The sequence below is a fragment of the Emydura macquarii genome, unplaced genomic scaffold (assembly GCF_026122565.2).
Source record: "Emydura macquarii macquarii isolate MOO-44397 ecotype Brisbane River unplaced genomic scaffold, CSIRO-AGI_Emac_v2 contig_2422, whole genome shotgun sequence".
Classification (NCBI taxonomy): domain Eukaryota; kingdom Metazoa; phylum Chordata; order Testudines; family Chelidae; genus Emydura; species Emydura macquarii.
Genome location: NW_027132559.1, coordinates 40922930 through 40992777, shown reverse-complemented (window position 1 = coordinate 40992777; position 69848 = coordinate 40922930). Strand labels below are relative to the sequence as shown.

Genomic DNA, 69848 nt, shown 5'->3' with positions numbered 1-69848 from the left:
GCCGGCGAGGAGCGACTAGATCCGCTCCCCCAGCCCCGCTGCAGGCAGGAACTGAGCTTGAGCAGCCGCTTCCAGGCACAGCCGACAGGCGCCCACAGCGCGGCTTGCTCCAGATACGGTTTTCTCCTCCCCTTTCCGCCAGATCGAGGAGCTAAGCAGCGCCCTTGGCCTTCAGGCCACGGCGCTGGCACTTTTGTTTTGTTTCGTTTGAAAGAGTTGCAGTGAGATTTTAAAATCACCCAGATCCCCGCAGCGGCAGCAGCGCGTAAGCTGGCTGAGAAGGTGAGACGAGCGGCGACACTGAGCCAGGAATGGGACTGCGCCGCGCATCGCGCATGTGCAGCCGCGAAATATGTAATTTGGGTTTTGACTTGCTTCCCTACGACAATGTGTACACACCATGCAGCTGTCTGAGCACACACGCGGGCCATACACAGGGGTATGAGGGGTGATGACTTAATTGATAAAGAATAGTCGATTGTAATTTCGAATAATGGTATTGCCTTTTTCTGGAGCAAATTAAGTAAAAGGGATTCCCACGCAGCTTCTGCCTTACAAAAACGTTATGAGAAAATTCCCCTTCTTCGCCTCTAAAAGGGGAGTGGGTATCTCCTGCATCTGTCAGAATAAAGTTCATTCCAAGCACGAGGTTATCAGTGTGGGAGCTTAATGCAGTGTTTATACTGTACGCGATAGAGTTGTCTCTCTGATAGCTTTTTGGTAATTTCTAATGCAGTATCCAAGACTAAAACCAATAGGAAAAGGTGTGTTTGCTGGAGACAATGCCAGTGGGATGTAAGCAACAACTTTCTGTCTTCATTGGGTATGGCATGCAGCTTATCTTTGCGTTTCACAACATTCATCTTTTTTAAAAGACTCCAGATATTAAATTATTAGCTAACCTAGTCACTGCGTTGGACTTTTGTGGTATTAAAACTCCAGTACTAGAAGGATTCGGTGTTTGTGAATTAGTATCAAGTATCATAATTACTTTACAAATGTGGAGTTTGGCTTTATAATTGGTCTCGCAGAACTAAGATTATATTTATAAATAAATATAACACTGGAGGTCATCATTATAGCATCTAAGGTAAACAGGAGGAAATGAAGACTGACAGTCTTTGAACACACCTAGGTTGCACACAGTGCTCCAGATTCCTTCGATGGTGATTCGAAAGAAGTTTAATAATTGTCAAACTTATGTATAGTATTTAACCCAAATGTTGCCCAAGTTACTTTAAGTCCGATGTATTTCAAATTCTGATTAATAGTATATAGCCACATAGTTCAGCTTTAATTTAAAAAAAGATATACCCAAAATGTAAAACAAAATGTTATCTTGAATTTGGAAACTGGGTGGGGGGGTTGTTGTTCATTAAAGCTCTAAATGTAACAACAACGATGAAAATATTAGTCATAACACGAACGTGTTATCTGATACGTAATAGGAAAGGTTTGTAAATACCATGAAGTTGAAAGAAGTTATTCTTTCAGCCTCATTAAAAAGTTTAGCAGAACTTATCCAGGTTTTAAGAAAGTTATATTGTGTTAATAAATAACCCGAGAAATCTGTTAGTTGCAAATAAAATGGACTGAAACTAAGTGTTTCAATGAGTATTTAGTGCAAAGAAATCTACTTTAAAAAAACCGGGCGGTATGTTTCTCTCTAAAAACAAAAAGGACGCATCAAATCAGATTGGCAAAGAGGTCATTTGCAACAAAAAATATTTTAAGAAATTGTCACCACGTTTATTTGACAAAGGCAACAGCTGTTAAACACATTTCTGTCATTCTGATTTCGGGTTCTTACGTTAAATTACAAAAATAAACACTAATGATTTACGTTCAACGTTTGTTAAAGAAGTAGAGGTGTTAATTACAGATATAATTGATTTGGTGGCTAAATAAGTTCATAGACACTAAAAAGCCAAAAGCATAATAAACATCTCCAAAATTCCTGCTCTGTTTCGTTCCTGTACGTTGTGATGGTCAACTTACATAAACAGTAATAAACTATGAAAAAATCAGCCTACAGAAACATCATTGATTCTTGCAAAAGTGCTCAAGACAGAAAGTCATTTATGGAAATGACGTGGTTGTCAGACCTAATTATTTGGCTTGTGAGCGCTTATAATGGAAACTTTGTAGTCTTAGGCGTGATAGCTGCTGCATTACTGGTTTCAGTTTAAAATAAAACAAGAAACTCAACCATCATTCAAGTGAACCGCACTAATTCACATTAATATGGATGGTCTTTAATCTTGTCCCTTGATTCATTAGAAGATGCAGTTCTCATGAGAAAATAAGATAATATTCACTCCAACTCAATCCACAGCACAGCTGTTGCTGGCCTGTGCTTTTTGAAAGATTGAAGAAAATAACTTTTCACATGCTTTATTTTCTTATTAGTGCCCGTGAGTATGCATTGCAACAGGTTGTTCTGTTCCCTGTACGATAGCAAATAAATATTTCTTACACCCTCCTATCGCTTAAATTGTGCTTTATAATTTAATTGTGCGAAGTTTGGAAGTAACATTTTTTCCAGAAGGAACCTACTACCATCACACTTATATGGATTATTTAAATGGCGTAATTACTTTGGAATATATAGGTAATTATATATGCACAAGAAAGGAGGAATATTTAAAGAAAGACTGCTTGAAATTGAGTTTCATTCAATCGATGTGTTTATGTATTATATTGTCCTGGATTTGTATTATCCCCTAAATTCAAAAGTCTTAAGGACTCTTGCTTACGATTTCAAGACAGCCCGTTATTGTTTTCAGTTTCTAAGAAGGATTTAAAAGTTGATCGTAGAACTTGTAGTTGCTAATTCACATTTTCTCTGTTCCTTAGAATTATGTAAAGTTACAATAGTATAGCAGAATTCCTGTTATTCATTAGTATTAGTATTCCAAAATTCCTGCTATTCATTAGTCTTATGTAGTATTTATTTACTTGCACTATACTTACAACTTTCCTTGGCAACCAGGCTTGTCTCAGCTTGTTAATAACTGCTTTGAGCATACATATAGGTTCGCAAAAATACTTTAAAACTACATAGTGATGCCATCACTTAGCAGGTATGACGCTTTGGTGGAAAGGATGATGCATAGAGCTCACTGGATTTCCTCTGTGGCTTAGAGGTTAAAGCTGCTAACTTCAGCTGATATCTTTTCCGCAGCGAAGTGAATTGTTATTAATATGCCTGGGGTCCAGAAAACTAAATGCTTTCTTAGGGAAGAATATATTGGTCTTGGGGATAGTCATGGCATAGTGTTTTCTATATTAAAATGTAATCAACGAGTCATTTTTAGTTCATTAATTAACTTTAACATGGACTTGACCCCCAAATTAATTTTTCAGAGACTCAATAAGAGAAGTACAATTAGAACAATATAATATTTCAGGTTTTTCCTAAATTTTGAGCTATCCCTAAATAAGACAACTTTGGGGGTCCTCTTCTCAGATTTTTGTCGATAAAATCAATTTACAGAATCTTTTACAATACATGTATTTTAAATTAGTCTTATTGACGGATGCCAGAAACAAATTTCAAACGCGTTAGAAATGAGTCATTCTTTTTTCATTACTTGAAAAGGCAACATTTGACATTTTAACAGAAATTTGTAAGTGGTGTTGAATCACGTAGATTTGCTTTGTGGAAGTAAGTACCCGGTCATAGTACTAATTCGAAGAAAGGATCAGAACAAAGACATAACAAAATAAATGTAACTAAATGAAAAGAAAGGTAAAACAATACAGGTCAGTTTACATCAGTGAAAACAGCAGATATAACCTCGTACTCCTGAATACTTTATTCAAACAGAGGCTAACACGTGTGCATAGTTACATCAATGGTTTCCTGCAGAACCTTCAGAGGCTGGGCAGACAGAGAGAAGCAGAAAATGTTGTTCTCCAAAACTGAAAGAAACCTTAAATTACTTTGAGGATCTGAAACCAGTGAGGTCTTACATGTGGGAGTGTGTATTTTGAGTTAGCCTAAAGATTGTTCAGAACTATCTATACAGAGACATGAACATGCAGAGAGAGAGCAGAGATATATCTGGACGTTGGTAATTTAAAACAATGCTCCCAGCCAATGCAAAGTAAACGGAGTCTGTGATGATAAGGCAGAGATTGGTACGCCAGTATTTAAATCTTGACCGCGAAGATCAGCTCTGTAGGTTACCCAGCGAAGACACAAAACACGCCCATACAAACACACACATCATCTCGTTTTTCTTGCTGTGTTTAAGGGTGGGGGGCAAATAAATGTCGCGCTGCCGGAATAAGATACCCCCGGTCTGCAGGAGAAGAAGGAGGTGTAGCAAGAGGCACCAGCAGCAGAGCTGGCTGAAAATCGCTGTCGTGTGGTTGCTATTAGCAACAAATCAGCTGAACAGCTTGCGAACTCTAAGCACCTAGCAAGGAGGTGGCAAGGCAAGCGCCGGGAATAGAGAGGCCACCGCTTGTTGGTCGTACAGGAGTCACCTAGAGAGCACGGAGAAGGGGACTACACCTGGGAACCCCGCGAGGCAGCTGCCAAGGGAGGGGGGAGGAAGATCCTCATACTACAGGCCCAGTATTATTGTGCGCACACACCTCCAAGAAAGGAAAGAGCCAACCCGCCCTAAAAGAGACAAGATGGCAGATCTTAGCGGGTCCGTTATATACAGCTCCTCATGGCGTAAGTGGACTGTATCTTCTTTGCATGGGAGCTGTGGTTACAGTCAACGCAAAGGAGATGCGACTTCAGTGCTTACAATGAGAGGTTATCTACCCGCTCTTCAGGACCCAGAGGGCAAAATTACATATACCCCACTCCGAGGATACGGAGTGAAGGGATATACACTCGTACCCATGTCCGGAGGGTGAGGTTATATACAATCCCCTCCGAGCACGGCAGTGGGTTATATACAGCCCTCTCCGTTTATAGAAGGCTAATTATATACACCTTTCAGAGCTGGAGGTTATCTATTCCCCTTCCAGTATCCGTAGAGATGATATACTTAATCCTGTTGGGATCAGATCATAAACACCCTTCTCGGTATGTATATAGTTAGGTCATAAGCATCGATCGTCGTTGCATTTCCGTGTCCTTCCAACAACCCGTCGCTCCCTTCTCTCCCATCCACGGAGGGTGACTCGGTATTTCCGCGCCCGCTGATTGAGACTCACGGCTCAGCCACAAACTGGGTCCTCTGGGAATTTATCCCAAACTGCCACCTATGTGCACTCAAAACCCCTAACGACTTCATCCCAGCAGGACTAGCACCAGACGCATCGTCTGCTAGAAGGCGGACGTCCTCGTCACCCAAGCGGATCCACAGCCCAAGAGCAGCAGAGATAACGTCCCTAAAATAGTTATTTTATTTTAAGACGAAATACGCCTGAGCCGAGTGGATTTGTTTTGTTTTTGCTTGCTGAGGTTACACCAGGGTTAGAGATTGCACAGATTTCCCAGGGCACCCTGGAGATATTCTTCTCTGAGTATTCGACCATCTCCACCCGAAAACAAGTCCTACGACCTGGCAGTCTCTGAGGCCTCCACTGTAGCAGCAGCTTCAGAGATTGTGTGTTCTGCTTTCTAGTCGAGCAAAAAGTGGCTGGGTCTAGAAGGCTCCTGGTGACCATTTTCACCCATTCAAAAACGAGGAGTTAAAAATGTCAGCGTTGAGGGAAATGTCAATGATCGTTACTCTCAGCAAAGGTCAGAACAAGACAGAAAGAGCATTTCCAACTCATCTGGGATCTGAGTCACTCTGAGGTAACTTCACCAATGTCGCTGGGAAACAGCACCAGAGGAAATTTTTTAGGGGGTAGTTTTTATTGTCTTGTGTTATTAGCTGTGCGATTTTAAACGCTCCTGTATCATAAAGGCGATTTCACTGAGCTGCTGTATGTGAAATAGTCCCCACAGGGGAAGCCACACTGCAGTGGAAAATGTAAATAGCATCGAGGTGGTCAGGGGGAAAAGAATTTGCATTTTTGTTTACAGCGATCAAAATACAGCCCTTTGTCTCTGCATCTGAGGTGCGACATTCAGCAACGTGCCATTAAAATACAAGCACCAGATGGTGTCCACGGCCACCTTCCTTTCTTTGGGAGGAGGCCTGGATTTCTTCAAACTGCCCCTGCCTTACCTTGGGTCTGCTGGAGCTTTGTTTCCTATTTTTGCCGCTGGATGTAAGCAGAATTTGGAGGGACCTCACTGGAAGGCAAACATTTCGGGCTGGAAGCAAGTCCCAGGGAAAACAACACCTGGAACGGCGGGCGACGGTTGCTCTGACCCAGCCGATGGACACCACCCCACCCCACCGACCTATTCCCGTCGTGGTCAGAAGTTCATATTCCCTCAAAAGAGGATCCTCCTTAGGACTTCCAATAGCATCGTAAGGACACGTGTGTGTGTAGGGGGGAGGAGGGACAGCTCCGTGATTCACAGACTCTGTCACTCGCGTGTCAATGGGCCACTCATGTCTTCTCAACGGACATTCTTCCTTATTTCAAGGGTCTGTGCGCTCTGGTTATTAATTAAGCCCGTCTGTCTGTGACTTGGTTGTCCCGGTGTGTATGGCTGAGTTAGGTGAGTGTGGATAGCGATCGGTGCCCGAGGGATTCGTGTCCTCCCCCCCAGGAGAACAGAAGAGGCGCAGCTTTTTATTCTTTCCTTTCTCAAGCAATGCCCAGATTAAATGTGGTGTCAATTAATCTGCATAGCTTTAGCTGGAAATAATGCAGCGTCGCTTAGCGAGCGCGACTGGGACTGGGACTGGCTCTCCCTGTGGAAATGATTACAGCCGGCAAAGGTGGTTTATTCGGCAATGGCTACGGCTGGCAAATACTGCTCCTTTGGCAGGGGCGGTTTACGTGCCCACGGTGGGCTCGCTGTTGCAATGCTTGCTCGTTTGGGGTGCAGAAAGATGGCAAGGGGGGATGACTGATTATTTGTTAAGGGGCGAATTTGCCCGTTGGTTGCTCGTTTGGCAAAGGATGAGCGAGCTCTGTGGCTGCTGATCGCCACTGGTAATGATTATTTTCAAGATGCTGGTGAAAATAATTGTGGGTGCTTTCCTCTCGCTTCCTCCTTCCCCTCAGCTCTCTGGTTTGCTATGGCTGCGCAAGGAGAATGTTTCTTTATGTGGCCTGGAGGCTGATCAGAAGAAACGTCAGTGCTCCCCGCAGCTTCCCCGCTTCCTGATTTCAACCATTCCTCCGTCGCTCCCTGCCTTATGCGCGGCCTGAACATTCCCGTTTGAATTTGGCGGTAGAGAAGTGGGAAGTTCGCCAGGCGCTCGGCGAGCAGAGCTGCGCAGGCGCAAGATGGCCTCTCCGCCGGTATGAGCCGTAGCCTGAGCAGCAGCGAGGAGCCTTTTAAGCTTCAGTGGAGGCATTGAGCAAAGCCGCAGCGCACAGAGTGGGTGGGGGGAATTTGCAGATGCCATATATTTTCTTTGACGCTCGCTGTTCCACATTAAGAAGCCGTGGGGGTTATTTTCACATAAGCACACATTAATTCGGGAAAATAATACCTCCCAGGAACCTGAGGGCTGGTTTTCATCCCCTCCGAAAAACACAAAACAATTCATTGTCGGCGCCTGACAACGCCAGTTTCGCTTCCTCCAAATTCGAGGAGGAAAATATGTGCCAGTCACCACTTGAAAGTCCGGCGATCACGTTAAATGCGGCGATGTGCTGATGAGAGATGTAGATAACTAAAAAAAAAGGCGCCTGCTGCATTGCTCCTGTTAGCATCTGTAGCGAGGCAGACAGGAATCGAAAAGAGAACTTCGTCTCCCTAACGCGGTACCCAGGCTCGAGCACCAAAATCTCCTCCGTAGCTCTCTTCATGGTTTCAAGACATTTGCATGCTGCAGCCTAGCTTCAAAGCAACAAAACAGAATGCAAGTTTTCTTTCCAGACAAGAGCTCCAACTGTATTTGAAATTACGTGAGTCCTTTTTTTTTTTAAGCCAGACGTTTGACATTTTTAAAACGCACACAATCAATGCGTGAAATAAATATTGATATTCAAATCCAATAAGAGATGACGCCCGAGACGCTGGAAGGTGTTATGGTTTGATCTTTTCTCCTTCAGTGACTCCTCCGTTTGGTTGCAGGAAAGGGAATGCAGAAGTAAATCTGGAAAACCAAGATATATCAGAATTTCAATTCATAAGGCACTAGGAACAGCTGTCCCGTTGGGGTTTCCCAACACGGTAACGATTTTTAACTGGAAACACTTAACTTCTTCAGTCCCTTTGATTCGCCCATAAATAATTGCAAAGGCATTTCTTGCATAGGACCTATTAAGAAAACACGAAGAAAAATAAACTGCTTATACTAAAATAAAGGAAATCCGTTTCAAGTACCCAGAGTAGAAGCAAGAAGGTTTAAAAATTAACAGCGGAAACAGGAAACACTTATCTACATAAACTTTGTCTCAGAATTTCACAATATCAAAATTAGGAGGGCTTGCATGGAGAAAAACCATCCGAGTCCTGCCTGAGGTAACTCACGGTGTACATTGCCTCTGCTTTTCTCTGTCTAGCTGGAAAACGGGAGCCCGTTGTACATGTGCATCCAGAAGAACCCGATCTTTGTGAATCAGTTTGGTGGTAAAGGTCGGAACTGCAAGAGTTCACTTGTGATGTTTTGAAAGGTAATAATCAGCTATATATGATCAGAGGATACATACAATAGACTCAGGGCCGGGATCAATATGAAGGGTCGTTTGCAAGTCATGGAGCTGTACAAAACTATAGTATCCAGGCTTTGCCCCAATATTAGCCCTTGTAAGCTTTGCAAAGAGTCGTGGCTTCCACTGGAAATTCCAATTCTTTGGCAGAAGTGTGGGTAGGGGATAGGGTGACATCCTTGATAGTGCTGGAGAATGAAAAGAAGAAACTTACCTGCTCTTTACATACGTGTTTATCTAATGCTTATATTTTCTCTGCCTTTGAATTTGAAACATCAGAGTCTCAATGCCCCCATTCATTTCCAAAGAACCGAAGAATAGCTGCTGGGAACAAAGTTATCTAAAAAGATGCCTTTTTTCAAAGGTGCCTTGGCATGGGAATAAAAGAAGCTTCTTGCTCGTCCGGCTAAAGGCTCTTTGGAGTTCACCTTGGAACTGCTATAGCTACAAGCTACTATTGGCCTATTGAAAGACAATGAAATGGGCTGTTTTAAGAAATCCTTCATTACTGAGGGGACACAATACAATCCTGCTTGTGGGGGAAAAAAGTTCTTAAATACTTTTCAAACGAGTGGATCGAGTGGGCCATTAAATTCGCATGCACCATTCTGAGTGGACACAAAAGTCATGCATGGAGCAATTGGCGTCTGAACCGGAACTGAATTTTGGAGCAAAGAGCAATGAAAAGGTAGTATCCCCAGGCGTACAAAAGAAACCCGCCTTACACTTTGGCTATGTACAGGACAGATTTGAGTGTTTGAACATGTTTTTGCAGCAAATGCAATTTGACATCGCACTCTTTGAGTTCCTTTCCCGACAAAAAATAATCTTTAAAATGAATCCGCGTATGAGGAGCTTCTTGTATTCTATTAAATTTCCATTTTATCTTCACAGACTATAAAGAATCACTTAAACATTTACACCTACTTGCACATACCTACGTTCCTGACAACAGTGCATTTTAATTACTAAGACAATCTTTTTTAACAAGGAGAATGATTGAACTGCTTTGATGTAGAACATCAAGATGCTATCTTGGATTTTTTCCCCACATCGGTTTAGCAATATATATGCATCACAGTAACCAACAGCACGTAGCAAAACATTTTCTAAGAAAGAAGAGACCTGTACTACTGCTCTGTTAGATAGTTAGAGGTACTTATTTTTAGAGGAACTGGATGAAGAGAAGTCGAGTGTACCGTAGAAATTTAATAAGTTCTGAAGGGAACTATCCAACTCACATTTCATTGCTCTTATTCTTCACAGAAAGGTTGTATATTCCAATATTAACTCAGTTTTTATTGCAACATTTGTAATTATTGAACTGGTTCCAAAATAAGGAAGCTTAGTTTGATTAATGTCCAATCCACTATTTTGGGTTCAATGTCGGCTTTTGTTGTGAATTAATTAATAGTTTATATAGTATAGGGAACCATGCCAAGACAACGCTCCGAGCGATTGAACTATCTTTATTTTTTTTTAAATATGTTGTCCCATTTTTTTTAAAAGTAGTCTAGAGCTGGAGAAACAATCTACTTTACTTTTTTTTTTCTTCCTCATTATTCCTATTAAGTGTGGGTAAAAGTAGGAGAGATAAGAAAAACAAATCCCCTTTATGAAAATTTGAGAATTCACCACTTAGTCCCAAGAATTATTCAGGTGAAATAAACAAAGAACATTGCTTGTTTACTACGTATGCATCTGAAGTAAATCAGCATTTTCAGACAATTATTCTGTGTTCTATTTACCGAAACTTTTCATACACATAAAAAGAGTATTTCAGTAACAGCACTCTATATGGCCTTTGATATCACATGATTAACAAAGCTCATTTGCTATTTCTTCAGTGAAGTATCCCTTTTATTTATTTATTTGATCAACTATAAATGAAAGTTTTTCGTGTATATAAAACTGAACTTTTTAACTGCTGAAATGGAACTGTACATGTTTACTACAGGAAAAAATATCAAATCTCGTTTAACAAGACATTATACATCAATAATCCCTGTGGAGGATTTGCAGTCACTTGATCTATAAAAACAAGCAGGACAAGTAACAGCAATTTATATGCAAAAGTAATGATTTAATGACTATAAGCAAGACAAAGCAATAGAATTGTGCTTCTTTTGCAGACTGGAGACAATGAAATGTTTAACTACAATTTTCCCCGTACAAACATGAAACAATATCCATATAGAATAAACACCCTCACAAATGTATAAATGATGGGTGATGAACACACAGGAAGTTCGACCAAAGCAAAGCACAAACTGAAAAGTGTTCGGGGGGCTGTTGATATTTTAAGTTGAAAGTGTTCCTTCTAGTTAAAAAATAATCCCTTTAGAAGCCTCTGATAAATGCTCCTATCTGCAGAACATTAAAGACGAGGCATTCTCCACAGTTTATTGGAATTATTAAAGTACCTTTTAAATTTTAATGAAGTTAGTACTGTACCATATACATATATATTAAAACAAATTTAGATAAAATGCCTTCATCCAGCAACTTGCTGGTTCCTTAAAATTTATACCACGTATTTTATGGCTTCTATAATGATTCCATGTGCTTTTTAAAAACACAATCCCATCACACCAAATAATAAAACTAATCAATAAGGTAAATTACTTCAATGTTCCTTATTTTTTCTTCACTGCACCATTTAAACAATTAATATCGTTGGGTATAAGTAAAAATATATCACTTGAAACAAGATAAAGCCCATAAAATCCTGTTAAGATTGCCAATTGCTTCCAGGATAGCAGAGATTTGTGTTTGCTCTTCAAATACTGAAGCTTTAACACACACACAAAGTGTACTCTGCAGGATCAGCAAGTTCAAACAGGTGGCATCTGCCAGGGTCGAACCAGTTTGGAAATTTAACAACCATATCATGAGTGCATGAAACACAATATTTTCTTTATAGTATTTATAAATATATCATACAATACTGTTTCCTGTTATGTCACATACCAATATGGCATTGTACAACGAGCATAATGCCATCTGATTCTTACAAAAGCGAATCATTTAAACAAGTCAGTAAATAAAATGGTAATACCCGCTTTTAGGTATACAGATTGTAAAACTGAAGTTTACTTTCTTTTTGATCGGTTCTGCGCAGCAACAGAAAAGTGAGGATGCAACATAAGAATCAAAATGGCTAATACGCAAGAAATTGTTATTCACAGTGACATGGCTACATATATGCATTAGTCTATGCATATTCTTTCCGTTTTGTTGAATTTCAAGATGAAAAAGCACTTGCTTTCTACAGGTTCACAAAACAGCATCATAACAATCACAATTGAAGAGAATGTAATGTAGGAGTTAGTCTGGATTAACAAACTACATCCCAATGTTTATATCCACTTCCGGAGATTCCTACGTCCACACGATGGGGAAGAAATCACTCCACCTCTTTCCTAACACATCATGGTACACTTTTGTTTCCTTCCTAGTCCTTTGAAAATAATTCTTTACAGAACAATCTTTCGTTTTCATTAACGTCCATATGAACGTCACCTAGTCCGTCTTTCATAGCCAAATTCGGTGTCACTACAAAAGAAAGCGATTTGGACGATAGTCACATGTATTAGCATCTATAAAGCTGTAATGGCATGAAGAGATCTATATAAATCGGGTTTTTCGGCAGTCTCATTGACCTGTCAACCAGATGAAGTTGCTGAAGAGCCATTTATTGATGTTTTCCTTGCTCTGTTGGTAAAGGATTGGTGGTTACTGGTGGGGCTGCTGCTGGTTCCATTCATAGTACTAGAGATATGAGGAAACTGAGGATGGGGAGACTGCACTGGAGTGCTGGGGCTGGGCAAACAAGACGAAGTAGAGGGGATGCCTCCTGCTGGGCTGCTTGCCTTGTCACTCCCAGAGTCACTTTCTAATTCTCCGCTATTATTTAAGCCTTCTCTCTGGTGGCTGATCTTCATTCTTTTGCAAGTCGGTCGAACCCGATACTTCAGAGGAAGAGGTCCGTTCTGCAAAACAAAGAGAACTCTAAGCACACACTCTGCACCAGTAAAGATTACAGCAGGAGAAGAGAAATGGCAGGTATTTACCCTTCTCCAAGTGTAAATGTAGGCAATATCCATTAGTGTATAGTAGTCCTTCAAAGGTTCCTCTTCATACATCACATCGATCTATTTAAGTAATTAATAAATATCAGAAAATAATTTAAACCATAATATTTTTCTTCCAGCTAAAAGTGATCAGAAAGCAATATTATCAAAGAGGCTTCAAAAACTTTTACTCCAAAACTGCGTGGCAGAGGAGAACTTTTGATATTTACTATTTATCTGGTATATTTGAAAAGACTTAAATTTTTAAAAAAATCCATGCAGAATAATTTCCTCAGTATATAGAGGACAGCAATAAAGTTGAAAGAATTACAGCATAATACAAATGCTTCCGTGGGATTTTAAAATGTTTTCTTATTCCTACAACAACAATACATTATACACATTAAAAATGATTAGTTCTTGCTCTTTTCTGGTTTTGAGTTAAACAAGTAATCAGAAACGCACTTTAAAATTCAAAACAAAAAACAAAAACAGTTAACCAGCTCTGGCAAGTTTAGAATAAGAGGACTGTTAAACAAAACAGAATAATTTAAAAAAAAAATCTAGGTACCTGGAAAGTATTAGGTATGTCCATTTTACTTCGGAGAAACTTTCTTAGATGCATGACTGTCATTGCTGCTGGGCAGCGTAAATATCTTTTGTCATTCACCTAACAGTATATTTGGAAAAAGTCAGTCCATGTACTGAGAACAAACAGCAAATTTCTAACAGTTTAACTTAGGATGACATCGTATAATTGAATAAAAGTGTACAAACTTCATAAAATGACCAACTACAGTTTTAAGAGTTCCAGTGAGAATTCCTTGTGAAGAAAATTGAAAATAGATGCTAAATACTAAAATAAAATTGCAGGCAAAGATCAAATACTATGTAAGTAATTGGATATGTAACGTCCTAAAACAGATAAAACATCTCTACTAATAAACTTTTTAAAAAAGTGATATTTTTAAAATTCATATGGTCTTTCTTCTAAAAAAATGACAGTTATTAAAAAAATAAACTACTTCAGTTTCCCTTTTAAAAGTATTAACACAGCCTCTACTTTGTCTACCAAAGTATTTTCTTTCTATCCAAAGCGGTTAAAGAGTGTTGCAAACCTCTGTTAAACATCTTTTTCTGGGGATTGTTTCTTCTGTCAGATAGATATACTTATTTAGTTAGCTCACCCACCAAACTGTCCAAAAAGTGATTATTCTTTTCTGTCTACACTTCTCTTTAGAGTAAAATAAGGTTCATTACCTCCTCCTTTGATTTCTCTCTCTCTTTATTTCCTTTCCGTTCCAGTCTGGGGAAAACAATGAAACAATTACAACAAATAATAGATAGAACTGTTGATATAGATAAACTTAAAATATTGCCAAGAGAACTTGCCTATTCTGGTCAAAGAATTCAATGGATAAGCTTATTATCTCGTCATCTGTTATAATTCTTTTGTCTTCGTCTGCAACTTCTCCCCTGTCTTCATTAGAGCCATTGGCAGCTGCACAGAAATTTACACAACAGTTTACATTTTTTAAAATTAAAATCAGAAAGAATGGCAATTCTCATTAACAGGGGAAAGCGGTAATAGCCTTTATTATATCTTTAATCAGAAAGGTGAATCTACAGTGTCTTAAATGTATTTATGGTTAAATAATTTGTAAATGAAAGAGAAAAGCTAAAATATCTTAATAGTTCAAGTATAAGGTCAAGTCTATGTTATTTTTACTAAAGGTATAAGCCAGAAACTTTTACCATCAGCGGATGGATGAGCTGCATAAAAATCCCTTCTTCTTTTCATTTCATCTGGATGGGAAAGCATATATGTTTCATTTAGTTTACTCTGTTACTCTAGGTTTAAAAAACCCAGCATAATAGTTATGTATTACTATTTGATTTAACAACTTACTTTTGAAAAGGCCTGGTACTAGCTTGTACACAATATCTTGGAGAGTTTTATCTGACCTAAAAAACAAAACCCCCAAAATGCAAATAAGCAAATGCAGCAATACTTGAATAAGAATTACAGCTCTTCATTTACAATCAGTTCCACAGCAATAAGGGATAGTCTACAAAAATAAAATGTTCAATTGTATTAAATTTAACCCACAGCACTTTACAAACAAATTGACGTTATTAAAATAAATGTTAATTATTTTGCAATTTATCGGATTGGAAATATTTTCTGTCCACTAGCAATCTATGGTCACTCAGTCTAAACGAAGGCCTTTAAAAATGTGTAACCACTAACCACCAACCAAAATGACAAAATAAACATCAAAAGAGAGCAATGAAGGATACTGCTAAATTATGAGGATTTTTTTTTTAAGTTTAACTTTTTCTTTTAAAGTTTCATCAATATTTTTGATGTTTTTGGAGTGCAATAGTAAGAGGTTGCACTGCAGGATGTCTGTGTGGAGTGGAAAATGGAGATACAAAATATGGGATTGTGATAAATAAGGACAGGGGAAAGGACATTGTTCAAACGGTTAGTGTATTCCAAAAAATACAAAAACTTTCTGTCTCGCATCCAGAGAAGTCTTCGATTTCAGTCCGTGACAAGACTCCAAAGACAGCACACAGGCAAACTTTAGCATGTAAATTGATAACTCCTCTCAGATTTAAATTGTAGATGAAGAGATAACATCAAAATATTCACTGCTAGACTCCTTTTATAAAGTAAAATTACACTTTTTTCCTACCTTATATTCAAAAGCGGTCTGGTTTTGTGAACTTGGACATCACATATAGGACAATACTTGCTTGTCTCCAAGTAACGTACGATACACGTCTTACAGACTATAAGTAAAAATAAGTAAGGCTTTTAGTAATATTATTAGGCAATACTCAAACATGAACAGCGATAGAGTTGCGATTTTTACACTATGCAAGCTAATACGTGGTCTATTGTCAGGAATGCGCGCTGAAGCTAAACAAGAAACACTCTAATTAGCTGCAATTAACGTGAAACGGAGACGCTCAGAGTAAATATATTTGACTACGTTAACAAAGACTGTAAGGCTTTTGACAAATGAAATGCGAACAAATCATCTTTCGCACCAATCTGCATATTGGAGGTTATATCTAATAGCTCAATTTTCCCGGCTGCAAGGGAGAGGTGTGAAGCAGCAGAGGAACAATGCGAAGAGCCTTACTGTACTTACACGAGTGTAGACACTCTATGATGGTTGTTGCATCAATGAAGTACCCGCCACAGAGCACGCACATGAGATGGGGGTTTAGCTCGGTTATTTTGATTCTGGTTGTTCGGTGCATTTTTGCTTAAGAAAAGGCGGCTCTGAAAGACACATACAGAGGACCATTGACTAGGGGATGAGCTCAGTGTCCCAGGTACAGAGATCCCGCGTTTCCCCACCCACACGAAAGTTGCATCCCCAAAATGCAGAGACAAATAAAGTGAGGACAGAGGTTGGAGGGGGAGGAGTGGCCAGACAGCGGATTGCGGGCGGGCGCGGTGCCCGGGGGCCGGGTGACACCCCCAGGAAGTGTCCCTGACAGAGGTGCCTGTATCCCCGCGTTGGGGACCGGAGGGGCCCGTGTCCAACCCCTCGGCCAGCTCCGGCAGGGGGAGGCTGCTGCACACCACCTACCCGCTCCCCGCGGGAGCTGCCTTTACTCGCTGGCGGAGATTTCCCATGGCGCGGCCGGAGCCCGCAGCGAGCCCGGTCCCCTCTACGTGGGGCAGGCCGATCCGATCCGGTCCGGTCCGGTCCGGTCCGGTGGGCCGGGCACGGGACTGCTGGGGAGTCACACAAAGGGGAACCGGCGCCTCCCGCTGCGCCCGCCTGGCACTTCCGGAGAGCCGGGGGTGGGGATGGGGGACACGCACCTCGGAGCTGCTCGGGCCAGCCCCCGGGCTGCCCGCTGCCCAACCGGCCCGGCCTGGGGTCCGGGCGGCGGCCGCTCCCCCCGCGCGCCGCGCCGCGCTCGGTGCAGACTCGGGACTGCTCAGCTATCCGAGGGGGTTGCTATAGCAACTTACACTTACACTTGGCATCCTGCCACCGCTGGGAACACACGAGAGCCAGGCGGGGGGGAGCTGGGGAGAGGATGCGGGCTGGGGGAAGCCGGCCCGGGGAGGGAGAAAGGGAGGCTGCGGGTGTCTGCCCGCGGCGCTGGGGAGAGCCTGGGCTGGGAGGAAGCTACGCTGGGGCTGGGGGGTGCAGCTGGGGGAAGCAGCGCTGGGGAGGCGGTGTCCGGTGCGGAGGGTGCTGGTGGGGCAGGGCTCAGCAGAGCTTCTGCTCGATCCCGCAGGGTGCAAAGGGAGCGGCGCCGGATTTGGGAGGGAAGGACGGGGATGGGGGTGGGGGCTGAAAGCGGAGCTGGTGGTGGGAGGGGTCTCAGGCGGCCAGAGAGCTGCGCCGAGCCGGTGTTGGGGTCTTAGACTAGTGGAGGCAAATGCAAGAGGCTCCTCCCGAGTCTCGGCCATTTCGGATCCTCTCAGGGGCCTCTATCCACGTCGACTCGGTGCAAGGAGCTTGTCTAAGATCGTGCCTCTGCCCCCTCCCTCTCCCAGCCGAACCTTCGCCTTCCCAGGCAGATCCCCCTCGCTTGCCAACTGTACACTTCGCCCCAGCTCCCTGCGATCGCGTTACCGACTTGTTTATTTAACCCGGTCTCGTTTTAACGCGCTTTTTTTTTTTTTTGGGTCTAAAATGAAATTCTCCCGCGGACAGGACAGGAACGAGGCAAAGTTTTGCCCCGGTGAAATGAGATTTGCAACAAGGGGCTGAGGTGCCCGTTTGGGAGGAAAGCGGTGGGCAGATCTCAGACTGTTCGAACAAATCACCTTTCCAGCAATAAAAGCTTCTTTAAACAGTGCGGTAGTGACAATATGCAAAGCACCATGTGACCAGACCATTCCTAATGCTAAATCAACACCTTGTCAACACTGTGCATGGACATGAGTGAAAAACAAATGTCATTTTCACAGCCCGCAGCCTCCACACCGCCATCGGATGCAGTGGCACTAACAAAAAGCATAATATACATGAAAGAAAAAGAGGGAACTCCACAGACGGGGAAAAAAAAAAACAACCAACAACTGCCAGCTGCGCCAACTGCACAGTAAATTGTTTTCTGCCAACTAGAACCTGAACAGTGTGACGCAGCAATGTTGCTCTAATGCATGCCATTCAGCCTCTCGTTCCAGTGCTCCCACTATACGGGCTACGTTTCCTGATCTCACTCTTAGCTCCCCTCGGCTGAAATGTGTGAGTTTATGACACTCGCTATTTGAAAGTGCTCGAGATTCTCTCCAGATCCTCTCAAACTTCGATACCAAGCAGGGAAACAAAACAATACCAAGGAGGTTTCGTCAAGCTTTGAATTTCAGCCCCACTGGCCAGGCGAGGGGTACAATATTGCTGAGAAAGTGTCCACAGCGCCCATGAGCCACCTTCGCAAGAAAACGTCACTGACTTCTGCATGAGACTCTCTGAATGAACTATGTACAGGAGACAAACTCTCCAATATTAAATGACTGCGAAAAGGGATAGAGAGAGGTGATATCCCCAAGGAGTCAAGGCACAAAAGTCATTGTAATCTGATTTAAAAGATCGCCTCAAAAGTCTCCAGCTTGCCACTCTGTTTTACTGGTATCGACAGCATGTTTTTCTACGACAGAATAAATCCAAGGCTGCTTTACTTCAGTCTCTGAAGCGTATTACTCTAACGCCATCGAGCTGGGATTTCTTAAATTACTCAAATATGAATAGGCTGCTTTCACTTTTCTCTGCTTTGTTAAAACCCACACCGTGTAAATCACACATATCCATATTGCAAAATACAATACACAGTGGCAGAGGTCACATAGGGTGGTGGGTTTAGAATTCTTCCCAACTCCTGAAATACTAGCGCAAATCCTTCATGTTTTATTTCACGCAGCGCAGCCTCTTCCTAAATGGAGAATTTAATTCGACCGTGAACCTTGTTTAGTCGACGCTTCCCCTAATCACATATTATTTATTACCTGAAGTTAGCTCTTTTTTCTGCTAATCGCATACTATGAGCTGTCTTTGAAATCTGTGATATTAGGCAGCAAACTGAATCAAACACCCAAATACTCACCACAAGCCCCCTTGTACATGCACACACACACTCCTGTAGATGTGTGTGTCCATTATACACCCCCCCCCCCCCCCCCATATATTTTACTACAGCAAAACCTGACCATGATATTTTGGTTAGAGGAAAATCCATTTAAAAGATTTTTCTACTGGTGTCAACGTTAGGAATCCTGACACTCACCACAGTCAACACAAACGTCCCTTAACATGAATATAGATAGTTACACAAAACCCCAACTAAATGTAACAATACATGCTGGTAAAACTTGCTAGCGGTAAACAAAGACAGCCAACTGACTGTTTAGAGGCCTTACACGGGTTATGTCAAAATGAAGAAAAACAGAAGGACGTTCTTGTGGTTATAATCAGATAGACTATGAAAAAAATCTGAGTGAAATAAACTATGTAATTCGGTTTTCCAGGTGTGTAACTAAAGTATAATTAAAATATAGGTAACTTCATTCAGACTGTTTTACTGACTTTGCACATATATCCGCTCGAAGAACTGGCTGGTCAGTAATAAAGAACCTGTCATCTAAAGCCTTATTATCTTTGGGAATAAGAGCCACTGTTACTATGAATACTGTTACTGTCCCTTCACTTAAGAATGTCCACATATGTTTTAAAGGAACTGTAGATACAGTATTCCCCCCAAAGAACGCATACGTAGCTCACATATCTTTGCACAGCATACTGTAGCAAAGAAAGAACCGAATAATGGCAGCAGAGTGCATAAAAATCCCCCATACCTTAAAATCAAACTCATACATTTAACTAGTCGAAGTACCCAATCAGTCTACCTAAATAAACTAACATGTTAATTTGTAGGTATCGCCATAATCTGGTCTAGATCAATAGTTTGTATCTCTGGTAAATTGCAACAAAAGTCTGTCAGAGTTTACGGGGTTTATTGTAAATGGTCCCTCTAAGCAATTTTACTGGATTACATTTCCAGAGTCTCTCTCGTGTTTAAGGGTCCTATAAAATAAAGTTACACTGGCTACAACAAACTATGCAGAAAACTATTGAAGGCTATAGCTGGCATTGAGAAGATATGTCTACATTTTCTTAAACTTTATGGAGAGTGGGGCACGACGCTGAGTTTCTAGGATACTGGCAAATGACGATTTTCCTTTTATATACATTTATTTTTTCTGCTTCCCTTTACTTGTTTACTCCCAAATATGAACAGAAAATAGCTAGGAAAGCTGCAAGTTGTGTATTGTCAAGGCCATACAATTACATAAACACATACGATCAACTTTCTAGTGCAGCCATAAACTGCACGAGAAGTACATCCTTCAAGACTTTACCAAGTATTTCATGTTAATTTGCCCTTCCCGGGCTTAGAAGGAAAATACCAGTTAAAGAAAAGAAAGTCATTCAAAAAACCATTATGTCCTGCAGTCACACTATCTTCGCTGGAGCAAATCTGCACACCCAATTTTCAAGGATCACACTCAAAGGGTTTTCTTTACCCAAAAAAGTTATTTTTCAACTTGGGCTTCCCCTCTGCCCCCTCAACAGGTACAAGTCCAGAAACTTTAGCATTTTAAGCACAAATGCAAAAAGAGGCTTTGGAAACAACTGGGAACCGCCATCTTACAAACCATCCAATTTCACAGAAGTGTTTGTCCAACTTAAGTTAATAACATTTTCTTTTCGGTCCCCCCCGGTCTAACAACCCCTCCAGCGGGATCACTACCCTCCAGTGGCCCCATCTCTATAAAATGGGTGCAGTATCTCGCATTTTAACCCCCCCAAGCATATTTCTTTCGGAGAGGACTGAAATCACTTGACCTAGGCAGCTCCAGATTTCAAGAACCGTCCCCGTTTAATCAAAATCTGCCTTTAAACAAAGGGCGCTGAGGCCGGGCTGGAAGCAGGGTCTGGAAATATAAATATTCTCCTAGGGGGCCATGTGCACAGAAACGTTTTAGGGGGCAGCTGGGGAAAGAAAGGAACTAAAATCTGCAAATGTGGGTGCGTAACGAAAGTGAGTGCACAGGCTGCTGCTGCTACTGCTGTGTGTGTGTGTGTGTGTGTGTGTGGTTGGAGCAGCCTGTCAGCGCTTTTCCCATACGGAGAGCTTGGGGGACACCTAGGGTCCCCTTCGCAGCCCCCAAACCGGCCTAAACCCGCCGCAAAGCCCCCTCCGCCCCCCGTCCTTGGTAAGGAGACACCTCGCTTTATACATACCCGGAAAAAGGAGCCGGTGGGTGATGGTCGGAGCGGCCAAACAAGACAATGAAAGTTAAAAGTCGTTCAGCAGAAAATGAATGTGAGCCAAGCGGCCATCTTGAAATGAACTGCAGACGCTGTCAATTGCAATAAGCTTATTGCTGCCGCTGCTGCTGCTCTCAGCTCATTTTAGTTACAAAACAAGCGGGTTTTCGCCTCTCTTCCACCGACCCTTCTCGCTCCCTCGCTCTCTCCCTCTGAGTTTGGTTTTTGGGTGTCTTGGGAGCTGGGAGTTTAAAATCTTTCTAATCCGGATGGGTTCTCTCTCCACCAGCCCATTGTCTGCCCCTCGTCCCCCTGCTCTGCCTCTTGGTCTCCTTTTTATTATTATTATTTCATAGTTGTTGGTGGGGGAACAGGGAAGGGAGGGCGGAGGAGGGAAAAAATGCAACGCTGAAGGCACACAGTGGAAACTGACACCGTCCCCAAAATGGCTCAGAGTTCGCCCGCCCCGCCAGCATCACGTGGGGCTCCTCATTCCTTAAGGGTGGCCTGGGAATTAGTGTCGGTGTAGTCGGAGCCCGTCAGCCTCCCCATGACCCAATCCCACAACTCAGCCGCCTTCTCCTCCTCCTTGCACACCACCCCCTCCCCCTTCCACTCCACACACACTCTGCCTGTTCCTCCTCCTCCCCCTCCCCTACACACACATACCCTGCCTATTCCTCCTTTTCCCCGCTGCACACACACTGCCGAGCCCCTCTCCTGCCCCCCACTTCACACACATTCCCCACTTCTCCTCTGCCCCTCACATTACACGCTTTGCCTTTTCCTCCTCTTTCCCCGCGCTCCACACCCCTTGGATCCCTCTCTTGTCTCCTCTCTCGCTACACGCCCTGGCCCCCGCTCATCCTCCTTTCATTCCACACACACTCCCTGTTCGTCCTCTTCTCCCCACTCTGTCTGCACACACTGCCTCCTCTTCCACTCCCCACGCCGGGCTAGCCGCCCTCCCGCATCTACACACACACACAACTCCCCACCTCTTCTGCCCCCTGCTCTGCACACTCCGGGTGCACCCACGAAGAGCTGCAGCTTCCCCGTGCTCCCCTGCGCTCCGCCTAGCCCTCAACACACACAAACTGCCTTCTATTCCACCGCCGCGCTTAAGGTGTTGGCTCCCCCCCCCCCCCGACTCGACACACACCATGCCTGTTCTCCTCCCCCCCGCTCCACGCATCCTTTCTTCTCCTTGCCCGCACTTTGTGCCGACTCCTCGGTGTCCCCCCCCCTCCACCCCCACGGGGCACACACATTCCTCCTCATCCCTCGACATAACATATCACTTGTCCCCCTCGATGCACACACGCGGTTTGCTTCCTGCCCCCACTCTACACACATCGTGCTACTGGCCCTCTTTCTTCTCTCTGCACTGCCCACATTCACACCGCTGCCTTTCCACGCTCCTGGGCTCCTAGTTTAACCACACTGCCTGCTTCCTCCACTGCCACGTTCTCCCCCTCTCTAGGCACCAGCAGCCTCCTCCCCACTATTCCACATGCCCCTCTCCAGGCAGCACACCGCTTTCTCCTCCTCGCCCCTCTGCACACACGCTCTACCCTCTTCCAGACACACAAGCCACCCAGCCCTACACACACGACCACCCCCCGCCACATATACCCTGCCCGCCCACACTGCATAGTCCACGCACACCTGGATCCCTCCTACCTTCTGGGGCATAGTCCTTCCTTCCCACGGACACCCGGTTTCCGTCTGCCTTTCCCACCCTGACTGCCCCGACCCTTCCGATGGCGCCCACAGGCAGAGCGCGGGTTGCTGGGGCTCTGCCCATCTCCTGTTCCCCTGCTGGGTACAGCCCGTGTGTGGACTGGAGGCTCCCTTGTCTTAGACACGTTCCACCACAGCGTAAACCTGCCGAGGCTAACGCCCCGCTCCCAGCCCAGCCCAGCCCAGGGGCTTGCTCGCCAAAGAGGCTACGATAGAGAACACCCCCGACCCCCTCTTTGGGTCCTAGTGTGAGGGGTGTTGGGAAGAGATCGTAGTGGAGAGCACTGGCCAACTGCGGGCGGGGGGCAAAGCGGGTCCCCTCTTAACCGCCCCTCCTATGAAGTTTTAGGATCGCTGCAGAGCAATAAAGCCCCACGCCAGGCTTCTGAGTTTTAATGAAGGAGGGGCAGTGCCACAGCGGTAGTCCGCACTCTCGCCCCGGAGCTCTTCAGTGTTTTGCCCGAATCAGGAGCTAGCCCCGGTTTTGCATTTAAACAGGTGCTTATTCTCTTCAGCAAATGAGGTTCCCTCTGCCCCCCCCCTTTTTTTCCCCCGCGCCTGTTGATTAAAGACACCGGCTGCGACGAAGAAGATCGCTCAGATCACTGGGAGAAGAGTTATGTATCAACTCTGATTTCATACACAGGGGTATAATTTCTGGAGGGACAAGCTTCGGGATAATACGGCGCAAGGTAATTTGAAGAGGTTGCGGGACAACGGTGGTTCCTTTCCAGTTCCATCTCTGCAACCACCCTGAAATGAAAGAGGATGGACTCCTCAGCAAGAATCCAGTGCTTGCCTCGCTGAGTAGTGCTTGTGCTGGGTTTTTAATAAGTAAATCCGTAACAAGATTAACGAGCGGCAGTTCTGCCTCCTGATACAAAGTTTGAGTAAATTTTAATCTCACGCAAAATGCAACGTCAATTGAAGTGAAACGATACAGCAACGGTCGGACAACTGCACTACAATCTAACAAATTGTACGAGTAGAACATTAACAGTATCCCACTGAAATAGTTTTTGCCTTTTGTACGATATTACTGGTGCTCCAAGAAAGTCATTTTAAATGTAGCTGCTATTTCCTTCCCTTGTGAACTTGTCACTCACAAACATAGAGGAAAGAAATTAATCCATTTTATTGCAACGTGTGGAAAAATATCAGAAAAATGGGTTTTTTTTTTAAAAAAGCACAAAGTAATATAGAGGGGATATTTTAAAGATAAATCAATTATCGAGCCATCTAACATAAGAATAAGTTGTCATAAAAAAGATGACTAACAAATTTCATTCTTTGACTGCACAGAAATAGTTGTTACACTTACTAGAATATAGAATTTCAAATGCAATAGTTGCTATACAAGCAATAAGGTCTAAGGGTTTGTCACTACATGATAGTTAAAATAAGAAGAAAAGGGATTCATCATGTTCCTTAAGAAGAAACTGTTGGGAGTCAGAGTTCTTTTCTTCCTCTTGAACCCGAGTAGATTGTCAACTTCCTTCAATCACATCTGAGATGCTCTTTCTAGGCTTTTTGCTGCATCTTTTAGTTTTCCAACTAAATCCTAAAAAATGTGAGTACTTAATTTTAGAATATATTTTGCAACAAATTGAGTATTTATAGACAAATACATATGCTTTGTACATACACTAAATGACATGGGACTAGCAGCACGTGCCTCAATAAGACAACTTTTATATTTCATACAAATTATTTAAATGTCAGCTAAAACAATAACTTTATTATCACACTTCAATGCTTAAAGTGTTCTACATATTTGAAACAAATAGCTTTTTACATGGATCCTCTACTAAATATTCTGACCATGAAGATGGAGTACACTGCTGATAAACTTAGCACATTTTAATGTTAACTGTGTCTTATCACAATAGTCATATACACATTTGTAATATTTTGAAAATATTTAATTTCAATTAAATTTTATGACAGCATATTCCTGCTGTCAAAGCATGTCAAATGTAATTCACTCAGCAAAACCTACACTTAACCAAAATATATCTGTGCAAGTAAAACAAAGTTTTTTGGGGAAACGTTTCACTTGAGTTTTAAGTTTCAAATTGGAATATCTTTGCATTTCCCAGCCCTCACAGTCTTTCCCTAATATTTTTCAATATAACAGCTCTGACTGTTTAGTTCTCTGCTTAGCAATTAAGCATGTATCAATGTATATTTCAATTCATTACTTCCTCTTACGTGCAATTAACACCGATTAAAAAACTCTTCAGTTTATACACTTTAATCAATCATGCAGTGATTATCCAAATACCATTATCTCCTTTATATTTTCTCTGTATCACAGGAGATTAAAAATTGTAGAAATGGATGGATTTCCTTTCAGACTGGCATTACATTTATAAGAAATGTTATCCATCTGTTTCTAAAGCCATACCAACAAAACAGTAATTCCCTTATAACTTTAACTTCGTTTGCTGGCCGCTTCATATCAGAAGTAGAGATAAAATAAAATATTTAATTTAATGTTTTACAAAAGCCATTCTTCCCAACCCCATATATTTTTTTCGAATTGTTTACAAACTTAGTTATTGATTGACACCTGATCAAAATTCACAGCGCTGGAGTCAAATACAGAAACAGTGATGATATAAAGAATACCTGTAATTGCTCCATAGTGCAACTAAAACTAACGTCAGGGTGTGATCTTGAGTCGCTCTTCTGAAGGAAAAAAATAACACCTTTTCAGTTAAAATGCGTCCCGAGCCTGTAGTTGCCTTTTATCTACTTATGTTGGGAAAACTGATATACAGTACCTCCACATTTAAGGTCACCAAATAGGCAGGTCGATAAGTTTTATGAAGTTGGTTGGTCTAAAGTGACAACAAAACACGCATAAAAATCAGACATTACCAGATAAAAGAAAATCAAACCAAATAAGTGTCCTAATGTGGTAAGATTACCTTGATTTGATATTCCAGGCGCCAAGAAACATCCGTTATGTGAAGAGGACATCTGCCTATACTGAAAGATACAATGGTTATGGGTACCCCTACCCTAAAAGTAAAGGTCAATTTTTCAAGGCTTTCCTTCAACAAACGCTAGCAACTTTTTACGATTTTTTCAAATGATAGTTCAAAACTTCAAAACTTTATTTACAGAAGAGTGTTAAATGCAGAAAGGAAAGCTAATATTTTGTTTAAATTTGTGTTTAAAAGTGTTACAAATAAAATTGAACTACTTTTGCTATTTTAGTCATTTAAATAGCTTATTATAATTTTCTCTCCCCCCCCCAGTTTTTAATTTGCTGGTTTAAGTAATATCTATAACTGAAAAATGACTTCTATTGATTGAATAACCTACCTTCCCAATATGATTTCCAACGTATCTTTGTTTTTCTGAAAAAAGGAAAACATGTATTTGCCAACTTCTACTGAATGAATAATTAGAAAAGGGAAATATAGTTTAAAATTCGCTTAAAACCTGATATTCGGTGCAAAATTGTTCTATTCTCTCTCTATCAAATTTACAGTCTTCTAGATATGTGCTAGAGAGAGAAACACAGAATGGTATTAGTCTTTGAATATAAATTAGCAGGATAATTTGAAGTAACAGCCAGTAGAAAAATAGGGTGGCTTCAAAGTACCTTATAGTAGATTTGTCGGCTTTGTGTTTCCCAGCCTCCAATATAGAAGTTGCAGCTGCTGCATGACAGTGTTTTAATACTGTTGGGTCAATATGTTTCAAGTCTGGGTGATCTAAAATAAATGAATTACTGATGATATACCTGTTCCTGAAGTCTGAAAACAACTTAAAGGGGCATCTCTTTCTTTTTAAAATGAACTGTTCTAGGAAGATACAAAGGATAATATTTCATAATTTAGAGGGTGGAAGGGTATGTAGACCAAATACAGCACAATAGACAGGTATTTTTCATATTGTGAAAATCATTGCTAACATGTTAGTTTAAGTAATAATTGGATACATATGTCTCCCCTCAACCAATTAAAAATCTTAAGTATCATAGGGAAACCCTTAACCTCCCAGCACTTACTGGTAAGCATTTCTCAGAGCCGTTTCACCAGAGGCATGGAATTAAAATCTGACCTCGATTACACCGGTGTAAATTACTCCGGATTTACACCGATATAACTGAGGTCAGAATCCGGCTCATAAAATTAAAAAGAACATAAAGACAAAGGTTTCACATATTTTCTGTATATATTAGCTCTTTTTCTCCTAATCCCCCTCTTCCAGCCCTTCCTCCCCCCCTCCCCCCCATTTTATTCAATTTATTTATGGAATTAAATTTCAAGGATCAAATTATAGAACAATTTAAATAATAAAATACGTGCATGGATTTGCTGTAATGTTGGGATCGCCATAGGAAGAAACATCCCCCAGGAAAGAACAAAGAACAAAACAAAACAAATGTTTTGTTCGCAACCCAGGAGAAGGCACGGACACAAATAGGCAGATGCCCTAGTTTTAATTGCTATATACATCACACAATTAAACATTCAAGCACTTGCGTTTAGTGTAATACTCCTCCGAATAACAATTTACTTCGGAACTGCCTACAGATTAAATTTCAATAAAAGATTATAAACGTTGAGTAACCCCTCCCCCAGTAAACTAGAATTTTGTTCAACAATTACCGTTTTAGCTACAATCACCCCCCAGATTATTTGGATTTTTAAAGAAACATTTTGGATTATACAGCAGTCACTAGCCGAATAATTAAAACAAATCCTGTTGTTCCACCCTGCTGCTGTGCGAAGCTGCATGTCAAATGTCAACACACCATCACTTTGCATGTACAATTACCGACCAGGCAACAGATTTTGATTACACAAACTGCACTGAAAATAAATGGAATTAGGAATGAAAAATATGCAGAGGGGACATCAACTAGAGACTGGGACTGCGGCTACCAAAAACCAAACTCGACCCACTGCCACATACACATTCGGCCCTTGCCATCTTCATTTTAACCTCTCCCGTTGGCAAATATATGTAGCTTACCCTCCCCGAGGGTTGTTTCGAATAACCAACCAGGACAAGAAGTAATAGCTATGCAAATGGTCAAAACATCCAAGCTCCTTTCATTTAACTGGCGCTTGCAATCTCTTTTAGGCCACATGCGAGAAATACACACTTCTATTTCTGCAGTGAAATAACAAACACGGGAGAAGAACACTACGTGGGCAAGCGATTACGTTGGTGTTTGTCTGGCTTGGTGCAGGTGACCTAGTCTGCGTTACAGCACAGGGACCTAGGGGTCTGGCTCTAGCTACAATCAGCTGCAAACACAAGTCACAATAATGCAGCAGGAGATAAAAATAGATCCTTTTTCCTGTCTCTCTCCAGCTGCTCCCAGTAAGACACTGCAGGGCTCCTTTCCTCTTCCTCTTACTCGAGAAGCAGCGCTTACCTAAAGCTACGTAGTCCGCCTGGGCGCTGAGCAAGCTCTGGAAAGCCGTCTGGAGCAGAACCGTGTAGGCTCTGGGAGAAAAACAGCCAGAATCGGCTAGGGTCTGCAAGCCGCTCTGCACATACTCCGACAGCTCCATTGTGAGCGCTGTGACCTTCGACACACAGCCCACGTGACGCCCAGGCTCAGCTGATCTCGCAGCTCCGGAGGAGCTGGAGCTAGAGCGGCGGTAGCGGCTTGCTACGGCCCTGCAGCCCGAGAAAGCGAGAGGAGCTGTTTGCTGCTGGAAGCTAGGCACCCTTTCCGCCGAGCTAGACACCACACATAAGTGCTTTTGTATGTATCCCAACCCCCGCCCCCCAGCTTTCCAATGTCCTCTAGGTCTCCTTTACCAGGGTAGGAACAAAGGCATTTTCTCACTAAAATATAATAAACATCGAATGCACAGCCATGAATTTTACACAATGTTGCTGTTAACACTTTTTTTTTCAGTGTAAATACCACCACTGATTTATTTGTGGGGGACAGCCAAGGAAATTCCATGCACACACTATAAACTGGCTTTGCCCTGGCTCTGAACTTTCAATAACTTTCCAGCCCCAGGGAATGCATTTTTCTCCTCTTTTCTGCTATATATCTTACTAGGGTTTACATTATCATTTGCTAAATGTATTACATGTTATTTACATCCATGTGCAGCTTTGAGACCTTTGTATGGCTCCCTTTCCTCTATGAATTGCACAAATAAATTACTGACTATCACATAGATGGATTACTATGGAAAGAAGGCCTTAGACTGTCTATAATAATTATATAATATTTTTAAAAGCTGGAATGGTAGATGTATATTTTATAATTTGACCTGATACTGTATTTTCTCAAGTACAGTGGAAATCTGAATCTGTCTGATTTAGTATTTGTTCTTTCATTATGCACTACAGCTACAGGCCCTGATTTTGCAAGCACTTATTCACATGCTTAACTTTACATACTATTAGTCCCATAAGTATTTGTAGGATTGGGGCCTTAATATTACTTTTGTACATATAGACATGTTTGTAACATATATACCTATAATGTTACAGTCGAGAGTTTACATACACAAAAGTCAGAGAACTTTAGATCTAGTTTCACAGAGATTTTCCATTTTAAATCAGTGAAAGTTAGGAGCCTAGTACCTTTGTGGACCTGAACCTTAGTTTTGTGATTTCCACAGCAAATATAACTCAGCTCTTTTTCACATATGTAGAGTTTCCTATTAATATATGGTAATATATTTATGCTTCAAATATATGAACTATGTAATGTTGCTGTGGGAGCCTTAACTATGAATTTTGTGAGTAATTTGTGTGTTTAAAATCTCAGCTGTAACATTGTATTAATGTACTTCTTGTATCTGTCTTTAAAAAAAATACAAAACCAGGGGTTTTGTGCATTTACTTCGGAGTTAGATCCAAATGATCACACACTGACACAAATACACTGTTTGTCTGAATGTGTAATTATTAAAATAAACACAAGTGATTATATTTCAATGAGCATATTCAGATATATGCACGCAGATTGTGCTTATCTAGATTACAGCCCTGCTCTTGTCTAAAGTCAGTGGCAAATCTCCCAATGATGTCATTAAAAGATCTGGCCCTTGAAACAGTAAGGAAAATGATGTATTGCAGCACAACTCAGCTCATTGTTACTTTTATTTTTTAGTATTTTTCAAATTAACCAAAGCATAACTTTTTAAATTAAATCAATTTAGAGTAATATGAGTGTGAAAAAAAGTGCAGTCTAAACATTTCTTAAATATGACAAACTTTTCTCTGAAGCTTGCTGGACAGAATTTTACCAAGCTTTTCCAATAAGTCATATTTGGCTAATGAACTACCATGCGAAATGTCAACCAAAATGCTAAGTTTTCTGCAAAGTTATAAGCAAGTGAAATAGGGTCTTAGAAGCAAAATGCTTCTTTAACTACAACTATAATAGCACTGTAGCAACAATATAATATTCATTCTCTGCAAAACATTGGTGTAGATAGATGACACTTGATAAGTACTATTATTTTGATTGATGACCCTGTAAGTGTTTAAGTAACATATACGTAAAATACAAGGTGTTGACACAATATGTTCTATAAGCACTTTATATTTTATTAACCTGTTATTTAAGTCCTGTTTTTTAAGGTTAACAGTCTATAATTAAGTAGTAAGTGCCTTTGATGGCATGTATTTGTTAGTCAGCTAAGGACCAAATCAGATGATTGACTCTCATTTGACATCCTCTGTGTAAAAGGCCTTATTCTTATAATACATGAATTCTGTTGTATAAAAATCAAATGAAAATCCTGGAATAAAAAAACCCCACAATTTAAAACATTTTTAGACATGATACTTACCCTGCATTCCTGAATGTTCTTAGCCATTCCATGTGTAATCCAGCACTTCTTACTCAAGCAAAACTCCCACTGAAGTCAAGGAGAATTTTTCTTAAAGAGACACCATCAATTTAAAATGTAGGTAATTTTTGAAAATGAGTTAAAAGTATACACCTGCTCCTGAGTGTCCCTGTCAATTTTAGTGATTTTAAAATCATGTTTTCCTATTTTTAAAAAGATTTAACTTTCCCCTCTTGCTATGTTAAAGACCTGCACAAATGACAGAGGAAACAGTGAAATTGTCTATCTATACATTGTGCTGCCAAATGTATAAAGTAAAAAAAAAACCAAACAGAAAAATATTTTTTCTCTAATTTCTTTCAGTTTTACTAATCCTAGATGTTATTTGTAAGAATAAGAGGTAAAATATAAATATATATATAATATTAAATCTAATAATTAAAGTTAACATAATTATTACATACATTGAGACTACCATTTTGCTCATCTGCTGACATACGTTGCTATCATTTTTTGTTTGCAAGTTGGTGACAGAGCTTTCAGCAGACTGGACTTCGTTTGGAAAGCAGCAGTGAAATGACAGTTTTCATTGGGAGTTACCAGAACAATTTACAGTTATCAATATAATTATGCAATAGCATATTATCTCTAAAAACTTCTAAAACTTTCGTATCTCTCTCTGTCTCTCTGTGTAGTGATAGATAGCTAATGGACCTGATCCTGCAGTGGAAACCAATGAGAGTTTTTCCTTACCAAGAATTGCAGGATTAGGATTTATAGGATTAGAATTAATCACTATAATTTTCCTTTCAAGAAGATAGTTTCATTGTGTAAGTTTAATTAACTTATTTAATGTTAATCTAACATACATTTTTATGTTTCTTAATTTAAAAAAGAAAGATGAATGGGCTAAGAGTCTGTATATGGCTGTTCAAATTGGCCATAGTCTATAATATAAATGGGTAAGCAGAACATTTAGTTCCCAGTTCCCTTGTACTATGGGCTTCTTGTCAGTCTATTGTAAAAACAGTTTGTGTATTTAGGGCCCATTCAGGTCCCTAATGAGGGGTAAGGGAGAAACTCCCAATGACTACAGGATCAGGCCCTTAAAACATAATGTATTGTATTCATACCATACCAGGCTTCAAGATAATGCATTCTTACTATTAGAAAAGAATAGTTAGAAGTCTGTTATGTATTTTGAAGCAATATTTCTGTTTTGACACATTGGTCGCAAAGTGAAAGTCACCAGAGTTATGATCTTTGAAGCCTCGGCAGACAGGGATTCTGGTCAGTTTCCTTTCGCAGTCATGAAAGGCCACAGAAAGAAGGGGAGAGAAAACAAGACTATGTGTACAACTTTATCATATAATAATAGTATATAGTGACTCTATTTTACACACAGATGAAAAAGATAATATAAAATGGAGGAGAGAGGAAATAACATAAAATGGAGGCTAGGACAGAAATATTAGCATAGAGTTACAGAGGAAAAGAGATCACAGCTATAAAATAAAGGTTAACTACTGAAAAAAAGATTTTGAAATTCACATAAGTAGCACAAAAGCCTATTACAGAAATTCACACTCTAGAGTTTTCTTTACATTTACAGCATTTTGAAAACTAAATTGTAATTTACAATGTGTTTCTTTAAAAGCATAAATATCTGACATTCATGAAAAGGTTATACATTGCTTTAGTTTATCTTCATTGCAAAAATCATATTTTTATTTTCATCTGCCCCAATACCTTGGTCTGACCTTTTGTCTTTTCAGATAGGAGGTCAAGTTCATTCATAAATTTGTCAGATTAATATAAGTATTAGTTTGGTGCCTATGCATAGTATATATATATATGTATATATATAAACTAAAATCTCTATTAATTATATTTTCCAAAAGAAAACTAAAATGAATATTAAAAAGTACAAAATAAATTCAGTAAAAGTAGAACATTAATTAATCAGTCATACTAACTACCGCAACACATTATCTCTTTTTTAATCTATACAGAATTAATTAGAACTAACGTTGTAATAATATTCAAAATAGAATGACAAATTATTTAGCAAGCCTCGAGTAGTTATTCATAAAATCTTAGAAGTTGGACCAAAACCTCCTATATGCTTTATGTTTGCATCTTGTTTTCTATGTAGTCTTCTCCAGTGGAAAACAAGATGTAATAACCTAAGAAGATATCCTGCCATCGATTTTATGCAAAACCATTACTGACATCAATGAGAGTTTCATCCACATATTGACTGAACGCTCTCAGAGACTTTCTTTTAGATAACTACTGAGTCTTCATTCTATAAAGCATATTTTATTGGAAAAAATATTTGAAACAGATTGTAAGAGAAAAAGAAAAACAGTAAAGAATAATTAAATAGTAACCATGAAACATAACTCTTTCAGGGTACATAACCAAAGAGAAAATCAATGCAATGACAAATATAGCCCTGTTCGCTTTCATAGTCAGTCACTGTTTTAATAACCAGGCTTGCAATGATAAACTAAAAGAAGATACTCAGTAAAATGGCCCAGGAACATTTCTGCCATTTTCATTAGCAGAAAGCAAAATACTGCCATGAACCAAACCACGACTCAGATTATGCCTTTGATAAGGCTCTTGTAGGCATTTTTTATATCAGGTATAAGTGCAGAACTAGTCATAATATACTTTCTAAAAATAATTTTGTAGCTTTTCTGGCAATTTTTGGATAAGCATTGATTCCTTGATCCAATACAATGCACTGTCTGGTTGTAGAAAGGGCCTTGCCAACAAAACATGCTTGAAAGTGTCCCAGAGATAGTTCTGATCAATAATGTAACAAATCACCTTTTAAGTGAACTATATAAAAAACATTAAGGATGTCTTGAATACTTTCTGTAATCTGTGATCAAAACTATTGTAGTTTATCTCTGGTCATATATTCAAAATTCCTTACTCCATCTTTACAGTTAAAAGTAATGTTTCCAGTTTTGTAATCTTTCCGGATTAAGTGGGATTGGTGTTAAAAACAAAAATGAAAAAGAAGCATTTTCTATTTCCATTAATTGACTTCATTTTGACTTGGTCACAAACTTCTTCTATTTGTCAAGGAAGAAAGTTGAAACAGGATCTGTTTTTCCACTTTTCCTTGGCACATGGGAACAGTCCCATATGACCAGATAACAAAAACTAAAAATCTTTGTGAAGGTGGATATTCTGCATATCTGAGTTATCCACTTTTTAAATCTTAACATCTCAGTCATTTGAATTTTTGTCTTCTAATAAATACTCAGAGGCAGAAGTAGCCTAGGAAATTGCACTCTTTCAAAGCATCAAAGCCAGGTCTGAATAATAACAATACAAGCAAGTGTTTTAAAGCATAAAAGTTCTACTTTCCCCCCTTATTTTACTTAAAAATGTCAAATCAATTTAAAACAAATTTGTCTATAAAATCGATTTGAGGCTGAGACCTCATATGTCAAACAGTGGTTCAAAGATAACTTGTATACTTATATATCTGAATTCCTATAAATGGGGTTATTAATTAAAATATTGTAAGACTTATACAGCTGTTTTAGCAGGCACCATTATAATATCCAGTATAAAGTAATAAATCTCATATAATAGTAGTTCTGCCTTTTTGAGAGTTTCAGCATAATTTTTAAGTCTTGCTAAGAAAATGAATGACAATTTATTGTATTCTCAGCCTCCCACTTTCTCACACACAAACAAAGTAGGCTATGTAGACATCTGATATATTTTAAGACAAAATTTTAGCACATCTGACCAGATTTATGGAGATTTATAAATGAGGCCTATATAAAGAGTGCAAATCTTTAACAGCAAACAGAGAAGCACAAAAAGTAAAGCCTGCTGCTTCAGTTGAAATGCTGATTCAGTTTTATGTAAATTTTTGTGTTATAGTGCAAATAAGTATCATTGAGAATACTGACAAAGTATGATACAAAATAAATCTTTCTGGGTTTTCCTATTTTTATTTTATATTTATAAACAACATACATTTAATTGCAGTAGACTTTAATATGAACAATTTTGCTACTATTCAAATCATAACTCTGGAATGATTTAAAGACATATAAAAGTTGCATATATAATTTATGCTTCCCGTGAAGGGTTCAAACACAGACATACATTCTGTACAGTGAGAAATTGTCCTCCACATTTAAATTTCTGTCTGTTTTAGTTTTACTGAAAAGAGTTTCATTTCACAAGTATTTTTAGAAAAAAACCAAATACATTTTAAAATTTGTCAATGTTTTAAATAATTTTTACTTTACCGGTTAATATCTCCTTTTGTTACAAAGATCATAGTTTCACTGTTGGAAGCTATACAGCTATATTATTATTGTCAAGATGAATTCATAGTCTGTCAGATTAATACTAGGCAGTGTATAAAAGATCAGAAAAGGAGTAATTTTTGTAAACTGGCATTCAGCAAATGTGAATTAAAAAATAGATAATGTCAGGCCACTAAAATGTGATTTAGTGCGGGGCCAAATTGATAAAATAATTTTGTGTTTATGTAGCAAACAGAAATGTGTTTTTCTTAGCTGTGCATCTGGTTAGCTTCTTATCAAGGAAGATACACACTCAAAATATAAACAGTTATCTATAATCCAACATTTACAGAGATATTTACTACCATAGTTTTACTTCCATTTACATGAAAGATTCAGCAGTTGCGAGCAGCAAGAGTTTTTGTATAAGATCCACAAAGATAGTGAGTGATCTGTAACAAAAATGGGACAGTAACAAATGTAGGGGGTATCGGAATGAAACTGTATTACGTTTTTGTAGAATTAAAAGTGTTGAAATGTGGGGGTTTTTTAATTAAAAATGTTTGCTTGACAGATGGCCTAATATGGTGCTTAGATACTAATCTCAGAAACAGCTAAGATAGATAAATAAAACCCTGTAGTCCCTACACAGCAAAATTCCCTGTTGCAGTTAGTGCGGAATACTGGAGTAATTTTTTAAAAATGTAAGGATTTCGGCTGATTTAAATCAGTGCAGCTCCCTTGAATTACAGGAGTTATAGCAATTTACACCAGTTGAAGAGCTCGCCCATATAGATTATCTCAGAAGGGGTATCAACTACCATAAAACATACTTGCATATCCAAAAGCAAATGTAGTTTGAGTACCGTATTGATGTTTTCTTGAAATACTTACGTTAACCTTCATAATGCATTCAAAATCAGGCAAACCTATGTCTGGCGTCAAATTATTTTGGCTTGATAATGTCAGCAATTACACCTTTGCATTTATCACTTTTAATCTTCTCTGAAAATGTAATTGTGTATGAGAGTTAATGTTGATAAGGGAGCACTGACCACTTGGGAGCTCTCTTTTGCTCCTATTGACTTAAATGGGGGCAGCATCAGGCCCTTGCCCGGGAACAATTCTATACATCAAACAATTCATAGATTGTGTGAAGGAAATGTGCTAGATGTCTCAGTGTTACATAACAACGTATTTCAATTCCAATGCCTCGCATTTCTGACATAACTATTGAGCTCATGTAGTCAGATCCTGCCGACTCTTAAGCAATTAAATCAATCAGTCTATTCATGTGCTGAAAATGATGCATGTGTGTAAGTGTTTGAAGGTTCAGAGTCATAGTTCTTAGATTAAAATACTACCCTATATAAGCCAATATTTTCAGAGGGACATAGACTAACAATTTATAACATCCTGATCGATTCGTAATTTTTTTGTCTCAATTCATAAAAGAAGAAAGATTCCAATTAATAGAATTTTCAGCAGTAATCATTGGGTTATCTCCTTTTATGGGTACAGACACTGGATCTGATCCTGCAACAATTACAAAAATAATCCTTAGACAAATAGTACCGTTGAAGGGAATGGAATTTTACCTGGGTAAGGAGTATAGAATAGGGCCCACTGGTTATGTAACATTGAGTTTATTTGGCATGTACAAATAATTCTAATTTCTAAATACCGTTTAGGATCCTGCCCATTATTAGAAGGCATTAACATGATGGTCAGCATGGGAAAGCAGAGAAGAAACCTTATGCTGATCCTAAATGTAATAAATTAGCAATGCCACTTAAAAATACCAGTGTTTGTATACTCTCTGTTTCACACAAGATTTATTTGTTTGTGAGAGAAAGTTACAATGGTTGGTTGGTGAATTAGGTCAATAAGCAGTGGGGTAGTGATAAGGGAAGGTTCTATTGCTCTTGGGGATTTTGCCACCACATTTGAATTAATAAGAATCAGATACTCTAATCTTGCTTTATCAAATAGCATTTGGCTGGGGTGATGGAAAAAATGGAAAGACAGTCTGGGAAACTGCTGTTTTTGCATATTAGTATACACTGTAGAATATGATGATTTTGATACCTATGTAGATGTTACCTGTATATGAGCTAAACTGCATGTACAGTATTATATTTTCAATCATGTATTTCTAGATGTAAAGTTTAACACTAATTATAATGTTCTCATAAAATTGGTATTAATTCTTACTACAGAAAATCTATGTTATATGTAAGGCTTGATACTGAAGTCCTTGTTCAGCCAAAACGTCCATTGAAGTCCAAAGAGAAAGTTGCCTGAGAATGGACTTCAAGATTTGGTCCATATTGTTAAAAATCTTTTTACAGATTTACTAGTAGTCTGTCAAAACGTATACTAACAAGAGCCACAAAGCAAAAGAATGTTATTACACCAAAACCAAAAATGTTAGGCTCCTAGATTGCAATTTCTTACATTCATTAACGGAAAGCAGTGTTGATGTAGTAGAAATGATAAAAAAGCAGAGCTAGATTTACAGAGCTGTATCCAAAGGATATGAAGCAATTTGAGGATCCTATAGTTTGGATGTAAAGTGACTTTGGGGCGTGGGAGTGTTTCTTTTTTTTTTTTTTTTTTTTTTTTTTGTTGTGTTTTGTTTTATAGTAAAGATTGTTGATGATATTTTTAAAAAACAAAATTAGTTCATCATTGAGATATAGGGCCTAATTCTGCATTGTTTGCATGTCCCAAATTCTTACTGACTCGAGAGGGTGTTTTAGGTGAACACATACTGCAAGATCAGGATTTAGGAAGCTGAGAAATGGGGTTCTTCTAAAATAACACTAACTTTTCAACAATATGGTTCTTTTTGCTATATTTTTATTTAGTACATGATCAAACTATATTTCTTCAATATTGTCAACATGCACTTGTGAAGAGTTCAAAACAATAAAGTGTTTTTGTGCATATAGTATAATCAACAATACTTAAATTTTATATAAAAAGTATACCCTCAAAAGGTATAGCTCATCTCATACATTAAGAATTTTCTTATTTAAGAAATTATGTTAGTTCTTTGTTTAAATGGGGAAATTATTTATTAGAAGGTTCTTTCCTCTTGACAAAAGATTTAATATCTTATGCCTTTGTTCAAAATAAAAGTTAAGATACTCCTTAATTCCAGTATTTTCAGACATTTCACAGCATGGCAATGTCTTAAGCATATAATAGCCGTATAAGGTCAAGGCTTACATTCATTGACAGAATAATTTTGATTTTCTCAGTCAGAAATCCTGTTCTCAATAGCTACATGTGACACACATCCATAGAGCCAAATCCTGAGATCATTATGCAGTTTTTACTCAGGCAGGCTTCCACTGAAGTCAATGAGAGGTTGCCCGAGTGAAAATTGAGCAACAATCTCAAGATTTGTCCCATAGTCCCTTGGCTGCCAATCCCTGTGCCCCTCAATTTGCCTGGCAACTGCCCACTCACTAAAGTTGGACCATTGCCTTAGAACATAGGTACCAGGCAATAACAGTTTTGTTGTCAGCCTGTATAACAATGCAAATTAATTTCTTCAGAAGAAAGTGTGGGCACAGGATTCAGTAAAACTGGGCACCACGTGACTTCCTTTACTTGATTTAATTTTTTTACATGTATTTTGTTAGAAAAAGGAATACTGGAACAAGGGAGGAAAGAAAACCATGCATTTACCGGTGCTTGATGGTTCCAAAAAGACAGGTAGCACTGGAGCAGGTGCCTTAGAAACCCCTGGAGGCCAGCTGAAAGGTGTCGAAATGTGTGTAACATGAGCAAACAGTTCACAGATGCACACTTTGTGGGAAGCTGGTCTCATAGCAGACAGTGTTACCAAGGGGCAAACTGAACCACAAAGGAGCGAATCCAACAGAGCTCCAGAAATGCACTCTGCATTGCCCTAAGAAGTGGGCAACCTGCCAAAGAAACGTACTCCTGAGTGGTCAGCATCAGACTGTGTGATAATGCCCTTTCATGTGGGGGCAAAGGAAAACAAAAGATTTCCATGATCTTGTGCCTGGGAAATACCCCCTGGTTATGCTGGAAATAGTAAAATCAGAAAAGAGATGATTGTCAGTCACTAGCCTTATTCAGCTTGTGAATTTAAGTAGATCAGTTGAAACTTCATGACCCAGGATTTGCAAATGCCAGGCAGGTAGAAGGAAGAAGATTATGATCCCTTTATGCAGTGCCTGTCAAACTAATGCCCATAGGCCACACTTGTCCCTTGACCTTGTTAAATGTGGCCCACGTGCTGGAGGGAGTACAGGCAAGTTTTTGGACACATTCCCTTCCCATGTGCTTTTATTTCACTGTGCTACTGTTTCAAGAACATGAGAGTACAAGTGACTTCCCCATGTATGTTTTAAAGTTAACAGAGCTACAGCAGCTAAAAGCATATGGAGATAGAAAAGAAGCATCAGAAAAAAATATTTTCCACTGCTTGTGCTTTGTCTTCATGTATTCAGTGAAAACACATGGGGAAACAGAATAGAAAGCAAGAGCAGAAATAAAAAAAGAAAGAGAGGACAGGAACAGAAAGAAAAGGAGAGCGACACATAGACAGAGAGGAGCAAGGAGGAAGAGGAACAAAGGAATGCTAAATCAAGAGACAAAGAAAAAGGACAGTATGCGTAGAACGGAGAGAGATATATTGAATGAAAAATGAGAAAAACTAAGATAGACAAGTAAGAGAGAAAGCAGGAAAGGGAGAGGACAGGGACTGAAAGGCAGAAGAAAGCTATATACAGAACACTACAGCAAAAAAGGGTAAAACATCATAGGTGTGCATGGTTTTATTTTAGTTTTTAAAGGTGTGTTTTGTGTGTGTGTGCCTTTTGTTTTTACAAAGCTAGGAAACTGGTGTTTTGGACATTCTCTATTGCTGTTCCTTCCTTTCTTTGGTCTCTAGCTACTGTTTCTTTGTTTCTGCTGCTGCTGTTTCTGTCTCAGTCTATCTTATGTCTCCCTCCCCCCTTCCTTCTCTGTCTCTCTTTCTCTGAATGACTGTGAATGGGGATGTAGTCCATCCGTGAGTGAACAGGGCCAAAATTTTCTCCAACCTGCAAGTAAGGATGTTGTAATTTTTTTAGTATTTTCTCTGAGACTGTTCAGTTAAGATAGCCTGAAGCCATCAGTGTAAATCTAAATTAGCATATGGGGGAAGTGTGACTTTTGCTCCATGCTAGTCGGGGGATATAGGCAAAGCCTTGATTTCAAGGAGCTTTACAAGGAACCAATGTTGAGAAACTTTGAACTTTAATTGATGAAGCCCAAGAGAAAGTGCTGAGGCAAAGAAAAAAAAAAAAGAAAAAGAAAATGAAGAAGATAAAGATAAACCTCTGTTAGCCTCACCTCTTGATTTCCCTGGATGTCTCACCTTCTTTGAGTGCATCATTTAGACTGCAAATTTTTCCTGGCATGGATTGTTATTTTTGTGCATTATCCAGCTCTGAGTACATTGTCGGCACTAAACATATTATACAATTATTATTTATATATTTTATTATTAAAATGAATTTTGTCATTGGCTTTGAATCCAAGGGCAGTGACAAACCAGGGATGGGGCAGTGATGGAGCTGGGTGATCCATAGGCTGCGCTGATACAGGGAGTTTCCCCACCCTGTGAGATGAGGCTACTAGTGTCAAAGAAGTTACTTTGCTCCTCAGGCTGGAGTAGCAGCTGTAGACCCACATCACAGCCTAAGAGGCAGATTTCTTCTCCCTGCTGCCAAGCTCCCAGGCCAGTTATTTGGAGGAGAGAGGGAGAAGATTTGAGCCATGGTGACAACTTTCTGCTAGAAAAAATTCGTAAGGATTTTGGGCATGTGAATAAAAACAAACATATATAGTTTATGAGATTAACAGATTTGATTATGTAGCTGTTACAGTCTATATTGTCATAAAATGACAGTACTTTACACAAATGAGGCAGAATTCAGGATATATTGTAATGGATCCAAGAGAGCTCTTACTTTATAACACAGTTTTAGAAATAGACAACTCACCAAGATAGCTGAAAACCTGATTGACTTTAAAAAGTCTCCTCTTATCAGGCAGATAATACGCATTTTCAAATTTAAAGACTTACAAAGTACTTTTTAACCTAATCCATTATATATAACAATCTGCTAGACAAATGTTATGGGCCAAATTCTCTGCTGGTATAGATGGTGCAGCTCCAGTGAAATCTGTGGAACTATGTCAATTTGTGCCAGCAAAGAATTTAGCCCATCTCTTTAAAAACACTTTTTATGTATATTTTACAGATTAGTTACTTCAATTAACCAGTCAATCAATTTTTATTGCTTATGTTGACCATCTTTGGAAATAAACAAGTTACATGTAATTTAAACAAAGTCAAGATAAAATAGTTAACTTAAATCATCAGTAAATTAAGAAAAAAAAAACCGCTAGTACTCCAGAATTTAATTCATGCTGAGATCTAGGTTAAGTAGTTAATGTCACTACAGCTCATTGAAGGTGGAAAATATTATATAAGTTCTAAGCAACAGCCATATTATTATGGGAAGCTGACTTCAACCTTAACTGTGAAGAGATGATCCTTCCATAAGTCTTTTGTAAATATATGTTTTTACATAGTAGACAGATGAATAAATAATATCTAATGATGCATCAGTCACTCAGACAAAATTTCCTTTGACAATAATGGGAGATTTGCCTAAGGGTTGCAGGATTGAGCTAATAATAATAACAACATCCAGTATTTAGGCAACATGAAGGTTGTGACTATATTAATCAAAGTAAGAGAATAGAAGGTTAAAATTGAAACTCTCAACCACCGCATCCGTAATTTATCCTGTTCTGCTTAGTTACTGCAGTGCCACAGCAAGAAAAGTCCAGGGCTACATTTCAGCCCTAATTTTGAATTCTCTTACTTTTAAATGTCATATCATAACATTAATATTATTTAAGCATGGCAGTTTGTTTTGGGGCATTAATATTACACCAGTACAGTGGTTTTCTATTTGATTAATTACAAAATGTGTTGGATTTGGTGAGTTTTTTATCACTGGTTATGCGAATAATCTCTTTGATTTGCCTTGCATAACCATTAAATAGCCACAGAAAGATTGATTATGGTGCTATAAAGTACTTCATCATTAATAATTTTAAGAGCCAGAATATAAACAGATTTCATGACTGTGTGAGTTCTTTATTAGAGTATCTGAAAAAAATCTGTGCATCAGTTTGCAGTAGAAATTTCTGGCAAAACTGATTTCTTTGACCTCCTAGTGCTTCATATAGCAACATTCGGATATATCACCAGCACTGGACTAATGAGGACTTTAGTCACAATCATATTAGTAGTAAGAAACAAATGCTCAATAAAACAAAATACTGTAACAACTGGAAGAATATATATGTAGCACATAATGGTACTGATCCTGTCCCTACCAGAGTTAATGGTATTTTTAGTTGTTTATTTCAGTGATTAGTCCCACCATGTGTACTAATAAATTTAAATATTGGGACTGACCTTTCACTTTTATGCAGGCAAAACTCTTACTGAAATCAGCTAGAGTGTTCCTGAATATGTAATGCAGAATTGGGCCCATTACTGGTCACTTATAACTACAATACAGGCTTGTGTCTAGGCGTGCATGCAATGTCTGAAGTTGGACTGCCAAATCAGATTGTGTCTGTGATCTCTGTTCATTCTGCACGCTTGCTAGAATAATTTATTGTGATCCTATACTTCCAAAGGATACATTCACTTCCAGGCTCTCTATAGTAATACCATACAGTTGGTTCAAATAAACATTCCAAGCCAGAACTTTTTTCATCTTGAAAAAAAAGGCAATGCCAAAGAAGTTATGTATTTATTCAGTACCTGCAGCCATTGCATTTGACACCAGGTACAGAATTAATACACTAAAAATTAGTAATTACTCTCTAGGCCTTTGCATTGATTCCCGTTTATTGGTTTTCCTCATTTATTTTGTTGACCCATGCAGTCAAAATGAGAGGGTAATTTGCTCGTGGCATTAATATTAATGAATTATCGCACTATTCTATATAAAACTTCATTGTTATTTTTTTTTAAATTTTGAATAATGTGTCTGTTTTTATCTGAAGCAGAATCCATTTATAGAACTCAGGTTGCTCTTGAGTTATCTTAGTGATATTTCAGAAATATATTGCTGCTAATACACTAGCCTTAACTAACCAAATAAATATTCAGTGTATGTCAATCTTTTGTGCACTGTTAGAAATGTATTACTTTGTATGTCTGCAACATTTTGACTGACAGCTCATTAATTAATACTGCTTCTATAGAAAAAGCAAATGCAACTCTAAGGGTCTCAGGCAAAATTACCATCAAAGTCTTGAGAATTTTGGCTGTGTAAAGACTGCAGGACTGTGCCTACAATGGGCCAGAATCTGCTCTCAGTTACACTACCACAGCCCCCTTTGACTTTTGACTACAATGAGGTTGCACTTGTTTAAATGAGGGAAGATTTAGCCCTCTGTCTTTCTTTTTGGTATGGTGTTAATCATCACTAGTTAGAAGACGGGATATACCACAAGACTCAATTATTTTATTTTTATTTAGTATAGCTTTTGATTAAAGTAATAATCTGCATCTGATTCAAATCAGTCTAACACCCCACATTTCTAAGATACATTCATTCAATTTAAGTATTAATACTGGATAATCTCACATAATTTTGTGCATATTCATGTTTTCCGAAATGGTTTTCTAGATAAATGGTTTTCTAATTATTTAGAAAAAGTGGTATCTACATGACAATGATTTTTATTCAGGGATAGCTTTGCTTGCTATTTCCATTTATAAGGAGTGGGAAAAGTTGAATATTTTACTTGTTATAAAATGAGAAGTAAGACCTGTGCTCACGCCAAGTGAGATAAGTGGGGCTTTGCCACTGCCTTCAGTGGGATAGTAGGTGATAGTAGTGAATGATAATGTCACATATAATAACACAAATGTGTACATAGCCTTAAAATGAAGTAAAACCTACATTTTTGTTTTTTATTGTAGTCCATGGATAACTGGCCAATGCATATACAAAGTCTGTCTTTAATTAAGAAAGGATATTACGGTGTCCTGTTATAACATTATTTTATACAAACTTTACTACATTATCTGCAGAATGCTGTGGCAAGGTTATTTCTAAAGATGAAATAATTAGAATTGATATTAGATTTCTAAGCAAATATATGAAAAATGCTGAATTATTACTTGAAAATAGTTTCTAGATTCAGTGTTCATATTCTTCTTAATTTTATCTTGGATTAAAGAAGAATGTATTGTTTTGTATGCTACTGATCCAATTTGATAAACTGTGATAAAAGTTTGCTTCTGAGATCAGTACTGTGTAGTTTATAGGAAAACTAAATAATCTCTTTACATAACTAGAAGTTAACACTATAAAATTGTAATATGCACAGTATTTAAAAGCATTCTCTACCCAGAACTGTTATACTGAGGTTACACACACATATTTATTAGAAACCGCAGTTTTCACTCTCTCATAAATTTCTCAGATCTCTCAACTTTTGGGCTGAAAATTTCTGTGGTCGATCTGATCCCCTGTAAGAGTAGCCCCTGGAATCAGTGGAAACTGACCCTTGTGCCATGTGATGGTATCATCTTTCATAACCCTGACCAACATCATGTGACTGAAGCAAAGAAATAAAGATTAGTTTCTCACAATACTCCTGTGTGTCATACCTTTATTACAAACCCAAAGGTGATTTTTAAAAAAAGAGTCAAATCAGTTTACCTGTTTTTGCGATAATTGAGCATGATAAAATATACTTTTAAAAATATTAAATTTAAATTCTGCTTTCCTTACTCACATGAACTCAATGGGACTCTTCAGAAGTGTAGGGCAAACAGGACTTGGTTCATTATGATGATGATGATGATTTCCAGTGATCTGCTGAACATCATTTATCTACTGTACCTTCTGCCAGGGAGATTTTGTTTAAAAATCTTTTTAAAAAGTGTTGCTGAATAATGATTCTTCTTTTCTTCCTAACTACCAGACATATAAAAGCATGACAAGCTCTGAGCATCATTTCTCTACATAGCATTCAAGGAAATAGATAATTATATATGTTTGCTGATTGTGTGAATCCAAGAAAAGGGTATTATTACCTGTGTTTTCTATAAATGACCACACAAACTTGGGGTGTTAGATAAATACTTAATAACAGAAAAAAATTAAAATTGTGATAAAATGTTCTTGTACGAGAGTGTAATAATAAAGTGTTTTCGATTCCAGGTAGAAAACTTCTTTCTGATACATGTGGATGCAGACATTCATGTTCCTCCCCATCTTGAATATTGCTTTCAACTAGTAAGGTTCCTTTAACTGTGAAAGAGCATTGGGTTCCCCAACAGCTGATGGATAGATTTATGAAGCTGATAACCCAGTTATTCTTGAACCACTGGATAGATGCCTCCCATGAATAGATCTCAGATTGGATTAATATGTTATGGACCAGACCTTGACTGGCCCTTACACAAGTGCACTGGTACAAATGCATGCAGGATCCAGTTTCTGTTGCAGAACCTGCACCAGGGGGAGTCCAAGGATTGCTCTCTCTGTGTATTCCTGGAAGATGGACATCTCCTCAGATGGAGCAAGGAGAAGGCAGGGTCTTGGCCATGTCTCCACTTTTGTACCACCCCAGGAAAAACAGGCTGTGCCATCCTAGAGGATGATGCAGCCTGCACACTATACCCACTCATTGGGCTGCTTGGAAAGGGATTGTGCCTCCGTTAGGTGCCTATGATATGGTATTGCTTCACACCACCTCCAACAAGGGCAAGTGCATCTCATTGTTTGGTGGCATGTTGTTAAATATTTTTAATGTTATTGATTAAACGTTGTATTCTTTCCTTGTTCCTGATCCTGAAGTCATTTCTCAGGCAAAACTTTCACTGACATCAGTTGGATAGAGAACAGCAGGATCAGATCTTAGCTTTTATTTCAATTTAAAACCTTATTTTAACTGATTTTAGAATATCTGTGTTACCACTAAATGTAAAAATAATAACTGAAATGGTTTAGAACCTCAAAACATTGCTTTGTTTCCGCTGGGTGCATTAAGATAATGAAGTGCCAGAATCTTCACACGGACCATATAACTGATTTATGAAACCTTGTTGTTGATCTTGCTCCCATTTAACAGTGGCAAAATTCCCATTATCTTCAGTAGCAGCAGGATTGGATCCAGAGTTAGACCAGTGCTGGCAGCAAAGAAACCCAATAGTTTCTAGGAGTTATTTCTGGTACACAGTCATTTGTGTCCTCTTCTTTATTTGATACAATTGCATTTAAGATTGATGTACAGAAGTAAAATTAAAGCAGCAGAGAGTAGGAGAAAAATGTGCAAACCATATTAAACATAAATTTCACTTTTGAAATTTGAATCTTTTATTAAAAGGCTATGAGATTATCTGCAGTAACTTTGGGACATCTGTTTTTAAAATAGTTGCTTTTAGTGTTGCTGTGATCTTAAATCTGAATAAATTTATTTTGCTGTAATTGGCTGCCGCCTGATTTTACCCACATTGACATTTTTTTTTCTTTCTTTCTTTCTTTCTTTCTTTCTTTCTTTCTTTCTTTCTTTCTTTCTTTCTTTCTTTCTTTCTTTCTGCCATTGAGTTATATGGGAGCAGTATCTAGTCTTTATTTAGGGGTATCTGGTTGTCTGGTGTATTTTTGTTTCATATTATTATAATGATAACAAGAGTTTGATATTTTATTGTTGTAATAATAGGATACATATCCAGTAACATTAATGTGTAATTGTTTTATTTTATGTACAGCAGAGGTTCCTAAAGAGTGGTCTCCAGAGCCCTTCCCAGTGACTCTCAGAAAGCTACATGCTGGTTCAGAGCCCTTGATGCACCTCAGCTGGGACATCTGTAGAAGGAAAGAGGAGCTACCAGTAGAAGTGACTGTGTTATCAAATGAGCTGTGCTGAAAAAGAGCTTCCTCCTTCTTCCCCCTCCAAGAGCAGCCTAGAAGTCTAGTGGGAGGAAGCAATGTGGGACTGGGTGGGAGGAAGGAGTGTGATGTCTTAGGGAAGGAAGAAGTGCAGTAACAAAGGAGAGGAAGGGTTCAGATGGGAAAAGGAGCACAGAGTTCGGAGGAGCCAGGAAGTAGTCTCTAGTGCACATCCAAGGGAGCAAGGTGCATGGGACCTGGGGGGAGAGCTGGAAAGTGGGATTGGGCTGGAAATGGAGGAAAGAACTAGTGTCTGGGAAGAGAGGCACCAGACTGTGGGGGAGGGGGTCCAGGTAAGTTAAATGGACAATGTATGTAGTTGTACAGTCACAAATTAGAGTATGATCTGACAGGGAGGTTGCTCAGGAGATGATTGCTGTAAGAAGTGGTTTATGCTATGAACCAGAATGCATTGCTGCTACTTTGGACCTGCTCCTGCTCTTGTTGAAATCAATGGGAGTTTTGCATTTGATTTCAGTGGGAACAGAATCATGCCTTTTATGTTTACAAGAGACTCAAAAGGAGCAAAAAGTACATTTGGTTCATTTGTACTTTTTTATTAGTAAAGTAAAAAGTCTGTGAAATTCAGACCTTTTAATGTCCCTTCAGTTTAAATAGTTTTTAGAGGTAATTATTTTAAGAACAATTTCACAAGTTGTTACCTGAGGCAAATCATATACAATTACAACAAAGAGTGCAGTGCTATATTGTCAAATTCCAAGTCTGTAGGAAGTTTTAAAATTTCTAGCCTTCTGGAATTCTTGCAGGTCACAATTTATTCTTGATATATACCAGAAGGAAATATAAGGTAATCCCATACAGAAATAAATGTAATTAAATTGAAAGAAATAATGTAATTATTTGAAAGCAAGCACAATTCGATATAGATTTTAAATGTCATGTAAGTCACAACCAGGATGACATTATTTAAAAAGAAATCTGAACCTTGTAAGAAGTGATTTTAGAACAAGGCATCTCTATCTGTTTTTAAATTATGAAATTTTACATTCACCTAAAGCTTAGAATAGGAACATGTTATAAAAATAAACAAGTAACAAAGACTGGAAGTTAGGTGTACAGACTATATCTTAAAGGAATGGGCAAGAATGTAGTTACTAATCACTAAGGAACAGATGCATTAATTATTTGATAGTTTCTTAAAATATAATATATAGATGAAAGAACTTAAAGCTTTAAAAAAAGATTTATATTTTAAAAGTTATCAGTATGTGCTAGTTATCATTTTAAGCCTCCTAGATGGTTATATGGTTAGGTACCTACAGTTTACTCATACAAATGAATGATCTTTTCTTTGCTGCTCAGTCTGGTACAAAATGTCTTGTTTTGAGATGCGGGGCCAGATTTTGTTCACCTTATGTTTGTAGGTAGTCTCTTAACTTTAAAAAGTTGTACTTTTTGTCCAAAATAAACAAGTATTTCTGTGCTCTTTGTTAGGGCTTAATCTTGCAAACTGGTATGGGACCAGCTTTATTCAGGTGAGTAGTATCATGGAGCTCAGTTGAACTACCCATCTGAGTAAAGTTACCTAAGTGTATAAGTGTTTGCAGGATTGCATCCTTAAAATGTCAGAAGACTCGTATTTCTCTGCAAAGACAGGACAAATTTGAACTGAAAAGAAAATGTATTAAAGAGAATGTTTTCAATAATTTAATCTATTATGTAACTATAAATGTATATAATTTCAAAACATGTTTTATTTAAATGTACCTTCTAATGATTTTATGTAGCTGCTAAATTTTGATTTAAAAATACTAATTGAGTATTCATTCTAAAAATCTTTACAAATAGTAATAGTATGCACAAGTAGTAGTGTAGTAGTAGCATAAAACCAAGTAGTAGTATAGTAGTAGTAGTATAGTAGCATGCACAAATAGTAGTATAGTAGTAGTAGTATAGTAACATGCACAAATAGTAGTATAGTAGTAGCATAAAACCAAACCAATTTTTAGTTGCGCAAACACAGTTCAGGATTGTAATCAGTTTCCTCACTTGTATAACATAAAAATGAACAAAACATATTTTGCAAATGTCAGGTTAAAAAAAATTCTCTTGGGCTGAGTCTTGCAGTGTCAGCTTTAGTTAAAAATGGGATTTATAATGGAAATGCTGACACAATCCTTTATCTAGACTATTAAATTTGGATTTAATGAACATCAGTCTATGATCTTCACATTATTAATGTTAATCAGCATGCTTTACATTTAAGACAAAAATCCTGCTTCTTTATTTATGTACATAATCCCATTCAAGTCAATAGAACTACCCACACGAGTAGGGTGAGCAGGACTTGACACAGAGTACAAAGGTGGTTGTGATAAATCTCTTTCTACTGAGCGCACTGTAAAGCTCTTGAATCTAGGACTCAGTGCTGCAACATTTACTCACCTGAATAAATCTTATTTAGGCAAATAGTCCCGTTGACTTCTTTCAGAGGAATAGGATTGCAGGACCCGGCCCCTAGATTGATTCCCCCCCCCTAAATTTATTTTATATTACATGGGAATGAAGTGCTCAGTCGTGTAAACCTCACTATGAGTATTTACACCAGTGAAGCTTACTGAGTCAGATTTCCAGGTCTGGGCTCCAAAATCTCTGTAAATGTAACACTGAAATTATTGATAATATTAAATAAATGCTAAAATAGAAATTCCTGTATATTTCTTCCATTGTTTTTCACTTAAGACAAACAAGAAGCATTATTAAAATACACCTAAACATGTGGCAATATATGGTTTATAATTAAGGCCTTACTTAACTTGTGATACTGTGGAAATTGCAGATTCTGCAATATTAGGCTTTCACTGCAATTTTGACAGTGAGAGCCCATGTGCGCAGGACTAGCAGTGGGAGTCCTGGTTGCCCTGGGGTTGAGAGCGGGAGCCCCTGCTGCCAGCCCCAGGTGGCTGCTGTCAGCCTTGGGCCCCCATTCTGAGCCCTGGACATAGGGTGACATATTTCCCAAAGGGAAAATGGGACATTGCTTGGGGCTAGCCTGAGCCCCCCTCCCTGTGTGGGGCTGGTCTGAGCCACATGCCCAAGCCCTGATTCCCAGCCCCTTTGGGGCTGGCATCCTGCCTGCCCCCTGCCCAAGCCCTGCCTTCCCGCTTGCAGGGGGCTGGCATCACCACTTACCCCCCACACGTTCCTCCGCACCCCACTTTCTTGACAAAAGTGAGCATTAAGAGCAAACAGGACAAATGCCCACTGTTGCCAAAAAAGTTGGGATGGCCGGGACAGGGCTATAAAAGGGACATTAAAGAATCTTTATTTTCATATGCACAAATTCTTCTTGGCTTACTGACAGAAGTAGTCCTGTTGAAATCAGTGGAATGAATTGTGTGTACAAAGTGAGAAGGATTTAAATCATTGTTACCTCTGTAATAGATTATAACAGGGACTAATAATGATAGTTAATAATTAATAACGTTCCTCTGAAGTCCCCCATGGGAAAGTCAACAGAGATGAGAAGAAAGGACTATGGGTCATTATATAAAACACCCTTACCTTGGCTTGTTTGCCTGTGGATCTGCTCAGCTTCACTTAATGTCCAGTTGATTTTAGGACTCTTAATATCTTGTACATTATATTCAGACTTTTAGACATTAGTAATATACCCCTCTTTTACCTTCTGTAATTATCTTAGCACATGATGGTACAAAATAGCATCAGCTAATTTCAAACAGATTGGGAAGAAATTTACACATCACTCCAGTTCCCTTCCTATAGACATATTTATATATTAAAGTCTAAGGCTCCAGGGTGTTCTGCAGGAGATTATCCAAAAAATGATAGCTTTTCCTTAGGAGCCATCAAAGCCTCATTGCCAATTTGTAGTTACTAACAAGGTCCTCACATCTCTTATACTGTCAGTGTCACTGCATTATTGAGTAGCCTGGAAAGTAGTGAAGCTGTATTGATTGCAAATATTTAGGGATGAAAAAGGAAATTTATCATCTGTCTAAGGAATTTACAGTCCTTTCTCCCTGTTTAAGTAGTTTTCCTTTTGTTGTATTTATCTTATTAACCCCTCACTCACTAACTTACATGCAAGATGACAGAACAAGGAGCAACGGTCTCAAGTTGCAGGGAGGGAGGTCTAGGTTGGACATTAGGAAAAAGTTTTTTACTAGGAGGGTGGTGAAGCTGAATGTCCATCAAAGCCATGATATAGCAGAGGTTAACCTGCTTTGAGCAGGGGTTGGACTAGATGACCTCCTGAGGTCCCTTCCAACTCTAATATTCTATGATTCTACATGCAAGCAGGCTGATATGTCCATCTTATGGCATCAGCAAGGTGGACAAATCGGTGCATCACTCAGCTGGCACAGTAGAGAGGACAGGACCTAGAAGGACAAATAAAAGAAGAAGAAAGAGATTAGAAAAGTCCTTTTTGCATCCAAATAATTTTGGACATAAAATTCTAGAAAGCAAAATTAGATTCCCTTGTATCTATGTTTTTGTTAATTTGTTATGTACAAAAATTCATCTTGAATGTCTTTGCAAATCAAACTTTGAATTCTGAAGATGGACTTAATTATACTGCAGTCTTTTCTCCTCCCATGCTAGCCTATACCTGCCTGTTATCCTGGTTCTACTTACTGCACCAAAAAAGTCAATTTGCTGTATCTACATATCCAGATAAACTGCTAATCCAACCACCGAAATACATTCTACCAAAGGGAAAGGAGGACCTATATCTGGGAGAATTTTTAACATGTTGATCCATTAGGGAGATATTTTAAAAAGCACTTCCCAAAAAATAAAGAATGAAACAAGAAACAACAAAACAATTTTCCCCAAAATATAGCAACCTACCTCTTGCTGCCCTTTCCCTAGAAGTCCCTGTGCAACTACATTGGCACATGCAGGTGGTTTTCTGCATGGTTAGTTTACAGTTAGTTCTCTGCTTGGTACTTAAGCTGAAATCATTAACATGTGTCTTGTACATTACCTGAATGAAAGGCCAGTTCTCAAGTTATTATTGCCCATTTTTTCCCTTTGCTCCTGCGCTTCCCTGTTTCGATTACAAATCCCCCTCCAGGCACAAAGCAAGCTGGACACCTAGTGTGCAGCTAAAGAGTTATTTGTTCGCTAGGTAGACATTAATGAATGACTGCAGTGCTACCCTGAGCCCGGGGTTCCCCACTATTAAAAGTTTAATAGAAAGATCTGAGAAGCCAGGGGCCAAGAGAAGGAAGAGAGGGAGGCTGGACTGTGAGTAAATCAATAAGTACCTTGTCTGTTCTTTTGCCTTAGTGGAGACTCTACCATCCAAGAGGGCAACAGTAACTGGGAACATTAAGAGAAGCTAATTCCCTCTGTATTCTCTCCTTCTTTTGCCATCAATCCCACCAGAGGCTATTGAAACTGCAAATATGGCACCTTTCCACTGGGGAAAAAACCCAGAAAGTAAGCAAGAATATGGCACTGCTGAAAATTGAGCTTCAAATTATACTTCTTCTAATTTTTACATTCACTCTCCCTTTGCTCTTTTTCTCTTGGTTCTCTTTCTGTCCTCTTTTCCCTTCTATCTTTATTTTCTTCAATTCTTTTGTTCTCTACATCCTTTGCTTTCTCTTTCCCCTTCTCTCCAGGACCAGTCACTGAAGACAGATGGATAAATACATTCAATTTTAAGACCTAGAGATTCATTTTTCATTCATAATATCTTTATTTGCTCCAAGACAGCAGCACAGAAGAAGGAAATCACTTCTTTAGTCTTCTCACCTCACTGCCTTAATCTCTGTGCCTGTAGATCTAACTTAGAATGTCCCCATGAATCCCTACATGTTAAGTGTAACATCATCATAAAGCAGGATTCACTTTAATTCCAAGAATCATAAGAAGTTAAAGTTATTTTTGTCCTCCATTTAATGGTTTTAAGTATAAATGGCTTTTGTTGTTCCTCCCCACCCACCTCCCATTTTTGTCCCCAATCTTTCCTAGCATTGAGAAGACCATCAACCTCACTTTTATATCTAAGTATGCTTTGGAACCCCATTTCCATAACATCTGATCCTCTCAAAAACATGAGAGGATATTTGGACACTATCTTCACATTGGTTTTATTCTGATGTTTTCATTCATTGGATTAGCAAGAAGTCTTTTTTCACTTCAGGTTCCTTGGCTTAAAGGACCTATACTGACTTAATTAGTTCAAGTATATAGGTCTAGATCCCCTTTTCCTAGTCCAGGAGACATTTGATGCTTGATCACTTTCCCAAATCACAAAACAGAAGCAGGAATACTCTCTTGTTTTTGTCTGGACACCATAAATACTTCTTAAAGAATCCTTTTAGGGAAGAAATTATGCTTCCTGAGTCACATCATTTCTGCACTAACCGTGGGAAGCAATATTTTCTTGCAGAGTCAGGCCATCAGAATTCATGCTGCCCTGGAGTTCACCAGGATGCCACTGGTGTTACAAGTGACAACTGAGGTAGACAGTGATGGAAAGGAGCTTCTTAGCACTGCTTCTCAGGGAGAGAGGATTCAAACAGAGACAGAGTTATACCAGGGCTAGCCCCAGGTAGTTCAAGATTCTTTTCATCATGGAAGATCAGATTAAATGAAAGTTTGGGCCCCTACATTTGGCAGCAGAACTCCATTTTTAGAGAATTGTAGGCAACGCAGAAGACCTAAAATATATAGAGTCCTTTATGTGGTTCTTTTATACTCTGTGTGTCATATTATCCAGAGACCGTGCTCAAAAAGGCCTTTGATATGCAATGCAGGAACCACATAAGGGTGTAAATGCACCCATAAAGAAGCATTAACACCTGAATTTGATGTTAGTCTCCCCTCTTAAATTGTCTGCTTAGGCAAAGGATTCAGGAAAGGGCTCATCATGTTAATTAGACTTGCCATCTTAAATTCCCTTAGATTGTTGGCTGTATTACCAAAATATTTGAGCTGGCAGAAAACACCTCTAAATAGATTTAAGACATTAGATGGAAATGTCTGTTGTGAACCTACAGGGCTATCTGTTTTTTCCCCGAATGCTGTTAGCCATGTGGCTGAATTTTAACATAAAGATATATCAAAAATTGATTAATATGACTGCCTGTCAAGGAAGTACCGGAGCTGAAGTAGATGCTTTTGGTAACTGGTTTATTAAGGATTTGTGAATGTACCTATAGATGCTTCAATCCACTGAATCTTTTAAAAATTTTGGCAATGCTGAAATTAGTGGGAATATTGTTTTTCAGACTGCTAGGTTCAAATTTTGGGACACTTTGGATGAAGACATAAAACATGGTAAACAGAAAAATTGAGTAGGACATTTAAAATATGTAGGACTGATTAGCATCTATAACGTTATATAACTGGACTCTTATGATTCAGCATGTGTAATGTAAGTATTGTGCAACCAAAATGGGAGATCACAATGCATCTGTGTCAGGCAGAGTCTATATTGAAGGATGTCACTTATAATGAGGGAAAGTAGAGAGGAAAGGTAGGGATGCTTATCTAACCACCCAACATTTCTTGGCTCAACCAAACAGAAATTAACTGGCAACCAGTAATTTTAGAGGCTTTCCAGGAGGGAGATGAAGAAGCTTATTCTGGACTAAATGCCAGGCATCAACCTTTTAGGATAATGTGTGTTTTCTCCTCTTTATATTTTTTTAATTCACTTTGGGCTATCTATTGAGCAGTGACAGGTACGATAAGGGTACAAATCCACATGTTTTCTTCAGATTGAGAGAAGATTTTTAAAGACTTACATGTTTGAATCTGCTTTAGAATTTGTCCTCCCACCAGAACCAATTTAAGAAAATCACATTGTAAACAGTGATCTACTCCTAATAGGACTTCAGTGGGACTTCAGCACATGCTTAAGTGTGTCCTGAATATGCCTGCTTTCCTGAATAAAGCCAATTTTTGGATCTTGAACTTTAGAGTGCTAGACCACAAGGAACCTTAAAAAATCTTTGCTGCTCCTGGGAGCGTAGAATCTGGCAATTTGTCTTCTTCCTTCTGTATTCCATGAAACACTCAGTCAGTAGTGGCTGCACTAAAGTTCAGTAGTGTCAGACTCATTTATCTCAACAATATTCAGTATTAATTACATTTCAAGAGCTACTCAAGCTCCAGTAAGAAACTTAGTGATAATAGCAGTGTTGCAAATTTAGAGTTTGTTGCAAACCACAAGAAATTCCCTTTTTAACTCCTTCGGAGTATATAAAATTCTTAGGGCAGCTTTTACTTACACATTATTGAGACTCCTAATAGGAAAAAATAAAAGAGAGAGAAACAATGTTCCAGCCAGAAAGATAAAAGCAGATTTCAGCTTTATGATCTTTCTTTATTGAGCTGTATGGTGAGGTATAGAAACAAAGAGAGTGGGACATTTTCTTGGAAATAAGGGAATCTAGCAAAATAATTGTGGTACATTTGTCTTCAATTCTCCATATAAACCTGAAGCCAAATTTATCTCAGGACTGTCAAAAAGAATAGTATTTAGAACAATGAGTGTTTGGGGAGCACCAGCAATTCTCAAAAAAATAATGTTTCCAAATATTAAATAGCAAAGAATAACTTCTCCCCTTTGTCTCTCAGTAACTGAAGCAACTTCTCACCAGGTGGAGTGTAGCTCAAGAAGTGAATAAAAGAGATGCAGTTCTACAGAACTGCAAAGACAAGGAATATATATTCCCTCCCGTTCTAATCACTGTCAAACAGAATTGTGTGTGTGACATGTGGAAGCCACATCAGTGCAGGGTAGCCATCATTGGCACAATACTTCTTGTACTAGTGACAATTTCTACTCCTCTTCACTTTTTTTAAATGTTTTTCTAAATTTAAGGAATTTCTTTTAGTGCTTGTGAAAGCTGCTAAATTGAAAGTCCTAAAGACTGAAGCTCTCACATTATCCAAAGGACAGGTACATGACAAGGAGTGACATTACTCTCCACAGGTCATATTCTTCAACTGCATTCCTGGAAAAGGTAAACGGGTAGTTCAGTTACTCATTATCTATAGATTTTTTAAAGAAAAAATTGTTGAGACCTTTGCTATTCAGGTACTTTATATTTTCAAATATCAAAAGTGTGCAGAGATGTTAAATTAATGAAGATCTGACATGTATTAAATCATTTTCAAAATTCATGTCTAGCCAATGTGTTTATTTAAAATAATACAGATAAAAATACAAAGACTATGGGTGTCATTCACAAATACATTTTATTGGGGGATAACAACCTTTGAGTCAGGAAAACCAACTTGCTCCTTAATACTCTTCATTTTTTAATCCACATTTGTTCATGGGAGTGCTGTAAAAATAAAACTTGGCTCATGGGATTCCCAGAGGGAAATCAGCCTTTGATTATTTTTGTCATAGAAATATAGGAATTGCCATATTGGATTAGATCTAGTTCAGTATTCTAGCTCTGAGAGTGGCCACCACCAGATATTTAATAGGAAGGTGCAAGAAACCCTGTAGCATTAAACTATATCTCCAGGCTTCAACTCCAAAATAAGCAATTAATATGTTTTGGAAGACATGTGAATGGATGTTTTCACATTTACAATGTCTCGGAGGCTGTTTAGATGGGCTCTAGAATGCATGGTACCCTGAAAGCAGCTATCATTCAGAAAATGAAGTATAGAATGATAAATTACTCTTTTAGGTCTGTGTATATCTAAAGCAAATTGTAGAAAGGTCCCTCCCAAGAAAAAGTATAGAAATGTAGTTAATAATTTGGTAATTCTATTGTGTAAATGGGAGAGCCCTCTGATTTCCAGCCCACATATTGCTGAAATTAGACGTGAAGTTTTTTTTTCTGTTTTCTAGATCATCAAACCGCATTTTTTTAAAGGAGGGCGCAGAGTGTAGGGTGTGCATAAGATCCTTTTAAATAATACCCAGTTCCTTCCAACTTTCATCATCCCTTTCTAGTGTGACCAGACATCCCAATTTTATAGGGACAGTCCCGATATTTGGGGCTTTTTCTTATATAGGCACCTATTACCTCCCACGCCTGTCCCAATTTTTCACACTTGTTATCTGGTCAGCCTATCCCCTCTCTTACATTCAAGCACCAAGACTCTAATCCTCCAAAAGTTTACATAAATCCATTGAAATCAGTGAGACTACCCATGGGTGTAGAGTAAAACACGTATGTAAACCAATGGGATTAAGGCCAAAAAGCATTCCGAAATCATTGATTAGTACCATGCTGGTCCTCTGGCTATCTTAGGCCAGAATTCAACAAGTTACTTAGGCACATACCTAACTTTAAGCACCCGGGTTGTCCCAATGAAGTCAATGGGAGCACTACTGCCTAATGTCAGGCAAATGCTCAAATATTTTACTGATCTGGGGTCCTAATATGCTACCTCTGCTGTTCTGTTCTTCTCTGCGAGTGTTTGTGCATGTTACTATGCACAGTAGAGTGATGGACAGCAGAAGGGACTCAGACATGTAGAGAACCACCACCCATATGCTTAACACTGAGAATAGCATTTGTCACAAGCATGACAGGGAGCAAGGTGCCCATCTCCCTCTCTACCCTATTAACAGCCATAAAGAAAGTAAAAGGTGCTACCAACAAAAGTACCAAGGGTGTGAAATCATACAGTGAAGAACAGAATAATAGTAACTGCACTGATATAGCAGTTCTCAAAGTACTTTGAAAAAGTGCCTCTTTTGCCTCTATTATGTCTCTTCTATAAATAGGGATTCTGAAACACAGAGGTTAAGTGATTTGCCCAAGGTTACACAGTGGGTAATGTCAGTACAGAGCACAGAACCAAGGTCTCACAAGATACCATTCTAGGACTCCAGTGCTAAACACAAAAAAAATGCAGGCTATCACAGATTCTGAGAGCAGACCATCCTGGGAATGCAAACTCCTGGTCTAATCCAACTCTTATTCAAGTCTGGAGATATTCCCATTGATATGACTAGGAGTTGGATTGGGCCCTCAGCTCTCATTGTGGTTCCTTGCTTCTAGGTAGCCAGAAACTGACAGCACTAAGGTTCACAAACTATGCAGGGAGATGAGTCATTACCTTCTATCCCTATACAGTGATCGGACTGACTGACTAGAGGGAACTGGCTCCAGCTTTTTTTGGACAGAGACAGGTTTGCCCTCATGCAAAGCCTTAGAGGGTTGAGTGAAGATAAGGAAAAATAAAATAGATGAAGCCTTGAAAGGTCGAGTGGTTTAGAGGTGTAGGCCTTACACTTGGCAGGTGTAGATGTGGATTTATTCTAGGCTATCAGATATGGATTTGGTTAATAATGCAATATGTAAAATAACAGAAGTGTTAGCTTTCCCCTTTACTGTTGTTTCTGACCACTAAATTAAAACAAAAATGTTCTCTTTGTACATCTAATGAAATCCTATCTTTTCAACAATCCCCAGTCAATTAAAATCACACTAGTAAAAGCTATAATAAAGCAAAATTGGAATGATATTCAGGAATAGCTTTTGGATATGTATGCATAATGCATGAATCAGTAACAAAGGTAAATAGCTGTGGTTAACTCGCTGTGATATGTGACTTTATTTGCCAGCAAAAGAACGTTGCCTAAAAAGGAGATCTTAGAAATGACCCAACTCTTATAGATTTTGAACAAAAAGAAAACCTATAATACCCTCCCTTCCTCTCTACCAAGTAATTTCATGTGGCTGGATTTAACAGTCAAATATTGTGTTTATTTAATTTCAGTATAAGCTAGTTTGTAGAAACCAAGATAAAATAGCTTGTAGAGAAGTAAGACAGATGCTAAAAGCTAGAGAGAATCCTAGTGACTTCCAAAACTAGTCTGCTTTCCTGAGGTTGGTGTCAGAGAATTCATCGCTATCAGCCTTGCTGGGAAGTCAGTTTTTATAGAGGTCTCTGTGGCGCAATCGGTTAGCGCGTTCGGCTGTTAACCGAAAGGTTGGTGGTTCGAGCCCACCCAGGGACGCTATCATCTTTTTTGCCTCTCCACTTCCCCAGGCAAGAGCTTGCATTTTGCACAGGTGAGGGGGGGGTTTCAACAGAGCCGGGGGCGGAGCAGCCGCCTCTGTATTCCAGAGCCAGGGGCCCCCAGCCCAGCAGGGGAGAGCTCAGCCACCTGGCAGCAGCAGCAGCAGCAGCCGCCGCCGCCCCCCCAGTGGCAGTGACAGTCGCTGCTGCCTGCTCCGTTCAATAATTATTTCTCGTCCTGCAACAACCCTCTGCTTGGGGAGAGCAGGTGCACGGGCAGCGCCGGCCCGGATCCCCACTTTCTCCCGGGCCAGGACTTCACCGCACACTCCTTGCTGCAGAGCAAGGCCAGGAACCGGGCTGGGCCGACTCCCGTCCTGCCCCTCTTCCCCCCACTCTCCGCATCTTCCCTCCGGGACCCCGGCTCATCCCCAGCTCCCTGAAGGCCCGCGTCCCCCCAGTTTCTCCCGGGAGCCGGGTCACCAGATCCCCTCCCTGGACCTCCCGCTCCCCATCTTCCAAGGTGTCCTCACCACCACCCTAGGCTCGCCTGACCCCCCCCCCAGCTGCTTGTGCCCCCCAGGCACGAGGGGCCACTTCAGCTGCTTTTCGGTGACCCTCGAGCTTCCAGCTCCTTAAATTCCCTGCAGCAAGCGCTGATCGTGGCTGCGGGGGGGGGGGGGGAGTTACCTCTTCAGTCTGAAATAGGGGACGAGCAAATCCCTTTTCAAACGTGTCGTAGTAATAGTCATTAATAGATTAATGAGCATGAGTAATTGGGACCGTTGCTTCAGGAAACGCTGCGTTTAAGTCAGTCTTGTGGCTGGCCTCTTACAACTGAATCAGGTGCGCTAGAACCGAAGCTCTGGGGAGGGGGGGAATCCAGTTGCAAAAGGGATTATTATTTATTATCGAAGTTCAAATGCTCAGCTACGGAGTTTGACGCTCTACCAAGGCGGCAGAATTTTACAATATTTAAAATATGTGCGTAAATAATCCGAGGGGAGGGGGAACAAGAAGAGAAGATGCCAAGGAGAAATAAGAGGGTCGATAGGCAAGTTCACTTTCAGCTTCAAACGTCTCTGCAGGAGCATTTGAAACCGGTCTGGACAATCCCCCAACAGCAGCAGCACTTTGCTTTGTTAAGCTCTCCTAGAATACGCTTCAATCCCCTCTACACGTTTTATACCGTAGCTACAGCGATTTTCAGGCCCGTTTTCTTCCCTGCTTTAGCACTAACTCATCAGCCTTCAACTGACCGTGTAAAGTGTTTTGCATAAATGAATGTTAAAAGTAATTACGTTCGAAGCTTCACCTAAACGTATCAATTAGGAGTTGGCACCTTTACCATATTTTGCCCGTGACCTGATTCAAATAAGCTTTTCACTGGGTGTAAATACGGCTGTTTTCGAGACCAGATTCTGCAAAGTCTGGTATGATCTACTTAGATAACAGAATGCATACTAAAAATTGCTTGCTTCCATGGTAAACTTGTACTTCACAGATCTCTTTTCGATTTGTCTATTTTAAATGGAAGCATAGTTTTCTCAAAAGCCATGCCATCGTGCTATAGTTTTAGACTTGCAACTCTCCCTCTGACATGGCCCTAGCTGGGTTAGATGTTAACAAAAATGTATTTAAAAAACCCCCAAAACTGAAAAATCCATTTAAATAGGAGTGCAGTCAAAATCTTTAAAATATAGCTACAGCAATTTTCTGACAGTTTTCTCCCTTCTAGATCTTTTAGATTTCAACAAACCATTTTGAAAAATTGGCAGCCACACGTCATGTGCAGACAAGCAGTCAGTATAAACATATTTCACTACAGCACCAAGCAATTATAGCTAATAATGTTTTATTCATAATAATTCCTACCAAAATAGTGGTATTATTATTATTTTAATAATAATTTGAATACACGTTATTCTTGTTGCTGTTGAACATTATTTTCCGAAAAATATCAAGCACTGTGGCATTAAATTAACTGCATTTGGCAAAAGCCTGGTATGGGAATAGAGATTTAACTATATATGTGTGTGCATGTTCGGATATGTACATTATTTTCTTATGCTATCTAGGCATGAACGTTTGCACACAACCACAAAAACTTTTGAAATGTGAATGTATGCACATATGCCTATATTTATAGAAAGACAGAGTAGTAGCAATAACTTAGGAGCTAAGGTTTTATAAAACTGACTGCAAGGAGAAGGAAAATGAAACCATAAAACGTCTTGTTTTCTAAAGTAAGTCATATAATACATTTTATATATGTCTATTATTATTTACCTATTGACTGCAAATCCTCCCCCAGTTAGTACATTGTACTAACATTGTGTTGAATAAATATTCCTGTAGAAAAATATTGAAACATATTTAGCCAGTGTAGCATAATTGTCCTTATGTGTATGTGTAACATACACAGAGAAAAGATATTTCAAATGCCTTTTATTTGCACAACTGTACAAATAGGCATGTAAGTAACACTTAGTAAAACTAATTTTATAAAGGTTTGTGCATTCAAATTAATGCACTGCTTCCGTTCACAAAAGCACCCCAACCCATCTGCCCACCAGCTAATTAAAATGAAGGGTGTGTTGGGGGGAGGGGAGAGAAATCTGGAAAATGTTTGCGGGGGAGGGAGTAGAACCTATCTAAGAGCGAAGCGAAATGTATTTATTGATCAATATAGCTTCCCATGATCAAGCATGAAAAAGGCTCATCTTAACAATTTACTAATGAACATAGAAAAACATCTGTTTCTTAAATGAATTAATGTTATTCAAATTCAATTTAGAAGACAGGTTGTGATATCAATATACCTACTAGTAGTGTTTGATAGTGTTTGTAAGAAAGACTTGATGCTCGCGAAGTGACCTTATCCATAGCAAAGATACATTTATTTAAATTCCACCATCATGTTATTTATCTCTCTGCCCTGGTAATTTATTAAAACGGCTGAAGATTTGAGCAGAGCTGCTGAAACGTTGAACAGAAACAAGAATTACACAATACTGAAGGCACGATACTCTCTCAACTGTCTGTATATTGTGGAATAACATACACCAATGCCAGCTGTTTTATCTAGCCGTGCATACACATACTTGATGGTGGGGAGACTTTAATGAAGACACATTGATGGTTCAGAAAGCAAAGTTCTGTGGACAGCTGGTCGGTTTGTGTTATATTGCTTTACATTGATTTCTCATTCTGCCCGACTTCAGCTTTTCCTAGAGTAACTCGGGGTCACCCCATAAATGTTCTGTCCCCACCCGCTGGTCTCTGCCATAATCCCCCCTACACAAATACTTTTCACCCCTTCCCTGTTGTCTGCTACCCCCCATTTTCCCGCAAAGCCTCCCCCTGCTTTCCTTTCTATTCACTGCATTTGCAGAAGTGCTTCATTGACCAACAGCAGTTTGTCTGGCTTCCGTATTAATCATTTTAGTGACTCGGGGCACAGCGTTGGTGAAGGCTTGTTGTGATACACTCTGGTCGCTTTTACTCGGTCGTTTATTATTGCTGCTGTGTTGGTGGTGTTATTGCAACTGGCTCGCGCGGTGTGTGTGTGTGTCCCGCCCCAGGCTCCCGTGAGCACAGCACGGGGGGAGCGCTAGAATAAACACTATCGCTAGCACCCAAATCCCGAGCTCCTTACTAATTACCGACCCGGCCAAACTGCTATTGTCTTGGGGGGTGCAGCCCGAGGGAACACCCAGGGCCCCTCTCCCACCCACAGAGAGCGCGGCCGGAGGGACCTAAGGCGGGCAGAAATCTGCCAGGCTGCCCTCGCGGATATCGGGTCCGGTTCGGGGGGCAGGCTCCCGGGGGCTGGCGGAACCCTCCTTCTGCGCGGACCCAGCAGCATCCTGCACGACTCCGCCGCCCCCTCCCCCTGGCAGCGGGCTCCCGCTAGGGCTGCGCTGCCATTGGCCGAGCCTCCCTGCAGCTGCTGCTCCGTAGCAGGCGTGGAGGGGAGCCGGGGGCTTTCGGCAGGGAGGAGGGAATCCAGGTGCAGAGGAGGGGGGCGCGTGGCAGAGAGCAGCCCCGGCCCCGTCCTCGCTCCCTCCTGCCCCACGGAGCCCCCATGCACGCCGAGCACCCACAGAGGGGCGCCCACGCGGCGCCAGGGACAGGATATCACGCCACAGATGCGGACGGTACTGCCCCTCCCCCCCAGCTGCGAAAAGGGGGAGAAATGCATGGGGAAAGCCCCCCTTCTGCACACATGGAGCTCCAAGAGGCAATCCAGGCCTGAGGAAGGACCTGGGCATTGGGCCTAAGATTTGGACCACAAAAACAGCCGGTGAAAATCATATTCGATGGATATCAAGCGTGTGATTTCTCTGAAATGAGCAGAATTTTACCGTGTGCTTAATGTCACATTAAATCTGCACTACGGTAGGCTCGTGCTTGTGGTTCATAGTGTGTGTCCACTAAATGGCTGTGTGTGTGCCGCTTACCTAGGCTATACACAGTATTTAAAGTCACATTAGCTTAGATCTCTAACCAAAATAGAAAAATACAAGGTATTTCAATTTGTATCCTAAAAAAAAGTGTATTCTAAGTAACTCTTTTGAACTTTTGCCAATATCTAATTATTGGAGAGACAGTTTAGAGGTGGAATAAAATATTCATACACTGAACAAAGAACAAGATCTGAAAGGTTTGAATCATGAAAAGCAAGAGCTCCCTGAAAGGGTGCAGAAAACAGCCATCTTGAATATTTTAATCTCTGGCAAGTGTTTCTTTGGAACAAAATGGATGTTGGAGGGAAACAGCATAGTTAACTTTACTGTATCCTTTCATTTCTAACACCATCCCTTTCACAGAATCCAGCTGTCATGAGGCAGTGAAACTAGAAGGAACACCCCAGCCTATTATCTATATAAAATGGTAATAAATAATCATATTAATAGAAGGGTCTGGAAATTTAGTACCTTTGTAATTATTTTTTTGCCCGATTTATATTGATTTGTTTGTATTAGTATATACAAATCACATGCAGTACCATAAAAATACTGTTAAGACTCATTCAACATAAATAAACAACTGCTATGTGTTTACCAAGAATGCATTTGTAAAGATTTTTCACTTTTAATAAAATAGCATGGTGTTACTTTATTGAGGCCTGATTCAACCCTCACTGAAGTCAAAGGAATGATTCCTATTTATTTCATCGGAAATTTTGGATCAGGTCCTTGGTTAAGGGTTTGTGTGGGCATTCATGATATGAACCATTATTTTTAGGAATTCATCAGTTGGCCATAAAAAAAATCACGCTAGTCTGAAATTAACCATAGAAGATCCCCATGATTTTTTTTCCTTTTTACCAAAATTCAAAAATAGCTATTCAAGCTTGTGTACAGTTTAGTGCTTTCAAATACTTTATTTTTTCTCCCTGTAACTGAAAAGTAGCTTCCCTTTTTAAACTAAGATTTTGAACGTTGTTAATCTCAGTTGTGGTTTCAGACCTTTGCATATTTCAGGGAATAAATTATTAAAAACAACCAGCATTGGGATAGGCAGGAACCAAGGGGGACTTGGTGGGGGCAGAGATAAGTCAGAAGTTAAGACACACAGAGAGCTCAGAGGGGCTTGTTCCATGTGAATTTTTTTTTCATTTTGCTGGTGACTGTTTACTTACCTTGGACCTACTCCCTCTGTGGATAAGCTTGGCAGGAACAATGTAGAGAAAAATGCTAAAGGGAGCTAAAAGAGGGAGTGCTAGACAGCTGAAGAGTGTTGCCTACAGATTAAAAGATAGGACTGCAAGTAGGGACTGCTGAATTCTATTCTATTTCTGAGTCAGCTTGGGCAAGCCATTCAGGCCAAAATCTGCAAACTTGGGTGCCTAAAGTTAGGCTTCTAAGTGAGTGGTCTGATTTTTGTTCAACGGATTTTAAAAGACTGTACTCCTTCTAAAAATCAGATTGCTTACGTAAGTGCCCAAATATGGATTTAGTTGCTAAATTTTAGACACACAGATTTGAAAATAATGAGAGTTCTGTGGTTGTTTTTGCTGTATACAGACTAACACGGCTACCCCTCTGGAACAGATTTGAAAATGTTTACCTTCACCTCTTTATACCTTATTTTCCGCATCTCTAAAATGGAAATTGAAATATTTCTCAACGGTTTTAAAGGAGTTTTGTGAGACTTCATTAATGTTTTGAGAGCCTATGTGTGAAAGGCTCTATAAATCAAGCTGTGTGCTCATGACTTTTTTAAAATGTAAGCAAGCAGAAACTACAGGAGAAAAATAATTTTGGAAAACAGAGAGAGCAAAATGGATAAAATGCAAGTGACAAGCACTCTGTTAGATGCAAAAATTGAAAATTTGTGTTGTAAGGAAACAAATGCACAAGCAAGCCTAGATAACCTGGAAAAGCAGACACTGATTTCTTGGTGCAAAATGTGTTAAAGGACATCTCTCATTCTAAAAATGTAAACAATGTTTTGTTAAACAAATTGTTGTACTGTCATCTAGAAAACATGAAGAACTCAATTAGATTGAATAATGTTGGGTGTTATGGGATTGCTGTAGGGCCCAGAGGAGAAAGTCATCATTGGATTTGTAGGAAGCCTAAGCTCCTGCATTTAAATGTCACTGAGAATCCGATTTATATAGGAAAGGTATTTAGGATTCCAGGGAGGAAGCAGAGTGCAGAGAAGGACTAAGAAAGTATTATTCTTACACTTTCTTTGTCAGACCTGAAGGACAGAGACACAATGATCAAAGCAGCCAGGGAAAAACATGATTTTTTTTTATGATGATTGTAAGGGCGAGTGTTGCCTGAAAGACATATATAAACAGGAGAAGGGAAACCGAATAATGTTATTTGTCTGTATAACAAAAATGATCTTGTACATTTAAAAAAACGGTATTTACCTCATTCTATTTATTCTCATTTATCTGTGTCATGATCAGATTTTTTTCTCTCTGTTATATGCTATATTCCCTCACTATCATCATAAACTTTGATAAAAAAAAAGCCTGAGAGCTAGATTGTGCCTAGCCATGCATGGATGCACAAGGGAGAGAAACAAAGGTGCAGAAATTCTTCCACCTACATACCCTGCACAGGGGCCAGGCACAATTTGCAAACCTACAAAGACATAAGGCTCTAGTGGTATATATTGAACAGCGCATTTGAATTATGTAGAAAGGGTGGCTCCTTATTTTGCTTTCTTGCTGGATCATTTCCACTCTGGGCTCAGCAAGCACGGAACCATCTATTAAGTATTTCATAGAGCTGGGCATATAATTGGTAACAAATCATTTGTTCAATAGACTGAGGTCTTGTCTATACACAGTTTTTTATCAATTTAACTATATCAGTTTAGAAAAAATATAGTTATACTGATGCAATTCCTTAGTGTGGATGCAGTTATATGACTATAAAGGTGTTTCTAAACTGATATAATTAAACTGATACAAAGACTATATGTAGATCATCAGTTAGCCACCTTTTCTGTCCACAAATTATCTTCAAACACTTTATGATTTTCTAATATATATTTGTTCAAATTATTTGCCAAATTATTTCTCTGAATATTTCTTGGTCTATAGGTTGCTTGAGAACAGTTAATTGTTAAATAGTTAAAGTAGTTATTATTCAAATTTCAGGCAGTGTTGGCTAATTTTAATTGGACACATTGTTCACATGGTACCCTTCCTATTCCCTGGTTGGATAAACTGAATATTCTGAGACTCAGGTGTGAATGGTCACATTTACAAACCAAAAATGTATTTTCCACAAATATGCTCCACGATTCACATAAAATATGCTGTTTCTGGGAACATTGGTACTGGTAAATAGTCGCTAGTATATTTGGAGAAAATAAACACAGTGTCTAGAACCATGGGGCCTAATTATGTTGTGGTCTTTAGGTGCTACCACAATATAAATGTTAAATAAAAATGATAATAATATGAGGTGCCATCAAAACTGGAGAAAATTCAGTATTATATTCAATATTAGCAGAAAATGTTTTGCTGTATTCACCTGGTTCCATTATTCAGCATTCATTGGTGGGGTCTGTTTTTGCAAGTCCTAAACTAAAAGAAAGACTGTACTTTTTCACCTTCATTTTCCTTAATCTCATTTGAGTCTCATGTGGAAGAGTTTGGATTCTCCCCAGAGGTCAACTCCACAGATTGAGAAACACCACTCTGGCCTATCTTTGCACTTCTCTAGCATGAATGCCTCATATCCCTCCCATATTAACTTGTTCCATTATCTAATTTCCTTCATTGTTTAAGAAACAAATATCAATAAATATCCTATCATATATATCTAACCTAGTTCTTTCCTTTTTAAATGTCAAGACATAGTGCCTTCTTTACTACTGTCGCCACTGCACGTCTCAGATAAATTGGTTGGAAATATAATAATTAGGAATTCATTGTGGAAAGAAGACAAGATTAGCTGCAGTAAAGATTTATTATTAGACAATGAAAAGGCCAGTTTTCAAAATTTAAAGGAATTGTGCAAATTATTTGTTGGCCAGTTGTTGTTTTTTTAAGTTTCAGCTAACAGCAGTGCTGAACGGACCAAATATTTTCAGTGGAAGAATTTGTAAGTGATGTGGAAATGAAGACTCATCTGGCTAGTAGATGTTAATAAAATTCTTAATGACTCCAGCAGCTTCAAATGAGGCTAGTGGGGACTGGGGCATGACTGGATGGAACTTGCTGGAGTTGTTAGATAGAGGATCTAGTGCACGTGTGATTGTGATAAGTCGAGATATACGACATTTTTTAAAAAGAATAAAATTGAAATTCCTTAATGTACCTGTGGGTGTCCATATTATCTCTTCTGCAAAAATTCTGTATTATGAATTCTAGGTACGAGATAGTTACTTTGAGAGCTGTGATTGTAGCTAAAAACTTAGGGCCAGATTTTTAAAAGCTATTTAGGCACCTAACTCCCATTGAAATCAGTAGGATTTAGGTGCCTAATACCTTTAAAAATTTGGCCCTTAGGGCTTGTCTACATGGAGAAATGTACCAATATAATTACATTGAAGTAGTTATTTCCAGTGCAGACACCCTTAATTCTGGAACAAGAATGCCTTTTTCCAGTTTAGCTTATATAACTTTGGGAGGCTTTTGTTTGTAGCTTTACTGATCACAAGATCTGACCTTAAATCATGACATTATTATATATTCAAACTAAATATATATTTCAAAAACTATTTTAGAAAATTTCTAGAGGTTACTAAAAAGTATTGGTAATAATGTTTCTGTTCGTCAGAGGTGCGTACACTTGTTTGTAGGGTCAAAATAAATTCTGTTGACCTCAGTGGTGACTCCATTGGCATTGGTGGTGTTACACCAGGAACAAAATGTTAAGTTAGACAGCCTGGCTTTACAAGTGGAGGGATTGAAAAAATAATACTAAAGTTTTAAAAATTTCTCTAATCAGTTTTAGCAAAGTTTTTCTATAACATATGTGGCATTTACTGAACGCATGATGGTGTGATGTGCTAGAAAGTTTTTTCTGCTACTTGTGAGTAATGTTACTATACTTGCTGCATCTAGAGATGCTGGGTGTGCTGCCGCTCCCCCTGGCTTGAAGTGGTTTCCATTATATACTGGGTTTACAGTTTGGTTCAATGGCTCTCAGCACCTCCACTATAAAAATTATTCCAGCACTCCTGAATGTTGCCATCCGAAATTCATGCTGATAAAATCTTCATTCTGAACATATTTGAATCTGCCTCTCCTGGGAACTATATCTTCACCCCACCAGGCTCAAGGGACTAAAATATCATGGATTCTAGCTTCTGAAGTGTGGAGGAGGAGGTGTGAGGAGTACCATGATACCATTATTGCATTAGGCCTCTGTGGGAAAGGTGAGGTACTCATCAGAACATGATTCTCTTAGGGCAAAATTCTCCTCTTAGATCCTCCACAGCATACCATATGCAACATCAATATTCTGTTCTCCAAGCTTTTGTGGAATTCCAATTGACATCTATGGGAGAGCCACAAATGTGGGGAGAACAGAATACTAAAGCCAAGTACTAAAGTGAGGATATTAATCCATATCTACACTAGAGAACTTGACTAAAATTCCACTAGAGCACCAGTAGAAGTTATAGTATAGAAAAGGTTCTCGCAGCCAGACCCATTTTTGCCATTCTTTATCAGACTTACTTTTAGAAGATGTGAGACCCCAGTGTAAAAATGTCCTGAGAGAAGATTTTTTTCTTTGAACGTTATCTAATGTACCCATACAAAATTGGGAATAACTGGCTAGGCAGGAAAGGATCTGAGAGCTATAGTGGATCACAGATGAACAACAGCCAACAATGTAATGCAATTACAAAAAGGGCTAATATCATTCTGCGTGTATTAAAAGACTGTCATATGTAAGACACTGGTCTACTCTGCATCGATGAGGCTTCATCTAGAGTATTGTGTCCAGTTTTAAGTGCCACACTTTAAGAAAGATATATTGGAATTGGAAAAGGTACAGAAAAGGACATCTAAAATGATTAGGGGTATGGAAAAGTTTCTATATGAGGAGAGATTAATAAGACTGGGACTTTTCAGCTTGGAAAAGCAATGACTAAGGGGAGATATGATAGAGGTCTATAAAATCATGACTGGTGTGGCGAAAGTAAATAAGGAAGTGTTATTTATTCCTCATAAAACAAAAAGTAGGGGTCACCAAATTAAATTAATAGGCTTAAAATGAACAAAAGGAAGTATTTCTTCACACAACATACAGTTAACTTATGGAACTCCTTGCCAGAGGATATTGTGAAGGCCAAGACTACAACAGGGTTAAAAAAAAGAACTAGATAAGTTTCTGGAGGATTGGTCCATCAATGGCTACCAGCCAGGATAGGCAGGTATTGCTGTTTGCCAGAGGTTGGGAATGGCCGACATTTGATGATTACTTGATGATTACCTGTTCTATTCATTTCCTCTGAAGCATCTGGC

General features: G+C 39.2%; 2 protein-coding genes and 1 non-coding gene across 4 annotated transcripts; 1 reads left to right on the top strand and 2 right to left on the bottom strand.

Moving 5' to 3' along the window:
- Positions 1-10545: 10545 nt before the first annotated feature.
- On the bottom strand, positions 10546-23302 carry BMI1 (BMI1 proto-oncogene, polycomb ring finger). Of its 2 annotated transcripts, none has more exons than XM_067562357.1 (10): positions 22772-23302; positions 15938-16071; positions 15476-15572; positions 14683-14738; positions 14529-14579; positions 14166-14274; positions 14034-14079; positions 13345-13443; positions 12774-12854; positions 10546-12692 (listed from the first exon to the last, which is right to left on the bottom strand). In XM_067562357.1, the coding sequence occupies exons 2-10, from the start codon at positions 16047-16049 to the stop codon at positions 12366-12368; spliced, it is 978 nt and encodes a 325-aa protein (XP_067418458.1). In that variant the 5' UTR covers positions 16050-16071; positions 22772-23302; the 3' UTR covers positions 10546-12365. The 2 variants fall into 2 exon arrangements, with proteins under 2 accessions (XP_067418458.1, XP_067418457.1); XM_067562356.1 differs by lacking the exon at positions 22772-23302 and adding an exon at positions 21062-21493.
- Positions 23303-23711: 409 nt separating this feature from the next.
- On the bottom strand, positions 23712-28412 carry COMMD3 (COMM domain containing 3). Its single transcript, XM_067562358.1, has 8 exons — positions 28236-28412; positions 26448-26559; positions 26285-26348; positions 26165-26199; positions 25765-25825; positions 25618-25674; positions 25463-25522; positions 23712-24392 (listed from the first exon to the last, which is right to left on the bottom strand). Exons 1-8 carry the CDS (start codon positions 28372-28374, stop codon positions 24333-24335), a joined length of 588 nt encoding a protein of 195 aa, XP_067418459.1. The 5' UTR covers positions 28375-28412; the 3' UTR covers positions 23712-24332.
- Positions 28413-58815: 30403 nt separating this feature from the next.
- TRNAN-GUU (transfer RNA asparagine (anticodon GUU)) lies at positions 58816-58889 on the top strand. The gene has a single exon. It is a non-coding gene; the product is annotated as a tRNA-Asn (tRNA).
- The last annotated feature ends 10959 nt before the right edge of the window (positions 58890-69848 follow it).

Bases quoted from the DNA above. Each gene is read 5' to 3' on its own strand.
- BMI1 (XM_067562357.1), bottom strand. From the start codon at position 16,049: ATGCACCGAACAACCAGAATCAAAATAACCGAGCTAAACCCCCATCTC. The intron at 14,739-15,475 runs GTAGGAAAAAAG...TTTGTTTTTTAG, and splicing joins AGACCGCTTTTGAATATAAG to GTCAGATAAAACTCTCCAAG. The intron at 12,855-13,344 runs GTACCTAGATTT...TTACTTAAATAG, and splicing joins ACATACCTAATACTTTCCAG to ATCGATGTGATGTATGAAGA.
- COMMD3 (XM_067562358.1), bottom strand. From the start codon at position 28,374: ATGGAGCTGTCGGAGTATGTGCAGAGCGGCTTGCAGACCCTAGCCGAT. The intron at 26,200-26,284 runs GTTTTAAGCGAA...TCCTTTTTTCAG, and splicing joins AATTTTGCACCGAATATCAG to AAAAACAAAGATACGTTGGA. The intron at 24,393-25,462 runs GTATTCTTTATA...CACATTTTTTAG, and splicing joins GCACTATGGAGCAATTACAG to GATTTAGTTGGAAAACTAAA.